This window comes from Triticum urartu, chromosome 2A (genome assembly GCF_056163025.1).
Source record: "Triticum urartu cultivar PI428250 chromosome 2A, HENAU_Tu73, whole genome shotgun sequence".
Lineage (NCBI taxonomy): Eukaryota > Viridiplantae > Streptophyta > Magnoliopsida > Poales > Poaceae > Triticum > Triticum urartu.
In genome coordinates, this window is record NC_141874.1 from 47,609,794 (window position 1) to 47,679,015 (window position 69,222).

At 47.0% G+C, this 69,222-nt stretch overlaps 7 protein-coding genes across 8 annotated transcripts; 4 read left to right on the forward strand and 3 right to left on the reverse strand.

The window, feature by feature from the left end:
• Positions 1–9,628: 9,628 nt before the first annotated feature.
• On the reverse strand, positions 9,629–11,310 carry LOC147983560 (uncharacterized). The gene is made up of 3 exons (XM_087539536.1): positions 10,858–11,310; positions 10,534–10,760; positions 9,629–10,446 (listed from the first exon to the last, which is right to left on the reverse strand). The coding sequence occupies exons 1-3, from the start codon at positions 11,192–11,194 to the stop codon at positions 9,730–9,732; spliced, it is 1,281 nt and encodes a 426-aa protein (XP_087395662.1). The 5' UTR covers positions 11,195–11,310; the 3' UTR covers positions 9,629–9,729.
• Positions 11,311–14,181: 2,871 nt separating this feature from the next.
• LOC125528709 (UDP-glycosyltransferase 92A1-like) lies at positions 14,182–15,846 on the forward strand. The gene has a single exon (XM_048693143.2). The coding sequence runs from the start codon at positions 14,260–14,262 to the stop codon at positions 15,844–15,846; it is 1,587 nt and encodes a 528-aa protein (XP_048549100.2). The 5' UTR covers positions 14,182–14,259.
• Positions 15,847–28,909: 13,063 nt separating this feature from the next.
• LOC147983561 (replication protein A 32 kDa subunit B-like) lies at positions 28,910–30,517 on the forward strand. Its single transcript, XM_087540772.1, has 8 exons — positions 28,910–29,053; positions 29,208–29,305; positions 29,396–29,437; positions 29,551–29,628; positions 29,749–29,824; positions 29,918–30,051; positions 30,155–30,223; positions 30,304–30,517. Exons 1-8 carry the CDS (start codon positions 28,910–28,912, stop codon positions 30,386–30,388), a joined length of 726 nt encoding a protein of 241 aa, XP_087396898.1. The 3' UTR covers positions 30,389–30,517.
• Positions 30,518–30,637: 120 nt separating this feature from the next.
• On the reverse strand, positions 30,638–35,704 carry LOC147983562 (uncharacterized). Of its 2 annotated transcripts, XM_087543011.1 has the most exons (12): positions 35,562–35,704; positions 34,356–35,214; positions 34,090–34,248; positions 33,853–33,981; positions 33,508–33,751; positions 32,681–33,394; positions 32,231–32,579; positions 31,940–32,135; positions 31,742–31,840; positions 31,367–31,632; positions 31,192–31,267; positions 30,638–31,088 (listed from the first exon to the last, which is right to left on the reverse strand). In XM_087543011.1, exons 4-12 carry the CDS (start codon positions 33,940–33,942, stop codon positions 31,062–31,064), a joined length of 2,061 nt encoding a protein of 686 aa, XP_087399137.1. In that variant the 5' UTR covers positions 33,943–33,981; positions 34,090–34,248; positions 34,356–35,214; positions 35,562–35,704; the 3' UTR covers positions 30,638–31,061. The 2 variants fall into 2 exon arrangements, with proteins under 2 accessions (XP_087399137.1, XP_087399136.1); XM_087543010.1 differs by having other exon boundaries at positions 33,853–34,248.
• Positions 35,705–42,009: 6,305 nt separating this feature from the next.
• On the forward strand, positions 42,010–43,194 carry LOC147983563 (uncharacterized). Its single transcript, XM_087540773.1, has 3 exons — positions 42,010–42,604; positions 42,932–43,025; positions 43,117–43,194. Exons 1-3 carry the CDS (start codon positions 42,438–42,440, stop codon positions 43,192–43,194), a joined length of 339 nt encoding a protein of 112 aa, XP_087396899.1. The 5' UTR covers positions 42,010–42,437.
• Positions 43,195–54,029: 10,835 nt separating this feature from the next.
• On the reverse strand, positions 54,030–56,766 carry LOC147983564 (protein FAR1-RELATED SEQUENCE 5-like). Its single transcript, XM_087540774.1, has 6 exons — positions 56,688–56,766; positions 56,287–56,537; positions 55,502–56,192; positions 54,965–55,422; positions 54,533–54,820; positions 54,030–54,410 (listed from the first exon to the last, which is right to left on the reverse strand). The coding sequence occupies exons 1-6, from the start codon at positions 56,764–56,766 to the stop codon at positions 54,030–54,032; spliced, it is 2,148 nt and encodes a 715-aa protein (XP_087396900.1).
• Positions 56,767–66,193: 9,427 nt separating this feature from the next.
• On the forward strand, positions 66,194–66,760 carry LOC147983565 (B3 domain-containing protein At1g16640-like). Its single transcript, XM_087540775.1, has 2 exons — positions 66,194–66,217; positions 66,314–66,760. The coding sequence occupies exons 1-2, from the start codon at positions 66,194–66,196 to the stop codon at positions 66,758–66,760; spliced, it is 471 nt and encodes a 156-aa protein (XP_087396901.1).
• Positions 66,761–69,222: the final 2,462 nt, after the last annotated feature.

Consider the following 69,222-nt stretch of genomic DNA (forward strand, 5'->3'; position numbering starts at 1 on the left):
TGGGCCCCGTATATCTACACAATATGTACCCCTTTGAGAGGTTCATGGGAGTCCTAAAGAAATATGTCCGTAACCACGCTAGGCCAGAAGGAAGCATCTCCATGGGCCATCAAACAGAGGATGTTATCGGGTTTTGTGTTGACTTCATTCCTGGCCTTAAGAAGATAGGTCTCCCTAAATCACGGTATGAGGGGAGACTGACGGGAAAAGGCACGCTTGGAGGGGACTCAATAATATGCAGGGACGGGCATTCTTGGTCTCAAACACACTACACAGTCCTACAGAACTCTACCTTGGTGACCCCGTATGTCGATGAACACAAGAACAGTATGCGCTCCAAACACCCGGAGCAGTGTGACGACTGGATTACATGTGAACACATCAGGACTTTCAGCAGTTGGTTGGAAACACGTCTCAGAGGTGACAACACTGTTTATGATGAGCTGTACTTGTTGTCCAGGGGACCATCTTAGACTGTATTGACTTACAAAGGATACGAGATAAATGGGAATACATTTTACACGATCTCCCAAGATCAAAAGTGCACCAACCAAAACAGCGGTGTCCGCTTTGATGCAGCAACCAAGAGGGGAAATGACACATATTATGGTTACATAGTGGACATATGGGAACTTGACTACGGACATGATTTTAAGGTCCCTTTGTTTAAGTGCAAATGGATCAATCTGTCAGGAGGCGGGGTACAGGTAGACCCACAGTACGGAATGACAACAGTGGATCTGAACAATCTTGGGTACACTGATGAACCGTTCGTCCTAGCCAATGATGTGGCATAGGTTATCTATGTGAAGGACATGTCTACCAAACCGAGAAAAAGAAAAGATAAGGAAGCGAATGCATCATACGATGAGCCAAAGCGCCACATAGTTCTTTCAGGAAAAAGAGACATCGTGGGAGTGGAGGGCAAGACAGACATGTCCGAAGATTATGAAAAGTTTCATGAAATTCCTCCCTTCAAAGTCAAGGCTGACCCAAGCATCCTGATAAACGATGAAGATTATCCATGGTTACGGCGCAATAAGCAAAGGGCACAAGCGAAGAAAAAGTGAAGACTTTATCTTCACAACTATTATGATGATACCATGCCAACTTTCAACCTTTTCGTAATTCATTTGAAATGCCTGTTTTAACAGACAAGTTTTCGTATGAAACCCTGATATCTCAAAAGAGATTGTCCGTTTTGTACAGGAAGTGCATCCAGTTTTTGACGTAACCCTCTCAGCTTTTCAGCACATACTATGTGGGTGAAATGATGATACCATGCGCAATAAGCAAAGGACACAAGCAAAGAAAAAGTGAAGTCCGGAGTTGTAATAAGTTATTAAAAATAAAAGAGAGGCGCAATGCTCACCTGCACGTTGCTTAGCTTTTATAAACCTCTAGTATTATTGAAACTAAAATTATATAGAATTTATGCAACTAAAATTATCAAAGTATTTTCTGGTCAAAACCTTAAAAGCAAAAAGAATTTTCATAAAGAACTTTTTTGTTAGAAACTTTAATAGCAAAAAGAATTGTCATAAAGATTTCTTTTGTTAGAAACTAAAATTAGAAAATTTATGGCACTAACAGAAAGTTTATAATTTTTATTACCTAAAACCAAAAAGAATAACTGAAAAACTAGTAAGTATTTTGCTGTAAGTAGAAACAAAATAAAATAAATAAAACAAAAAGAAAGCAAAATAACTGGAAAAAAATAAAAAATGCCACCTACTGGGCCACCACGGCCTGCATACGACTAGAAACCCACTACTAGGGCCAGGATGCAGGCCCACAGTAGGCCCAATAGGCCCACATGCACAAAGAGTGGATTTAGGCCCGTAAGCCTGCAGTAGAGAGGAGCTCGAAGTGGTTGGTTCGGCAGGGCTTATAAACCACACCAAGCCCCTCTCGGCTAGCGAGGTGGGACTAAACATAGCACCGCTCCGTGCCAGTTCGAGCACACGACCTTTGGTCCCGGTTGGTGCCACCAACCGGGACTAATGTACGGCATTGGTACCGGTTCTTAGCACCAACCGGGACCAATGCCCCTCTTTGGTCTCGGTTGGTGCCACCAACCGGGACCAAAGGTCTCTGTTTCCCGCCCTTTAGGCTGCTGAAAAGAGGCCTTTGGTTCCGGTTGGTGGCACCAACCGGGACCAAAGAGGGGCATTGGTCCCGGTCCGTGACAAGAACCGAGACTAAAGCTTCATGTATATAAGTCACACTTGTGAAAATTTTGGTTTGCATCTTGCAGTTCGCCCCCGACGACGCGCGCGGAGAGGACGCCGCCAGGCTGCCGGACGCCGTCGCCGTCGCCGTCGCCCCCGCCCCAGAGCACACGCTGACGCCGTCTGCCGCCCACGCCGTCGCCGTCGCCCCCGCCCCAGAGCCCACGCCGACGCCGTCCGCCGCCCACGTCGTCGCCGTCGCCCGTGCCCTGCTCCGCGTGCCCGCCCGGATCCTCTACATGCCGACGCCGTCCGCCGCCCACGTCGTCGCCGTCCGCCGCCAACGCCGTCGCCGTTGCCGTCGCCCGTGCCCTGCTCCGCGTGCCCGCCCGGATCCTCTGCACGCCGACGCCGTCCGCCGCCCCCACCATCGCCGCCCCCGCCGTCGCCCTCGCCGGCCGGCCCCGCTGTGAGCCGCCGCCGCCCCGGCTCTCTTTTTTCATTTTTTTCGTATATGTATTTTTTCCATGTATATATACTAGTAAGTGTTTAATAAAATTAGTTAGATTAGTTGAATTAGATGTTTTTTTGTCAATTTATGTATATATATGTTCATATATATATATATATATATGTGCATATTTAGAAAAAAATTGTCTTGCATTTTAGGATAGTACATTCTAAGTTAATGGATCGGAGAGGAAAAAGTAAAATAATGAAAAGGAAGAAAAGAGGAAGAAGGAAGAAGTAGAAAAAGAAGGAGAGGAAAAAGGAAAATAAGAAGAGGAAGAAGGAGAAGAAGAAGGAGAAGAAGAGGAGAGGAAGAAGTGGAGAAATAAATAAGAAGAGGAAAAAAGAAGAAAAAAAAGAGGAGAAGAAGAAAGGAACAGAGGAGAGCCCCTCCCCGATAACTTCAACATGAGGGGGGGGGGGGTCGATAAATAATAGAACTAATTAAACAAGTTTATTTTTATTAAGTGCTTAGTAGTTGAACTAGTTGATTTAATAAGACTAATTTATTTTACTATAGAAGTAGTTTATTTTTAGTAAGTACTACTTTATTTTATTTATAGTAAGTGCTTAGTAGTTGAACTAGTTGATTTAATAAAACTACTTTATTTTACTATAGAATTAGTTTATTTTTAGTAAGTACTACTTTATTTTATTTATAGTAAATGCTTAGTAGTTGAACTAGTTGATTTAATAAGACTAATTTATTTTACTATAGAAGTAGTTTATTTTTAGTAAGTACTACTTTATTTTATTTATAGTAAGTGCTTAGTAGTTGAACTAGTTGATTTAATAGAACTACTTTATTTTACTATATATAGAAGTAGTTTATTTTTAGTAAGTACTACTTTATTTTATTTATAGTAATTGCTTAGTAGTTGAACTAGTTGGTTTAATAAAACTACTTTATTTTACTATAGAAGTAATTTATTTTTAGCAAGAAAATTAATAGAACTAGTTTATTTTTTTAGTTCAAGCAATTATTCCCGCATCGACGTCGACGATGCCTATCCCGCATCCTCGTCGTCGACTCGGCGGAGGAGGCCGACTTGATCAGAGGGGCCATGTCCGGGACTGGGCTCCGCCGGGCTGGTATTGGGAGGTGCTACCTTCCGGGGGGCGTAGGTTGGTGAGGAGCCAGCCCGTCGTTGACCCGATCCTTGTTTGGTGGCGGTCGCGTGGGCCGTACGTCACCGTGTCAGCGAGGAGGACGAGCACGTCCGTCGCTACATGGTTGCGTTGGAGGGCAGGTTCGACAATACCTGGCAGGTTCTTCAGGGATCTCACTGGAGCTATGATCCTGTGATGGTTCCTTCTCTCTGGGTGTCCACCGCCAGCGCCGATACCCGTCGGGCGCTACGGTTCTAGCTGTATTAGCGATGCTATATGTATGATAGTATTCGAGGTGTATTAGTGATAATATTCGACGATGTACGGACGCAAGAGATGATGTAGTTTTGCTTATAATTGAATGCGTGCTAATTTGAATACTACTTTATTTTACGATTTGGTTTTGCTTATTAAATGCTCAAATTGGAAAACTACTCCTACTTTGAATGCTAAAATTGGAGAGCACTATGCAAGGCGTATGCATTTGATTAGTTGATAGCTTATAGGGTTTTTGTTTTTGCAGAAATTTAGGAGCCCCCTCCATCATCCCCGCCGTCGTCCCCGTCACCGACCCCGGCCCCTCCGACCTCGAGGTGAGACCATCCAAATGTCCATGCATGTCAATATGAGTCCTATAAGATATTTTGAAATGTTTTTGCTCATATTTTGAACCATTGAAATGTAATGGGCATCAAGTTTGAATGCTCATATGATTTAGATAGAAACATGTATATTTTCGTTCCGGTAAATTTCAGGCGCTCGATATGTCCTTTTTTAGAAAGATAATTAAACTATATTTCGGGTTGACTTTAAGTCTGTCGAGTCTCCACCATATATGAGAGGGCGAAGAATCCCGACTGTTGTCGTGGGGGTAGCTTCTCCTTCGTTCCCGCGTGCTAGACAATTTGGTGTAATGCACTCGGGAACGAAAGGAGGAGCTACCATCACCGACAGTCGCAAATGTCAGAGAGGAATCAGTGAGTGAGAGTCTCCACCATATATATATATGAGAGGATGAAGAATCCCGACTGTTGTTGTGGGGGTAGCTTCTCCTTCATTCCCGTGTGCTAGACAACTTGGTGTAATGCACTCGGGAATGAAAGGAGGAGCTACCATCACCGACGGTCGAATATGTACACCACGTGAGCTGAGAGTTTTCAAGAAAAGACTCGACAGACCGATAGTCAGCCCGTGATGAATAATAATGATCTAATTTAGGTTTTTTGGTACATATATTTAATTGTACAAGTTTAATATTTGAATTATGAACATAGGAAATATCGTACTCGGACGACGAAAGTCTCCCGGGGGAGTGCGACTGGTGCCACGACGACCGAGGTCTCTGCGACAGGCCTCACCTGGACGAAGATCGACGCTTCAGCATTAAGCTGGAGGGGACCTTCGATGTTGAAATGGTACACAATGACGACAAGTGTTTTTTTCGTAATTAAGCACGACTTCAACTATTTAAACGTGTAATTTTCATCTTTTACAATTCGACTAGCTTATCCCATGCCATGCAAGACGCTATGTCTTGGAGAGGATGGGTTTGAAGACCATGAAAGTTTCAAAACAACGAAAATTCACCTAAGGACCCATCATGGTGTGGATTTTGAAGTAAAGCTGTACAATTTTGAGAGCGTAACCCATTTTGGTTGCAAAAAATGTGAAGCACTTTGCAAGATGTATGGTTTTCATAAGGATATGTGCTACCTCTTGAGCATTGCGTTGGATTTCCCCGAAGAGGAAAGAATGATGCAGCAAAGTAGCGTAAGTATTTCCCTCAGTTTTTGAGAACCAAGGTATCAATCCAGTAGGAGGCTACGCGTGAGTCCCTCGTACCTACACAAAACAAATAACTCATCGCAACCAACGCGAATAGGGGTTGTCAATCCCTTCACGGTCACTTACGAGAGTGAGATCTGATAGAGATGATAGATAATATTTTTGGTATTTTTGGTATAAAGATGCAAGGTAAAATAAAAGGCAAAGTAAAAAAGCAAAGCAATATTAAAGTGATGGAAGATTAATATGATGAAGATAGACCCGGGGGCCATAGATTTCACTAGTGGCTTCTCTCAAGAGCATAAGTATTCTACGGTGGGTGAACAAATTACTGTTAAGCAATTGACAGAATTGAGCATAGTTATGAGAATATCTAGGTATGATCATGTATATAAGCATCACGTCCGAGACAAGTAGACCGACTCCTGCCTGCATCTACTACTATTATTCCACTCATCGACCGCTATCCAGCATGCATCTAGAGTATTAACTTCAAGAAAGCAGAGTAACTCCTTAAGCAAGATGACATGATGTAGAGGGATAAATTCATGCAATATGATAAAAACCCCATCTTGTTATCCTCGATGGCAACAATACAATACGTGCCTTGCTGCCCCTACTGTCACTAGGAAAGGACACCGCAAGATTGAACCCAAAGCTAAGCACTTCTCCCATTGCAAGAAAAACCAATCTAGTAGGCCAAACCAAACTGATAATTCGAAGAGACTTGAAAAGATAAGCAATCATACATAAAAGAATTCAGAGAAGATTCAAATATTGTTCATAGATAATCTTGATCATAAACCCACAATTCATCAGTCTCAATAAACACACCGCGAAAACAAGATTACATCGAATAGATCTCCACGAGAGAGGGGGAGAACATTGTATTGAGATCCAAAAAGAGAGAAGAAGCCATCTAGCTACTAACTATGGACCCGAAGGTCTGAGGTAAACTACTCACACTTCATCGGAGGGGCTATGGTGATGATGTAAAAGCCCTCCATGGTGGATTCCCCTTCCGGCGGAGCTCCGGAACAGGTCCCAAGATGGGATCTCGTGGGTATAGAAGGTTGCGGCGGTGGAATTAGGTTTTTGGCTGTGTATCTGATCGTTTGGGGGTACGTAGGTATATATAGGAGGAAGAAGTACGTCAGTGGAGCAAGGTGGGGCCCTCGAGGGTTGGGGCGCGCCCTAGGGGGTGGGCGCGCCCCCTACCTCGTGCCCACCTCCTGGCTTTCTTGACATAGGGTCCAAGTCTCCTGGATCATATTCGGTGAGAAAATCACATTCCCGAAGGTTTCATTCCGTTTGGACTCCGTTTGATATTCCATTTTTTCGAAACTCTGAAATAGGCAAAAAACGACAATTCTAGGCTGGGCCTCCGGTTAATAGGTTAGTCCCAAAAATAATATAAAAGTGGAAAATAAAGCCCAATAATGTCCAAAACAGTAGATAATATAGCATGGAGCAATAAAAAATTATAGATACGTTGGAGACGTATCAATATGCTTGTCACCATGGATCTTGGTGATCCTAAAATCGAGCAAGACAATATGGACATTTGGGTCCTTGTTGGTACGCCTCCAATTCTACCGCTATGTGAATTTCTCAAACATAGTTATTAGCTAATTTATATTGTTCATTTCAAAATAGTTGACAACTTATTTCCATTGACAACTTATTTTCATTCTTCAAAGAACGTGCGGAAGATGGTAGGCTGAACCTACTACACCGAAGGCTCCGAATTAACTTATCAGAAGAAAAATCATCTGATCGCATTTTGTACTGATCTTGAGAAAACAATACCTACAATCAAACTCCTCAACATTATGGTCAATACGTGCCACTAGTGCACATGTTGAACTACGGTAATTACTATGGAGATTCCCTTGTAAGATTTTTTACTATTACGACATCCGTGCATCTTTTGCATACTTCTAAAACTAGTACATCATTGCTAACTATGAAGTTATTGCTATGTTTTTCAACAGATAACCCCAGAGGATTGTGTGCCTCATTTGATGTATCAGAATGGTAGCCTTGATGTTTTGAATATACAGCCAGGCCATCCTACGAATCTCAACTATCCATACCGGATTTCTAAAAGAAGTGAAGACATGAAAATCAAAGAATGGAAAAAATGTATGGACAGTCGCAAGGAGGTTCTTGGAAGCAAAAGGAAGCGAAGCGCAAGAATTGGAGACAGGATGATCTCCATTCTCCATAATGGAGAGTCAGGGTATATATTGTTTTATGCTATTTTACTTTAAAGAGGGTATTTAGGTCCTACCTAATACTGATGATCATGTGCTAAGAACAATTAAGTAGGGTTGGTTCGATGACTATGAGGATGATGATCGTATGACTTGTTATTAATAACGAGTAGAAGTTGTATGATGATGATTAGTAGGACTTATTATTATGATGATGTATGATGCGAGCATGAAAATTATTATATATCAGTGGGTGAAATGAACATGGATTGGATTGAAGTGAAGGCAACATGCATGTGGTGCATGTCGAAAATAGTACTAATCCAAACTTGATCAAGTTAGGATTAGTATTACTTTCGACATGCACCACATGTTGCCTTCACTTTAATCTAAGCCATGTTTAGGCATAGCAGTAGCATTGGTAAACCAAGCACGGAGATAAGAGAGGACACTTCTCTCTATTAACTAGCTAACACACCCTAAATTACCCCCTAAACCACCCCTTTCAGAAAAAAAACAAAAACCTCAGCTCCCACCAGCTGCTGACGCGTGGATGCCTATTGGTCCGGTTGGTGCCACCAACCGGGACAAAAGGCCCTCCTGTCTGGGCTCGCCGCACCAGCCACGTGGAGGCCCGTCTTTCCCGGTTCGTGTAAGAACCGGGACTAAAGGCCTAGGGCTTTAGTAACGACCCTTTAGTCCCAGTTCAGAAACCGGGACAAAAGGGCCTTACAAACCGGGACAAATGACCGTTTTTCTACTAGTGGGATTAACCAAACAGGGCCTTAGGAAGATTAATATTATTAGTTCTTACAATAGCTAAACATCAAGTGCTAAATAGCTTATTCCAGTGATCTGCTTGTATCATACCTCACTTCTCACTTCATACTTCAGTTATATCCATGCTTCCCATTACAAGCGACAATATATCCTTCCAAATACTAGTTCAACCTGGGTATATATCATTCACCGGTCAAACCAGCGAAGAATGAGGGCATACCATAATATTTCTTGTTTTAATTTATCATGGTTTCTCACTGGCTATGCCCTTTCAGGGAATGCAAAATACCCAATTAAAAATGCACCCGCACATATATGTTAGACTAATCTCTTCTGAACTCTGATGTTAATTGGTATGTACAAAGGAATCCAGGAGTAAAAAGGGCAAAAGAGAAGGACATGATGCACAATGTTTACTCATTATGAACACAAATAGTAATGGTCCACATAACAAAGAGATTACTCCACATAATAGTGTTCCCTTCATCCCAAAATAAGTATCTCAACTTTGTACTAAGTTCAGTATAAAATCAGGGGCCTGCTACGCTTCGGCCGGCGGCGCCTCACGGGCCATCAGATCTGATCAATCGAGCGGCTGGACATCTTCTTCTGCTTTGCAACAAAGATCTTGTTGCAGAAACATTTGCAACATAGGTTGCGTTGTGGATTTTTTATAACATAAGTTGTGTCGCGGGATATTTTTTTTTGCAACATAGATTGTGTTGTGAGATTTTTTTTGCAACATAGGTTCTGTTGCGGGATTTTTTTTCCTGTCTTCACTTTTTTCTGCAACAAAGGTAATGTTGTGGAAGAACTTTTGCAACATAGGTAATGTTGCAGAAAACATATAGACGAGAGACGGAGAGAGGGACATGATGTTTTCTAGATGAAGAGGTACGTCTCGTGTTTCCTTTAGTAGGCGTTGAGAGCACGTGGCGCTTAAAGGAGGTGCCGGACACGTCAATTGTTTTTAGCCAGTTGAGTTGCACATATCTCACAAAATTACACTAAAATTGAGACACTTATTTTGAGACGGAGTGAGTAATATTATAGCGGTTCACACAACAAAGAAACAATAGTTAACTTAAGTTTGCACAACAGTCTGCCAACACAAACTGGAGCATCAAAAAAGATAGCCCAAGCACTATACCACGATATCATGCATCGGCATAGCCAAGCAGGAGACGATCGTCAAAAGGTATTTGGCTCATATCATTTATGCTTCTAACCAAGCGAGACCAAGCAACAGTAATCTTCACCTTAGAGTCTTTACCTTTAGGAGAGGTCTTCTTCCCTCTAGATGGCTTGCAGCTGTGGAGGACACATGTAGCCTGGCTTGTTTGGCAATCCTTGGCTTTGAACAAGACACGGCCACTAGCAGCGATAGCACCAGAGCGGGAGTAGGTGTAGATGAAAATTTTGAGCCTTCCTCGTACAGACACAACGCGCCTCAACAGAGCAAGGTAGCCATCTGAATCCATAGACACTGTTTCATCGGATTCCATATTCATTGTTCCATACTTTGAATCAAACAGCACGATTTCCTTATTAGGATCGTCCTCGCAAGGTGAGGCGCGACAAACAATTTGCCCGCCGTGTTTAAAAGGCAACCCTTGGGTAACACGGGCAGACAAGATGGTGGCCTGGCGTGACCAGTCGAGTTGTTCAAAGCAAAACTCTATTTTGCAGAGGTAGTTGGAGAAGCACCTATAACACCAATCATGCCAGGAAGGATTGTACATCTGCACGGGTAGAGTGAAGAGCGTCCTATCCTCGGACCGAGACTGTCCCTTCACCATGAGTTGGAATTCTATGTGAACGGGATCGCGGCACATGAGCGCACGAGATGGCCCAGTCAAGTGCAGATAAGGATCCTGAAAGCATCAGCCAGTCATGTACTAATCAGAAAGCAAGCGGCAACAAGAACAAACAAGGATACATAATGAGCAGAAGGCCCGTACTTTCTTGGTGAGAGTTTGGCTCCGCCCCCTTCGACGAAAGAAGATGATATTGCGTTTGTGATCCACATAGTCTCGAGCGGCGACGACGCCATACACTTGAAGCGGCCACTTGAGGTGCTTTGTCTTGGCGATTTTGATGGAGTATACCTGAAGGGTCTTGGAAAGGATGGCCTCTCCCGGGATGCGGCTCGGCGAGCAGTGTGTGAAGAGCATTGGGCTCAGCATCGCTGCAATGTAAATCATGGGTATGCACGGGGCGAAACAGTTTGAGTCGACCGGCCGGACTGAAGAAGAAAGGCAAGCAGGAATTAATCGGTTACTCACTCAGATCTTCGAAGTCGAACCGGCCTTTGCCGAATGAGATCTCCCAGTTTTCGCGGTGCTGGTCGAAGTCCTCCTTCTGCTCCTTCATGGAGGATTCAGGAGCCAACTCCTCCTCGTCGTCTTCTTCCTCTTCTTCTTCCTCCTCCACTTCCTCCTCCTCCTCCTCTTCTTCCTCCTCCTCCTCCTCTTCCTCATCCTCTTCCTCTTCCTCTTCCTCTTCTGTGGTTGGTTCGCAGTAAATTGATTTCAACTCGATGTCGTGATCTAATCCGGCATTCGCCGGTTGCGAGGGACGTCTCCTCCGCCTACACAAGCGCGCCCTTGATACCTGCGGCATGTCGGAGCACGGGTCGTCGATCCCCTCCGCAATTTTGCTCGCACCTTCTCGACCCTCGTTTTTTCTTCACCGCCGGCGCCGCCTCCTCGCTAGGGTTCTTTGACGGCGAAAGAAGGCTGTTTTTTTTTAGGGTTAGAAGAAGGCTGGGTGGGTTGCGTTATATTCCTTCACTGTCCGACGCGTGTTCTGCGTCTCTGCTGGTCACGGGCCCAGCTAGCATCGCGACCAAACACAACTTCCTCGTCTGGGACGGCCCATTAGACGCTGGATCCTACCAAACAGATTTTCTTCCCTCAAGTCTTTCAGCCAGTTTTCCTTTCAAAAAATCATATTTTTTTTACTTCTTTTAAAATTTTCTTGGATTTACAAATATATTCATTAAGTTGAAATTTTTTAAAAAATTATAAAATGTTTACAAATTCTCCATAACCTTCAGGAATTTTATAAAATGTTCTTAAATATTAAAAAATGTTCTTTTTTCAGAAAAGTAATAGAATTTAAAATTATTCTCAGATGTTCCAAAATATTGGAGTATATAAAAAATGTTCTCAAGTTTAAACATATTCATGTTTTAGAAAATGTTCTCAAATTTATGAATAATCTCGCTTTTTTTAATTTGTAAGCATGTGATGATGTGGTAGATCAGATGTGTTCATGCTAGGTTTTGCTTGTCAGCATTGGTGTGTTCATGCATTGATCAGACCATGTATAGATAATAGTGTGTTGAATGCTAGTGTCAAAAAACGTCTTACATTATGAGATGGAGGGAGTAGTTTCCTAGATGCGCTAGTGTGGTAAAATGCTAGTTTGCTACATCTGCTGTGGTTGAAGATCAGTCCCTGTGTAGTATGCATTGTGTTTGTTCAGTGGTCCTGATGCAAGCCATTATTGGACAGGGACACCGGTCTTAGTCAGGGCATTGTTTTATCCGATAACTAGTTATGTCCCTCTTATGTTTAGGACTTCCAGCCGCTATGTGAGCAGATGCCTATTCATTCAATTGTGTTCGAGAGGCGGGTTGTGTAACCATCTTTTGTCATGGCAGTGCATGTTCCTCCTCCTCCTGCTGATGTTGTTGCTACTAGGGCAGCCATCAAGGCTAGAAAGGCAACAATAAGGGCGTCCGGGAAGAGGAATGCAATGAAATGACAGTCATTCTTGTTCACATTCGTGCTTAAAAATATGTGGGACATCTTATCCAGCAAGGTGAGGACTAACAAAGGTTTCAAGGAGATGCACTTCAACATTGTTGCCAAGTAGGTCTTTGAGTTTTGTGGCATGTAGGTGACCTTAACCCATTTCTACAATCTCCTCACGGATATGGAGACACTCATGGATCCAATTGTTCAAGCCCAGAGACCTTAGTGACGCACAATGGGATGAGGACACCTTCATGGTCCTGTTGAAGGTAGAGCACTGATACGTCCTAAACATATCTATTTTTTTATCGTTTCATGTTGTTGTTATTATTATTATTATTATTAATTTTGTATAATTTTCCACTAAGTTTTATTATTTTTCTGGACTGACCTAATAATCAAGTGGTCATTGATAGTTATTGTTTATGCGTGTTTTCAGACTTTGAGGAAAATCAAATTTTATGAAGCCAAAAAACTCAAGAAAATTTTAAGATCTTTTTTTCACCAAGAAGCTTCTAGGGCGATCGGAGCCAGTCAGGTGGGTCCCACGTGGTCAAGTGGCCTGGCTAGAGGGTGGTCGTATGGGCCCACACACTAGTTGAAAAACCCTTATTACTCTTATAAAGGATGTTGGAGTACTCACCTCCTGGGGGCCTTCGCGAGCGAGAGTGCCCTCCGTGTCGTCCGTGTTTTGCGTTGGCGTTCCATGAGGGGGGCCTCTTAGGGGCTCTTCTCGCCGTCCGATTTGTATGGACGGGGCACACCAGAGCAGCCTGCCACGAGGGTCTATGATGGGTGGACCGCGGGGGTTCATCACGCGTGGTCCAGGGGCATGCTCGAGCCATCTGGCTTACGGGTATTTTGTCCCGCTCGCATGCACCATCTTGCCCGCTGGCTCGCGCGCGTCGGCGCGAGCCCGATCTGTATGCCAGCCTTGTATGCTCCTTGTCGGTTTGCGTTGTTGTCGAGGCTGGTTGGCTGCGCATGCTTCACACCCTACTACCCTTGTTAGCGTGTGGTTGCATGCCGCGGGGGCTGGCTGCCTCGTTCTTCCGAGCCGGTCCGGGGCCTGGCCGCTTCCTTTGAGGTGCTCGGGCTGTTCGAGTCGGGGTGAGCAATGTCGGGGCATTTAGGTCTTTTTAATAAGTCGGTTGAATATTTTGATAAATCATTGTATTATGTCGTTCGTCAGACGTGGTGCACACCCGCCTTCGTTGCTTCGTTTTCTAGGGGCTTCTTTGAGCTTACTCAGTGCGGTGGCTTCAAGCCTGCTCGGCGTCGCCGGCATCCGGCGTTTCGTTGGCTTTTCGTAGTTTGTGTTCATGCTTTGTTTTTCTTCGTTGGTGGCATCGCCCTTCTGTGGCACGTTTTTTTTCTATATGCAGCCGTATTGCAGAGTTGGATGATGTGTTTAGGTCAGGCTTTGCATGCGTTTCTTGGACCTGCGTGAAATTCGCCGGGCACGTGATGGGGGGAGGGAAATGCGAGCGGGCAGCTCCCGTGGAGAAATTGTGTACTGAAAACATGAATTCTGTGACAATGCATGCCGTTTGATGCTGTCAATGGTCTTGGGATGGTGTTCGATGCCGTCGCTTTAGAAATATTTTGTTGGGCGTTGCCTTTTTTATGTTCTCAATCGTTCGCATTTATTCAAGCTAATTGCATAAAATTGTCGCTTTATTGAACGAGATGTAAAGTTGTCGTTGGATTTCGTACTTGGAGCGGACCGACTTTTGGTTCATGCATCTAGTTTCGAGAGCTTTATTGTTTTGTACGGCGAGCTCTCTCTAAGTCAAGTGTATTTTTGGTTTACACTCTTATTTTCAAGTAAGCCGAGTGTTTCTGTTTGCCTATTTTTCTTCTATCTGTACTCTGCTTAATCGACTATAAGCCGAGTACGTTTTCCTGTAGTGTATTCTCCGAATCATGAACAGCTTCGGACTCGGCGCACCCGAGTTGCATGTTAACCCTCTTCTGATCCTCTCATCCAAACCGAACCAACCCACGAGGCGTTGCACTCGCGAACTACCCTTGACCAGATCAATTCGATCGCCGGCACCTCACGTCGCCACCACCGGTTCGATCGCCATGGCAGCTGAAACCGATCGCCACCGACGCGCCGATCATGTCGTGCTGTTCCCCTTCATGGCGCAGGGCCACCTCTCGCCGTTCCGCTGCCTCGCCGCCCTTGTGCGCCGCTGCCGCCCCGACGCCCGGGTCACCGTCGTCGCCACCTCCGGCACGGCCGACTCCGTCCGCGCCAACCTCGACGACGAAGGCATCTCCGTCCACGCCCTCCCCTTCCACCCCGCCGACGCTTCTCAGCAGCTCATCGACCACTTCCTCGCCTCCGAGTCGCTCCGCCCGGCGTTCCACCAGTTCATCGTCGACCTCAGATGCTCCGACCCCCTCGCTGACGTGCACGTCGTGGCGGACATGTTCCTGGCCTGGACGGCGGACGTAGCCCGTGGCGACCACGGCGTCACGCACTCCGTCCTGCTCACCACCGGTGGCTACGGCTCGGCGCTCTACTTCTCGCTCTGGAACAGCGTCCCGCTTGTCCCCGACGTCGATGAGTGCTTCCGGCTGCCGAGCTTCCCGGACATCCGCGTCCACCGTTCGCAGCTCACGGATCACCTCGCGGCGGCCGACGGCGGCGACGCGTGGTCCACCTTCATCCGCAGGCAGATCGCCGCCTTCTCCTGCGCCGACGCGCTGCTCGTCAACACCGCTGAGAAGCTGGAGCCCAAGGGATTAAGCATGCTGCGGCAATGGCTCAACAATGTCCCGATATTCCCGGTCGGGCCGCTGCTTCGGGCGGCAAGTTCGTCGTCCCCGGAGACGATGACGAGTAGCCCCATCTTGGCGTGGCTCGACAAGCAACCGCCAGGCTCGGTGCTGCACGTGTCGTTCGGGTCGCTGTACACGATCTCCGCGTCGCAGGCGACGGAGCTGGCAATGGGGCTCGAGAAGTGCGGGCACAAGTTCGTGTGGGTGGTCCAGCCCGCCGCCGACGTGAACGGCAGCGAGTCACCGCCATTGGGCCTTCCGGACGGGTTCGCGGAGAGGATGGAGGCGGCAGGGCGCGGGCTGGTGGTTCAGTGCTGGGCACCGCAGGTGGAGATTCTGGCGCACTCAGCCACGGGCGGCTTCCTGACACACTGCGGGTGGAACTCGGCGCAGGAGAGCCTCGCCTGCGGCGTGCCGATGGTCGGTTGGCCGCTCTCGGCGGAGCAGTTCTACAACGCCAAGTTGCTAGCGGAGGAGATGGGGGTGTGCGTCGAGCTGGCGCGCGGCGCCGCGGCGGCCGTGACGAGGGACGAGGTGGCGGAGGCGGTGGAGAGGGTGCTCAGCGAGACGTCTGGAGTGCGCGCCGCGATGAGCCGGAAGGCCGCAGAGATGGAGGAGGTGATCGACGCTGCTAGGCACGGCGACGGCGAGGAGTCGTCGCTGGGAGTGACGCGGAGGTTCTTGGACGCGATGGCGTGTATGTCTTCGTGCTCTAGAAGCTAAATGGGATCGTAGTAGACGCCACGGCCGGTCCGATCGGCTGCATTCGATCATGAGTTTTTTCGTGTGAGCTTAGATTCGTAATTCGGGACATGGCAACTGAGTATAAAATGGCTGCACCAGTGAGTTGAGTTAAATCCGTAAAATCACCACAACTATGTTGTGATTAGTAAAATATATATCATCATTTTGTGTGCTCATCGTAAAATGCATTGAACGCAACGTTAATCAGCAACAAAAAACACTGAACTCATGTGACGTGGCGAAGGGCTGACACGGCAAAACCGTGACGGCAGGGGGCTGACGGCCGTTAACTGGCTCGTTCAGATGCACCCGTTAGGGTCGGCCGACTGTGAATTGAGGCGCAGCAAACGCCATTCTCCCCTCTCGCTCTCTTCCCTTCGTGGTGAAGGTGCGACTGTGCTGTAGGGTGGTGGCTCCGGGGCCTCACGCTCGGATCCAATGGGCTAAGGCCGTCGACGTGTGGTGCGGCGATCTAGCGGCGACATTGACCGCTCTAGGCCGTGTGGACGGTGGGGTGGTGGCCAGGGCAGCGACCATGCTACGTGGCATTCTTCTCCAGGCGGATTTGCAGTGGCTGTGCTTGATTTGTCTGGCAACAGCTTGGCGCAGCGGTGGTGCTGGCGTGGTGTGCGGCGTTATGGCTTCCGAAGCCCTTGCTGCAATAGTGAAGGTGGTGTTGGTGTCAATGCAAGCAGTCCACCATGGTGATGTGGGCGCCATTCCTTTCCTTTTCTTCTGGCTCCCCTCCATGGAAGTCGAGCCGCGGCTCAATCTCGTAAGGTTCGCTGTGTCCTGGCTCCTCCCCAGGGTCAGAGATAGTGACACGTAAGGTTCGACGGGGGCCGTTGTCGGTGATGTTGGCACTCATGGGCGTCCTCCTTGAGACATTGTCAAAGAGTACTTCTTTCCATTGGAGATGACCGCATGGAGGGGATGTGGCATTGGAGGTTGTAGGATTGGCTGAACCTATTCCGGGTTTCGGCGGGGTGATCATGCGCTAGCCTGGGCGAAAGCTTTTTGATCGATTGGATATACCTGTGATGGTGGCGTTCACAAGCACCGTTACCTTCTTGAAGGCATCTCAAAAGATCTCGTTTAGGATCATTCTAGGAGGAGATCACCACAGGTGGTGGCGGTTTATTTGGGTTGGCTTCATCAGTTTTTCTTTTCTCTTTCTTTTTTTTTTGCATTTTGTTAGATGGTTTTTGGTCAGTTTCCCCTCTGTATTTTTTCTATCTTGATGAAATCGGTGGAGTTCCTGCCTTGCATATAAAAAATAAATATAAAATGATAGATATTTTGGCCTTAAATTTGGAGACTCAAACTCGACCCAATAACATCTGTCCCAAAATGGATGTTGGAATTCTTTTTTCCAAAGCCAGCACATCTGTTGTGTGCTCTTGCAGCAACCGAGCACAAAGTCTACTCCCCAAAATTTCTTGACATGCGATCAGTGTGTTCTTTGTGTCCAAGGGTACGCACTGCCAGATAAAACCATCAACGCCGGGCATGAGGCCGATGTTCTTGGATGACGTCCGTGTGCTCAAGGAATCGGTGTTTGGTGAGGTACTTTAGCCAGCGCAGGTTCACAACTGAGGACTGTTAAACATATGTGTTGGCTGGTGCGGCTCCACGCCCTAGAGTAGTTAGGAGATATATTTTCTGGTTGTTAGCATGGTTATCATTTTATCTTTATCCTCCTCTATCTCTCCATGTATCTCTCCGGTTGTTGAACAACCTAATCTTGTATGCCTCTACGAGAGCCGGCCTCGCCTCAATCAATATATATCATGCGGGCTCCCATGTTACGGGAGTTGAGACGCTTCTACAATTTCCACATGGTATACAGAGCAGGCCTCTTCCATAGCATCTAGCTCATCTTTCTCCATCCTCTCCAACTTCAATCCACCACGCCGCAGCCATGTCTTCCTCCACCGCAATCACCTCCTCCGGCCTCAACTACAACACATCAGAACCCCTCAGCCGGACGAATTACGTTCTCTGGCGAGCCCAAGCGCGATCCCAGATACTGGGCGCTGGCTTGTTTGGCTACATAGATCAAACCATAGAGGAGCCTCCCAAAACAATCACTAGCAAAGACAAAGATGGTAAGGAGCAGGTAGTTCCCAATCCTGCCCATAATACCTGATTAGTCCAAGATCAACAAATCGTGGCATATCTACTTCGTAATCTGTCCAAGGAGGTGCTTGTTCAAGTGGCCTCGCTTGAATCATCTCATGCGATCTGGACGGCATTAGCAAATATGTTCTCTGCAGTTTCCTTGTCTCGCGTGAACAACATCAGATCCGCCCTCACCAATGCCCAGAAAGGATCTCAATCCGCCTCCACCTACTTCGGGCAGATGCGCGCCCTCTCTGACGAGCTTGCGGCGGCGGGCAAACCGCTTGGGGAGGGAGAGCTCATCTCCTTCATCGTCGCCGGGCTTGACATGGAGTATCAACCGATCATCTCTGCACTCGACGTCCGCACCGAGCCCATCACCGTCGACGCGCTCTTCTCGATGGTAGCCAACTTCGATCAGCGCGTTGAGATGTTCAACGGCACCGGTGGCTTCAAGTCATCGGCAAACACGGTCTCCAGAGGTCGCTCAGGTGGTGGCAAAGGCGGCTACCGAAACCAGAAGAACGGCGGCCGCGGCGGGGGCTATCCTGGCGGTGGCGGCCAAAACCCTAGCGGCGGCTATCCTGGCGCGGGTGGCGGCGCCTACAACCATGGCGGTGGCGGCAGCTACAACAACTACGGCAACAGCGGTGGTCAAGGCGGTGGCCATCGTGGCGGCGGTGGCGGGGGCTACTACAACAACAACGGCCCCCCTCGCCACTACTACAACAACAATCAAGGCGGTCGCTTCGCGGGGTATGAGGAGTATGAAAACAAATGCCAAATCTGTAAGAAAACTAACCATATTGCGAAAGAGTGCAAGTGGCTCTATGCAGAGGACAATTCTCGAAGGAGGCGTGTTGCAGCCACGGTAGATGCCTCATACGGAGTTGACTCCAACTGGTATCTTGACTCTGGCTCGAATGAGAACATCACCTCTGAGCTTGAGAAGATGACCATGCACGAGAAGTACCAAGGTCAAGATCAAGTCCATACCGCTGAAAACGGTCCAGGTATGATGATAAGTCATGTTGGCAAGTCTATTATTCAAACCCCACATCGTGATATTTGTGTAGATGACGTTCTGCACATTCCTAATGCATCAAAAAATCTTCTGTCAGTTCATCGTATTACTCTTGACAATGGTGTTTTCATAGAGTTTCATCCCTTCTTCTTTTTGATCAAGGATCAGGTCACGAGGAGGGTGCTTTATCGCGGTAGATGTGTGCAAGGCCTCTACCCGTTGATCCCCACAATTTCCAAGTTCAATAAGCAGGCATACGGAGCCTTCAAGGTGTCTTCAGAATGATGGCATAATCGTTTAGGCCACCCCTCTTTTTCCGTTGTTTATCAAATTCTTAGCAAAAATAAGCTCGCATTTGTTGACGAGCATGATCATGAAACTATTTGTGACTCTTGCCAAAGAGCAAAAAGCCACCAGTTGCCATATCCTATTTCCAATAGTGTTTCAACAAAACCCTTGCAGCTTGTCTTTTCAGATGTATGGGGACCAGCCCCTTCCTCTGTTGGTCGACACACCTATTACGTGAGTTTCATTGATGATTTTAGTAAGTATACCTGGATATACCTCCTCAAGAAACGCTCCGACGTCTTCCAAGTCTTTCTTAACTTTCAAGCTCTTGTCGAACGACAATTTGGTTGCAAAATACTTGCCATGCAGTCGGATTGGGGAGGGGAATATGAGAAACTTAACTCCTTTTTCCAACGGATAGGGATTTCTCATCATGTTTCTTGCCCTCACGCTCACCAGCAAAATGGTTCAGCGGAGCGCAAGCATAGACACATTGTTGACGTTGGCCTTTCCCTCCTTGCCGGAGCATCCATGCCACTAAAATTCTGGGATGAGGCATTCCTCACCGCGGTGCACCTCATAAATATCTTGCCTAGTCGTGTCATTAATCATGAAACACCCACTGAACGTCTACTTCATATCAAACCCGAATACTCCCATCTTCGTGTGTTTGGTTGCGCATGTTGGCCCAACCTTCGTCCCTATAATAATAGAAAACTTATGTTTCGATCAACACAATGTGTCTTTATAGGCTACAGTGCACAGCACAAAGGGGTTAAGTGTCTTGATGTAGCCACGGGACGTGTGTATATCTCCCGCGACGTTGTCTTTGATGAAACGGTGTTTCCCTTTGCTAAACTCCACCCCAATGCCGGCGCATTACTTCGCAAAGAAATTCTTCTTTTGCCCTCTACCTTAACCGGCGTTGATCATGGGGGAGAGAATAATAGTACTGACCAACTTGCCTCTAATCATCATATTATGCCTGAGATTACTGCTGTAGATTTAAATTCAGATGGAGAAGAAAATTGCAGTCCAAACAGACGTGATTTCATGTGCCCCCCAACCGGCGACACGGATGCAAATCGAGGAGGATCTGCCTCGGGATCCCTACAGCCGGACCCAATATCCTCTCTGGGATCCGGGCGCACAGCACCTGGTCGCACCTCGGGGCCCGAGCGCCTCGAGCGGGCGCGTGATCAGGGCAGCGGCGTCGTCGTTCCGCGCCAACCGGCTGACGACGCGTGGCGGACAGATATCCGCGCGCCTGAGCCCGCCTCGCCTGGTTGGCCCGCTTCGGCTTCGCTAGGGCCCGCCACTCCGGCTGGGCTGCATGCACCGGATTCGACCGGGCCCGCCACCTCGCCTCGAAGGTTGTCGCCCACAGGCGTGACACAATCCTCCTCGGGATCTGAGTCGCCAGCACCTGAGGCTGATGCGGCTGGCGGATCTTCTGCAGCTCCGTCTACTGTGGCTTCTCCTGTGGAGCCGCGCACAAGGCTACAGAAGGGAATTACTGTTCGTTTAAATTACAAAAATTTCTCTAAAATCGGTATGTCCTGCACAACTAGTGAACCTAACAGTTTAATGACAGCACTTGGTGATCCTAGGTGGAAGGCGGCCATGGAAGATGAAATCATGGCGTTGCGTAAAAATAAAACATGGCACTTAGTGCCCCCTTGACCAGGCAGAAATCTAATTGACTGTAAGTGGGTCTATCGAATCAACAAGAAGTCTGACGGTACCATAGACAGATACAAGGCAAGACTTGTAGCCAAGGGCTTCAAGCAAAGGTATGGAATAGATTATGAGGACACGTTTAGTCCTGTTGTTAAAGCTGCAACAATTCGTCTTGTGTTGTCAATAGCTGTGTCCAGGGGATGGAGTCTGAGGCAGCTAGATGTCCAGAACGCGTTCCTTCATGGTGTTCTGGAAGAGGAAGTGTACATGAAACAGCCTCCTGGGTTTGAAGATAAAGATGCACCATCTTATGTCTGCAAGCTTGATAAGGCCCTGTATGGGTTGAAGCAAGCACCCAGGGCATGGTATTCACGGTTAAGTATGAAACTTCAGTCACTTGGCTTTGTTCCATCAAAGTCTGACACCTCCTTGTTCATCTACCACAAGAACAAAACATCCATATTTGTTTTAATATATGTTGATGACATAATTGTCACTAGCTCTTCTAATGGAGCCGTGACAGCATTACTTAAGGATTTAGGCTCTGAGTTTGCACTCAAGGACTTGGGAGATCTGCATTTCTTCTTGGGTATTGAGGTCAAGAAACATAGTAATGGTATTCATCTATCTCAGGCAAAGTATGACACTGAACTGCTAAGTAGAATTGGTATGCAGAATTGTAAATCTTCACCAACACCCTTGTCCAGTTCAGAACCTTTATCCTTGACAGAAGGAGAGTCTCTGCACCAAGAGGATATTACTGGTTACAGGAGTCTAGTTGGTGGACTTCAGTACTTGACTCTTACTCGACCTGACATTTCTTTTGCAGTCAATAAGGTGTGTCAGTATCTTCATGCACCTACCACAGCTCACTGGACAGCTGCAAAACGAATTCTCAGGTACATAAGAAGCACTATACACTTGGGTCTTACATTCAGCAAGTCATCTTCCACACTCGTCAGTGCCTTCTCAGATGCAGACTGGGCTGGCTGTTTAGATGACAGAAGGTCAACAGGTGGTTTTGCTATCTTTTATGGATCCAATTTGATATCATGGTGTGCAAGAAAACAAGCCACTGTTTCCAGGTCAAGTACAGAAGCAGAGTATAAAGCATTAGCAAATGCAACGGCAGAAATCATTTGGGTTCAGTCTATGCTTAGAGAACTTGGGGTGACTCAGACTCAGCCTCCTTGTTTGTGGTGTGACAATCTTGGTGCTACATATTTATCTGCTAATCCAGTCTTTCATGCCAGGACAAAGCACATTGAAATAGACTTCCACTTTGTAAGAGAACGTGTTGCCAATAAACAGCTTGAGATCAGATTTATTCGTTCCAAAAATCAGCTTGCAGATGGGTTCACAAAGGCATTGCCATCTAAAAGTTTTGAAGAGTTTAAACATAATCTCAACTTGTCATAGTTGTGATTATGGGGGAGTGTTGAACATATGTGTTGGCTGGTGCGGCTCCACGCCCTAGAGTAGTTAGGAGATATATTTTCTGGTTGTTAGCATGGTTATCATTTTATCTTTATCCTCCTCTATCTCTCCATGTATCTCTCCGGTTGTTGAACAACCTAATCTTGTATGCCTCTGCGAGAGCCGGCCTCGCCTCAATCAATATATATCATGCGGGCTCCCATGTTACGGGAGTTGAGACGCTTCTACAATTTCCACAAGGACGCTTCTCTGTACCCACAACATACTGGTTTAGAAGGTAGTAGGAATCTAGAAACAACTCAGGTGCCATGACATGTTGAAACCTATAGGAGATAGAATCACGACGAATCGCAAAAAGAAAAAAAGAACCACAAGAAAATCCTCCTAAAACTAGAGAGGATGCAGCAGTGACTATATTCAATGGTCAACGATCAAGAGCTGTAAACTCACTGTGGCTGTTTTCATGTGTATTCACTTGGTCTGTTCTCCAAATTATGTTTTCACGGTACCATTAACCTGAGCTCCAGTTCTCAATTGGATAATATGATATCAACATTTCATGAGTTTCTGAACTTCAGGAGCTACTCTTACAAAAACGAGAAAAAAAACCCGGATCTGGTGCTTCAACCAGCAGTTTCCCTTCGAGATGGTCGCTTCGCTATGCACCAAAATTTGTTCTATATTTTCTTCATCCATCTAATTCTCTTCACCTTACTATATCAGATAACAACTCCCTAGAAACGAAAAGATCAGAGAACTTGACGCGGACAGTTCTAGCACCTTAATTGGCACATTTGGCAACTACTTTCCAAAATGGCAAATTCTGAAGAGCTATATCTTTTTTTGTCAAGGATAATCACAATGTCTTGGCAACCTTGTCATATATTTGATTCTATCCAGATATCTTGGCAACCTACACGTTTTCATGAACAGCATTGAACCCATCATCTGCATTTTCCAGACGTGTATGATTGCGTGAAGTATGACCCCCCCCCCCACACACACACACACACCAAAGCCATCTAACATAATTCTTGGCAATAAAGGTTTCAATTGCCTGGTGCCCGCTAGCTCGTCAACATAAAAAACACCACCAAAAGGTCATAATAAGTAGTAGATCCTATAGGAAGCATTCTGCTTTCTCAATCTTTTGATGACGTCTTCTTCGATCTCGGTTTTCTAGAACACCAGAAAAGCCTCTCATACTTGTTTCGGTTTGAGGCCCGGGCCAGGGGTTGCAGATAAGTTGTTCATTTCCATCCCTATGGGCGGATGATTGGTGAGAGTCCTCGACCAACCATGGACCTAATTAATTGGTTGTTGCAGGAGTACCAACGATGTCAAATTTCTTCCTCTTCCTGTGGAGCGGCGAAAATTCAGCCATGATGAAGGATGGAAGACTTCTTGTGATGCGTGTCGAGATTGTCATTAGGTTGTAAATTGATCTATTGCAATACTTGTTTGAATCCATAATATAAAAGGAGATTGATTGTTCAGAGAATAATAAATCGACTGATTTATATGACTCATGCGCATATGAGTTCCATCTGAAGTTACGCATCGACACAACCCTTCACAAAATGATCCTCATGACCAGTATACTCCATCGATCACAAGGAACAATGCCTATTAGATTTTTAACTCAAACTTTATAAGCTTTGACCAAATTTATGTAAAAATTAAAAACATATATAATACTAAGTCAATACCATTAGGTACATCATGAAATATATTTTCATATGATATATATTTGGTATTGTCTATATTAATACATTTTTGTATAAATTTGTGTAGATAGACTTTCATGCAAATCAATGTGCACTATATTATGAGATGGAGGAAGTCACTCTCCAAGTTTACGCGGGGTTGAAGTACCCGCACATCCAGGGCTTCTAGTCAAAGCTTTTTTATGGCCATCTGATCTTCATAGGAAGAGACCAGGGTAGTCGTTTTCAGGTCGATGTGTAACGACTACGAGGTAACAATAGTTCTCTCTATCAGGTTTGGATACAAGTTTCCTCAGCGTCTCACCGAGATGGAAGAGCTAGCCAGATCTGATGGCCTCGGGTGTTTGAGGAGGAAGAAGAAGATAGGAGAGAATACAACAGGTAGCTGATTATACAATGTGATTTCCTACTACACTTCTTTGCCTCCACATAGACACACACATGCCGGCAGTTATACAATGTGATTTCCTACTACACTTCTTTGTCTCCACACACACACATGCTAGCCAGGCAGTCAGTTATACTTCTTTGTCTATATTTTTTTAGGACGGGGCGTCGACCCGTTGGCTGGGCAGCTGGAGTTGCTGCCATCCCAGTCGAGTTCGAGTCTCGGCTCGGATACGTGGTGCTCACGGAGTTTTTCCTACAAAAAATTGCGAACCAGGGTTAACCTTGGGTTGGTCTCATTTTGAAAATGACGCCTTGAAATGCATACACGTTGTTTTTATGTTTGTAAGCCCACATGTCAAGGAGTTAATACTTTTCCATTGCGGGCTGTATTTGGGCCTCTTCGCAAGGCAATCGGGAGTGTGGATCGATGTATTATGTGTCCGGCAATAATTGTTTTTTCTGTGGGCTTTCAAACGGGCGGTCTCATATAATGAAACAAGATCCGCTAAAAATATATAATATAATGAAATGAGAACGTACAATTTGGTTATCCCAGTTTTGGTAACATTCTAGGAATTTCCTTTGGCCAGTTTTTTTATTTTTCATCTACTGGTTTTTCATGTTTTCTTTTCTTTTTTTGCTTTTCTTTCTTATTTATATCTAGTTTTTTATTTTCATTTTTATTCTCTATTTTTCGTTCCATTTGAAATTTATGAACATTTTTAGATAAATTCATGACCTTTTAAATTCGCAAAAACAAATTCACGAAAAATTCTCAAATTCGCTGATATTTTTAAGTTGTGAATATTTTTAAAATTTAAAAACATTTATTTAAATTCATGAATATTTTTGACATTCAAGAACATTGTTTTGAAAGTATGAATATCTCTAAAATTATTAAAAATAATAATTTGGGATACTTTTTCAATCCATGAGTTTTTTTAAATCATGAGATTTTTGAAAAAAATTTGTTAAAATCTACAAAAATCTTTCTTAAACCCATGCTTTGTTTTTAATTTCACCAACTATTTCAACGCTAACAAGAAAAGATAGCTGTTTTTTTTCATGAGCCTGCATGTAGCAAAGGAACGAGCAAAAACAAATCCAGCGTGCCCAGCAAGCGAATAATCAAGTGAACTTTAGTGGATCACGACTTAGTGTGTGCTATAGGGTCACTTTGATGCCTTAAGTACTGGATATGAGCACCCAAAATATCGGCGTGTGGGGTTATTTCGCTCTGGGGAAGGGGGCAAACTAGTTCGCTACTGGGAGGGTCAGCTCGTGTGGGTTATTCTTCATGTGTTTTGTGAGGGGTTGCGTGGCTTGTTGATTCTGCGCTGACTAATTGAGTTAGGCTCCTTTTTTTTTGCGATGGAAGCTTGTATTACTCAATCAAAGTATCAGTACAATCAGCTTGCACGAAATCTAGGGTCTCAGGTGGACCAGAAGCAAGCCATGTCATAGTTCTTCTCTCTAGTGGTGGATTCATGGTACTCCCTCCGGTTCTTTTTACTCTACATATTAGGTTTGTCCAAAGTCAATCTCATCCAACTTTGACCAAATTTATAAAAAAAAATTATAGACATTCACATAACAACACCAATATCATTAGATTCATCTTGGAATATATTTTCATATTATATTTATTAGATATTATAGATGCTAATAATTTCTAATATAAATTTGGTCAAACTTAGCAAAGTTTGACTTTCGGCAAATCCAATGTGCAGAGTAAAAAGGACCGGAGGGAATAGAATACCAATGTCAGCTGGCGCTGGGGGGAGCCTAGGCAGAGAAGGGAAAAATTGGGTGCTAGAGATCCAAGACAACATGGGCACCTCTCAAACAGCTGACATAGTTAGGTCTTGTGCCATTAGTACTAACATCATTGTTGGGAGGGGACTAGGTTGAGATATTGTAGTCCTTTTGGGGACGAAAACCAATGCAGAGAGTGATTTTGAAAGGCAGAGGCATGACTGAATTGAGTTTTATGCGGGAATGCGTCGTACATGGGCCCATGCCTACACGCACCAACAAAGTAGGAAAGTTAGAGAAAATCATTTCAGTTTATAAAGTCAGTTCAGTTTATGTAGGGTGAAAACCAAAGATACACCTGAACACAAAACAACTACTACAATTTAAAGTTACACAAAGAATATCCATATGTGCTTGTCAAAGATTTTTTTTAAGCTTGAAACCTCATTCTGTATATATATATTTTTTTAAAAAATCTAGGCTCCATGGAGCCGTGAGCCAAAAAAAAATGCGTACCCATGTGTGTTTCCCATTTGAATATATGTTAAGGTAAGAGCATCTCTAGCAAATGCGCTATCTCAGTGCCGGCCCATATATTTGCGGGCAGTTTAGTGTTTTCGGGTTATTTTAGGCCAGAATAGGAAAATTTGCACCGGCTCATAAAAGATATACGGGAGGCCCGCAAACGCCCCCTCAAGCCACTATAAGTACGGGGAGGGGGGCATTTTAGGGTTCCTGCCTGGGATAGATTTGTCTCCCACCGCCGCAATCTTTTCTTAGCTCCGGCGAGTGCATCCGGCCATTTACCCCCTGTCAAGCTTAGATCATGTCGGGGGAAGGTCACGGACGTGGCGGGCCGCCGCGGGCCGTCGCCACGCAACTGCGGCAAGAACAACGCGGAGGCCGGCAGCTCCAACCGGCCTCCTGCCGAGCCGTGGCACTCGGGGGCAGGCTCGCAACCGCAGTGCCCTCTCCCGCACTGGCGGCAACCACACATGGCAGTGCTACAATGAGCTCCATGATGCACTCTGGCCGGCGATGAAGAACCTCCATGAGGTGTAGATCGCACGCTTCGCCGCAAAGGAGGCGCTGGAGGCCGGCGAAGAGGGCACTGCCAACGCTTCGAGGCGGCGAAGGCGGACTACGACCTCGCCTACACCCTCTACCACTCGGCATGCGAGTTCTTCCTCGACATGAGGCTGTGAGCCTCGAGCGGCCTTCTGTCGAGTTTAGTTCCGGCGTGGTCTAGACTATATATGTAATGGGAACTTTTTTTAGTTAAGTTTTTAAATTTGCAGTACCATTTATGGCATATATTCTATGACGGGGATAAACTGCCTGCCGGTGGCGGACCTAGAATCGCAAGTTTGGGGTGCCACAGTTCAAATTTTACAGTAAACATCATCATAGTCTCAATAAATAGTCTGAAAATAGCAACAACTTGATGGATATTTAGTGTTAATGTATATACTCCCCAGGTCATTTTTAGTCTGCATATAAGTTTTGTCCAAAGTTAAAGTATCTCTACTTTGACAAAACACATAGAAAAAGTTATCAGCATTCACAATGCCAAATAAATATTGTTAGATTTGTTATGAAATGTAGTTTCATAGTGTATATATCATGTTATGAAATGTAGATTTGTTATGAAACATATAGAAAAAGTTATCAGCATTCACAATGTAGTTTCATAATGTAGTTTCATAGGGAAAATCCATCCTACCACCCGGTGGTAGTTACCCCACATATCTCATATACTATCATGTGGTACTATATATACAATTTTATTATTTTAAATATGTTCATATAATATATCTAAGATATTTCAAAGCAAGTTACATGAAAAAATTGCATATGAACCCATAGTTTTTGTTATATTTGTGAAATACGTACATATTTATACGTAAAAAGAGCATACAACATTTGTCATATATATATATATATATATATATATATATATATCATGGATTTGCTATCAACAGCAACTAGAGTGTGTGCTATCGGAACCCTTGATGCTCTTTGAGATCCGCACTGTTTGTGGATAAGGTTTCATATTTCTGATTTGTTAATATTTGCCATGACCAAAGAGGAAAGGTCTGAGCGGCACTTTATGCTAGCGTGCACCCTGTATGGAAGCCTAGCGGCTGACATCTCAGTGCATTTTAGGGCGATGGCAGCGGCTCCTTTCTTGTACGGCAGAGGGCGACAGGGTCTACTTGCAGCCATTTACAACAAAAAGGTTCCATGCTGCGCTGCCCTCGTGATGGTGTTGAAACCTGCCATTCTTGGTATTGGTTAGCGCAGCATGCAAGGTTCCGCACCGTCTGGCGCGATGCTGGATGCGTTTGGATGGATCTTTTATGTTGCAGCAGGGCAAGTCACGTTGAATGCAGCCCCCCCAAAAAAGTACGTGATTAATCCCCTATGATGCACGGCGCCGTCCAACTGCGCCTCCCTCTGAACCCCACCGTCCATCCGGACGCAATCAATTGAGCCACCTTTTAAGCTTCCTTCTTTTTGCTACTATGGATTTTCAGTCACAACATTTCTGCCCTTAGCCGTGGGCTCCCCTTCCTCTGCAAGCAGCAACGCAGTTTGGTGTTCATCGTAAACAAGGGAGATGGATCCGTCTGGAGATCGTAGTGCAAGCAGGCCAAGCCACCGTGTCAGTGTTGTCCCGACTGAAAGCGTGTTTGCAGGAGCCATCGTCCCTGCCTCCGTCGACGTCGCTAGTGTTCCAGCCATTCAGAGTAGTGGGCAGCAGGTAAGTACTCCTGGCATCTGTAGGTCTTTTTTAGTTTTCGTAGGTGAAGACTGTTTTGCTACGTACTAAATCTTTGTTTTGCAGTACATCGATCATCCAAAGACGTTGGTCCCTTTGTTTTTCATCGGAATTCCTTCACACGTTTTGCTTCTAGGCCCGTCTTCTTGGGAGGATGTTGAACCGTAGGGATACGTATGAGGAGACAGACTTCACCCTCGCGGACGGCACTGGAGCCATTCAGGCCAGGATATGGTACTTATTCAGGCCCCTAAAAATCAGTGAAAAGAAGTTTAGGAGCTACTATCGAAAAACGACTGAGCGTTTGGCCTGACCATTTTTCAGGACGATCCAGTCGGAGTACATGCCGGACTTGCGTTGTGTTAGGTACTCTCCGTTTACGTTTTTCGTGTATATGAACTGTTTCAATTTTTTTTGAACACCAAATCTGCCTCGCGCTTACCCAGTTTGCAATGATAAAAATCATATAACAAAAACAGCGATGGCGACTACGTGATAGTGAATGGATCTGTAAAGGCTGAAGGTTGCATGAAACACATTCGGGTGTACGCGCTGAGGTTTGCGTCGGACATTCTAGCTAAACAGTTTTGGGATCGGAGTTGCAGTAGTTTTCCTCGAAAACGTGTTCTGTTACTGATTTTAACATAAATGTATCTTTCTACATTTTTTCATTATAGCATGGTGACAAACTACAATGCAATCACTCATCACTTCCTCCAGTGCATATATGTTCACTTGGATCTTCAGAAAAAGGCATGGTCCACTTTTCTTTGGTTGTTTATTTCAGGTTTTAGCATACTCAAAAACTCTTTCTGTTTGGCTCATTTATTCATGTGTTGTGTGCAGTACAAAGACAAGAAAGATGATGTTAGACGGATAGACTTGGCTGTAGCTGCGCACGAGCAATCATCTTTGAGTTCGGACACCACCAACAGGCTCTTCGACGACGTGCTGCGAGTGTTCTACCATCCAGGGATTCTGTAAGTGTATTGGTTAGTAGTTTGTAATGTAAAACATTTGATTGTTTTAGTACTTATTTCCTGCACCTGCATCGGTCCCTCTGTCCCAACGAAAAATGTTCAGTGAGCTAGAGAATGGCGCTTCATTCACTCTGATCCAATCTCAAACCGGCGCCGATGCGGAGCAACTTAGGTGAGGAAGAACAACACCGTTCTTTCATATCCACCCCAGAACCCTCTGGTAGTGTGCTTGACATGTTGTTCTGTTTGTAGGTCTGTTATTGGAGCTCATGTTGCTATGAGCAACCTTTTCACCACCGTCGATGATGATCACTACAAGTGCTCGTTCAATGGGTAGGGAAATGCTCGGTCTTGATGATCTTCACCCTCTGTTTGCGCCCAAAGAGCAGACTGACGGCTCAAATGCGTGCAAAGGCAGCCACCTTTGTTTTCAATGCCCCATTTAGTTTTCAATTCTGAACTTCAAAAAAATCATCGCACATTTGCCACAAAAACAGTCTGTATTGTAACAACGGCCTGACGGCAGTTCGGAACTTCCTGCGTTTGCCGATCTCTGCTTTTTTCCATGACCAATGATGCGATTTAAAGATTCTTTAAATTTCAAACGATACTAGTCCATTTGAAAAAATATTACAACACGCAGATAATTTTGTCGAGATGGAAACATTTCCAACTAAACTACATCGTTAGAGCGCTAGATAGAATCTCTGTTTAGAGCAGAGTCGAATGGAAAAAAAAGAGCTTCCGAATGCGTAAGAAACACTGTCTCTTTGGCAAAAAGCAGGTTTGTCGGGAACTAAATTCGGTCATGGTGATTGCCGCACTTTGCTCTCTGCTGGGTTTTTGCTGAACACCACATTTCCAGTAGGACACACCAGTGTCTCATGAGAGTAGCTTTGCAGCGAACATGCCACTTTGCTCGCTTCCTCAGCAATCTGTCTGGCAGATTTTGAATTTCGCTGGTAGTTGCCCAATGTTGCCAGCTAGGCCCAAGACTTCATAAAGCAGGATCATCCTAGATTGGTCGAACTCATCCCCTATTTGTATAGTAAAACATAACGTATATTCAATAAAAATCATTCTTGTCAGATATATCAAATTAGTTTTTACAAAAAAGGGGAAAACTTTAGGTATGCTTACTGGCGATAGTGTCCTCTGTAACTTTGTCCCCATCCACTGCCTTGCGTAATGTAGCGCAACGACCCCGCTGGATGCACTGAAAAACAAGTTGGCACACATATACGTAGTTCGCAAAAATGCTCACTAAAATGGGGGTATATGAGGAAGGTGTTTCTATGTGGCATGAAGCTCGTACCGGGTGCAGAGCCAAGGGCCTGTGGTCAGCTTCGGGAACCAATTCTGCCACCCTTTGGTCTTGGGCGTCCAGCCATCAAAGTATTCGGCTATGCAAACCATTAGCGCAGCGCGTAGCTCGTCAGCTATCTTTATGTGCTCATTTCGGAGTTCGTCTGCCGGCCTGTCTCCGTTGTTTATCATAGGGTCGAGAATTGTTGTTCTCCTCCTCGGGAAATCAAAGATGTATGTAGACCAGGCGTGTGTGTGGTGCACTGGCAAAACCATCTACACCAGAAAAGGAAAGACGTGAAAAATTATGAAGATGGCATTCGGCATTTGATCGTTTAGTGCCAATCACAGTTAAATGAAAAATGCAAAAAGGTGGGCGCGTTACCATAGGGCATCTGTTGACATCGTGGGAGATATGGTGGCCAACAAAAATGTTCCTTACGTAGTCGTGACGAATGAAATCACCGCCGCACAACACGTGGCTCTGCAGGGTTGGCCAGTGGCGCATACGAAAAAAATATTAGACATGGTTCACCAATGGGGATCCCGTAACATTGCTGATCAAAGAAGTTTTTGTTGTTACCACGAATTCCGGCTCCAGATAATGCCTCCAGGATGAATCACCGTATTTTCTTGTCCAAACATTCTCTAGCTGCTGGAACCTTCGCATGAATACATTCATTAGATCTATCTCTATGAACCTGCCAACGCTAAGCTGCTTCTTCAGTATGGCGCCCATCAGTTCTATGTAACTAGGGTATGGGCTAACAACCCAGTTGCTGCGGAGACATTGGTAAGCAGTTCAGTTTTTTTGTTCATCTTGATCTTCATGCGATAATCTCCGAATAAAAATAATGTATCAGAGGAAACTTACTTGTTTAACACCGCGCCACTCATCTGCGAGAATACTAGATATAAGTGGGTGGCGTTTCCCGACGCCCTCTCGGACAGACGGTACTGCATCACAAAAGGCGATCGTCCGGCAGGTCCGGGCACCACTCTCCTTTTCGGTGGCGGTGTAGACAGTGAATTTTCCTCTACTGGCTTGTTGAGGTTGACACAATCTGCCCCCACTTCTTCTCTGAAGTCCAAGAGTCCAGTGGCTACAGACCTTGTGCAACTAACTGGTGAAACGTCACACACGAGCTGCCATTGCTGAGTTGGGTCTACACTTGCACTGGCTATGTGGAAAGGCGTTGGTGGTGTCCCGAGGTTAGCAGACCCTGTTTCATAACACATGACGTTTCCTTGGTTATACCGTTCGAAAACAAAAGCAAGAAAAATCGAACGCATAACATGGGCTGTATCGAATAGTAAGAATTACCTGGAGTACTCATTCCAAAGTCGCCCGCGCCAAAAAGGTCTCTCCGGGTGATGTCCCTCATGGTAGCAATACTAACCAGACTGGGACTTTTTGACTTGTTGCAAGGGGGCGTGATGACGCCCAAGTCAAACGATGGCGTCTCTTCAAGAAGTGGGTGTCCATCAGGGTAGTTCCACTGGCGGTTGTTGTGGTAATTAGGGTCTTGAGTGCAACAAACGGGGTGTGTTGATGCAACATCCGCGCCCCCGACGCGGTCGGAGGACGACGTCCCTGGTACAATGTCCATAATTGACTTGTTGGTTGCGGCGGAACTCTCATCAAACTGCTTGCCTGCCCTGTTGTATCTCTCTGCTTCTCTTATGAGGCTGTCTAGAACGATGTTACAGTTGGGCGAGTTGCCTTCAACGTGACAATCTCCCATTGTGTTGGCAGGATTAAATGGTGGAACTAGTGAATTGACCACGTTTGTATTGTCTTCTGAATCTGTGATATCCATGATATCTGACGCCTCGCACTCGAATCTTACTTTCTTTGGTTTCTTGGATGTCCTCTTAAATCGTCGAGGAGAAACCTCAACGACCTCCGGTGATATGTTAGAGTTGCCTCGATGTCTGACGCTGACTGGAGGTGTCTCGGCCGCTTCGCGAGCTTTCGGCGCAGCAGTGTCTGTCATTGGGGGTGTCGCACGGCATCCCGTTGAGTTGGCATTGTTACCTGCATATTTTGTTGCAAATAATGAAGTCCTTCGCAAACAGGCAACAACAACAACACATGGTCTGCAGACATGTCGTATGCGAGAGAAATTAAGCATTTTTTTCATTACTTACTTGTATCACTCCTCCTTGTCCTCGTCTCGGCATCTTGCCTCTCGATAATTGAGAAGAAGGAAAAGAACTCGTCTCTCACTCTTTTTGCCTCCCTCTTGATTGTGTGTTGAGCTGAATTTTCCAGGCTATTTAGTCCATTGAAATGGCGGTGATTTTCCTCTTCCTTCTTCCTTGCAGTCGAAAGAAGGACCTCTTCGCACCTGGATGTGAACTTTGATATTTTGTCTAAGACAATATATGATGCCTGTAGGGTATGCACATTTTTACACAGAAAAAACGGTCAGTTTTCTGATTCATTTTGGCGTTTTGTCACCCTCAACTATTGTTATTAGTGTCGTGCTATACCTCCTTTATGTCTATCGAACTGCAGCTCGATGCCGCTATGCGCCCAGGGACCGGTCCTGTTGATGTGCCCGCCGCACGCATCCTGTTCATATGGTTTCTATGGTAACAGACCTCTGTTTCTGCCCTCGGCTTTTGGTTAACATTGTTTAGGCAAAACAAAAAGAAAACGATATTGTGAGAACGCTGCATTAGGACTGGGCGTGGGTGTGAAAAACATGCATAGTTTCGAACCCTCGCCAGCAGTCTGCCATACACAACAGGGTAATCTCCTTTGCGCGACTTGACATCCTTCTAGATGATTGTTTTCATAAGAGCGTAGCTGTATGCTTTCACCCTAGGTCGTACCGTGTGGTCGATGTTGCTCTCTGCAGCGTCTAGGTTATCAAGATAGAATACCTGTGAAAAAACACTTTTAGTTCAGAAAAGCACATGTGGACTTCGCCTGAGAACCAAAAACATTGTTTAGCTACACATTTTTGTTATGATTCATGTTGAAGCGTCACCTGAATAAATGGCAAACAACCGGATAGGTTTGACTTCTGACGGCCTCCTAAGAGATCTGCCTTCACCCTTTTTGCCGCAACTAGCAACTGTTCTCTTGTGTATCTGCACCAGTTGTGCATGTGTATGAGATCAGGCGCGGCCAAAGCGCCCCAGTAATCGGTGCAGAAGTAGTCGTTCTTCAGTGTTGGGGCGAGGAGGTATGTGCATGCACATATAACTAGCCCCACTTTGAACTTGTTCTTCTCCTGAACAGTCATACGGCGGCCGTATGTCTTCTTCACAGCCTCAACAATTGGCAAGATACTGTGCTCTCCTGATCCCATACCAAACGTGGCTCTGATCTACGTGAGCACCTCCTCTGAAACATGACGCCCTGGATCCCGAACAGGCGCAACTCCACAAGGTATGCCAAGGACAGTATGAACATCTTCTTCATAGAACTGCACGTCGCGCTTGTGGTCGATTGTGATAGAACTTGCTTCCTTGTCTATATGACCTAGAATAGACATTAAGAAATGCCTATCCATCCTGGTTATCTTTGGGAGCTGCAACAGCCCCCCGAAATCCATCGCGACGACATATTGTTTTTTTCCTCGTCAAAAGATGCTAGCAAATCGTGAAGCTTCTTAACACTGCACCTCGAGTTGATTGCAGGTGCTTTCCCATTGCGCTGGTTCTGGTCTTCTTCGTCTGATTCTGACTCCGCAATGCCACCTCCAGCAGGGAAACCGATCCCCTCCTCTTCTTCTGATTCAGAGGATGCATCGTCGAAGCGTCAATTCATCCTGTAGCGGGAAGCGGGGATCTTGGGCCGGAAGCGGGGATCCCGTAGCCAGACATCCTGCTGCCCCAAAATTCCTGCGTAAAAAAAAGATTCATGTATTCAGAATTGAAAACACTCGTCAGCAGGGATCCTCGGTTGCCTTATTTTGGACAGATTGTTGCGCGCTGGAAAGGCCAAAAGGATAATCTATGAATTCAAGTTCTTTCTCTACGCCGCATGAGCTAGTGTGCATGCTTGGACATTATCAATTGATCCACAAACGAAAAATGCTAACTCATTTCTCGGATTAAGAATATCGAACGGGAGCAAGCCCCCGTGGGGCGAGCAAACGGCGATGGCAGTCACTGCATGACAACTACTGCGGCTCGGACTGGATTCCTCAACTAGTTCGATGTAAAACACTTCAGGGAGAAATCCATACCTTTAGATCTGCTGTGTGCCGGCGCACTAGGAGGGGCCGGACTTCGTCGTTCTCCAGCTGCTATCTGGGCTTCTAGCACCAGAGCAAATTCCCAACCTGGTGTACAAGGGAGCGGCTGGGCATATGTTTTCTAGCCTCCTCGTGAATCCAAGCACGGGCCGGCCTCCCCGGTCAGCCTGACTACCTACAAGTGGATCCCGACAAGAAAGCCCGGGAAACCTCTGAAACCCGGGATTCGAGGGCTCACGAGATGCGTTAGTTGGGCGGTGCAGGTATTTTTTTGTTTGACTTTGGTCGGTATAATTTTGTTTTTATGCCGCCCCTACTTCCTACTCCTGTTTTCCTTTTGAGGTGGCCCTCACCGGGATGTACTGCTCGTACAAGCCTCACTGTACCAGCGAAGGCACCACGCCTCGTTAATTTGGCCTGATGCACTCGACGTTTTGCTTCCGCCGCAGCCCCGAGATGCAGTAGGTCCTGGCCGCCTAAGTTACCGGCAAGCATAGTTGAATACTAATGCGTCACAGCGGGAGGCCGCGTTTTTATGGTATAAATTGTGTTTGTTTAGGTTTGGGTTGTTTCTTCATCTTGTTACCCTTCTCAAGAATATGCATCACCTCCTGTGACATGTAATTTTATTTTGGGTATCTCGAAAAATGCTTGAGAAGTAGTGGCCGGCACAATTTTATCATTTGTCCCCCATATGGAGCATTTTTTTGTTGAGAGCCGTTCGGTTCGTCCCTTTTAATTACAAGTAATTTGCATTTAATTCACATCTCGGTTTTTAATTACAAGAAAAAAATGGCGGTTTGGGGTTGTGGCTTTTTTAAATTCCATAAACCGAGTATAATATTTTTAAATCACCGTAAACACGTGCACAAATTGTGCTTTGCGCCTTACTGTTTTGGTTCCACTAGTTTGTTCGTTTTATACGTTACAAAACATGTTGTGGGGGTAGCCTCACATAACTAGATTCAAACGAGCTGGGGGTAATAAGTTAACAAAATGGATGATTGTTATTTTCAAGTAGGTTCGAACTACGTGTATGAGTTAGGAGCGTACAAAAATTATGAAAGATTTTCCTTGACGGAGCTGGGAAATTGAGAAGAAAATTATGGCTATTGTATGGAAGCCCAAGCTCGGGGCGGAAGGAATGAAAACGTTCTTGAAGAAGGTTGCCAAGGAAATTGGAAATCATTTTTGCATAAAAAAGTGTCCAAATATTCTCGGAGATTATGTCAGAAGATTCTTTTTGGATGCAAAAAGATGAATGTCCTTATGTTTCCGCAAATCAGTGTGCATGAGGCACAGACTATATAGAGGAGGGTTATCAATTATCAAGATGGCCGGGTCCCTGCCCCCAGGGGGGACGATTCAGTGCTAAGGCATCAAATGTCTATGAAACATTTCTTGACGGAGTTGAGAAAGTGAGAAGAAAATTATGGGTATTGTATCGAAGCTCAAGCTCGGGCGGAAACAATGAAAACGTTCTTGAAGAAGGTTGACAGGGAATTTGGAAAGCATTTTGCAAAAAGAAAAAGAAGTGTCCAAAGATTCTCGGAGATTTTAGTCAGAAGATTCTTTTTTGATGCAAAAAGATGAATGACGTGTGAAAGCTATGCAAGATTTTTATGGCCTTACTTTTTTCGTGAATCGGTGTGCATGAGGTACAGACTATATAGAAGGAGGGTTATCAATTATCAAGATGTCCTGGGCCCTACCCCCCGGGTGTTCGTACTGCAAGGTTCCTTACGCGTAACAGAGGATTCCATCATCTTAGTGTGCGGGGGTTAGGACAATAAAAGAAAGGCCGACCCTGCCCCCGGGTGTTCCTACTGGAAGGTTCCTTACACGCAAAATAGAGGGTTCCCTCATCTTAATGGCGGGGGTTAGGACAATAGAAGAAGGGAGGTGCTTGCTCTTTTGCAAGGTTCCTTACGCGCAAACGGAGGGTTCCCCCATCACAGGGCGTGCGGGGGCCGACAAATGAAACAAAGACGGTTCTTGCTCTTGAGATGGGGGGATGTTGAGTGGGCCTGGGGTTCATGTATGCGCATGGGCTACTGTGCAAGTTCCTTGTGCGCGAAAAGAGCGTTCCCCACTTCGACGTGGGTGAGGTTCCGACAATAGGAAGGAGGGTCTCTCTCTGCAGAGATGCCGCATGCTGCGTGGTGGTGGGGGCGGGGTTATGGGAATGTTGGCGTCTCAAGCTCGGGGCGGAAAAAAACATGTTTTCGAAGAAGGGTGACAAGGAACTTGGAAAACAGTCGCATAAAGAAAAGAATACTCAAATCGATTTTCAGTTTTCGGCAAAAAAGTTACATCCTGATGCGGAAAAAAGATTCCTTATGGCTTTGTTTTCCGCAAACGGTGTGCATGAGGTACAGACTATATAGAAGGAGGGTTATCAATCATCAAAATGGGCGGGCCCCTGCACACAGGGTGTTCCTAAATTGAAGGTTCCTTACGCGCAAACAGAGGGTTCGCTCATCTTAGCGGGCGGGGGTTGGGCAAATAAAGAAGGACGGTGCTCACTCTTCTGCAGGGTTCCTTCCGCGCAACAGAGGGTCCCCCCCATCGAAGTGGGTGTGCTTCCGACAAATGAATTAAGGAGATTCTTTCTCTCGAGATGGCGGGGACTGTTGAGGGAGCTCTGGGGGTGCATGTGTGCGCATGGGGGTGCTGCACGAGTTCCCTGTGCGTGAAAAGAGGGTTCCCCCCTTCGCCCCATGTGGGGTTCCGACAAATAAAAAGGAGGGTTCTCTTTGCAGAGATGGCGCGTACTGCGTGGTGGCGCGCGAGGGGGGGGGGGTATGGGAATGCATATAGGATGTCTGGCGTCACATGCATATGGATTATAACCATGCGAATCTGAAGACTCGCCTATCCATACACATACGGGATTGACACGTCTCATTCATTACAAGCATAAATGACATGACATGGGGACGATTCGGTGCTAAGGCATCAATTTTCTATGAAACATTTCTTGACGGAGCTGAGAAATTGAGAAGAAAATTATGGGTATTGTATCAAAGCTCAAGCTCGGGGCGGAAACACTGAGAACGTTCTTGAAGAAGGTTGACAAGGAATTTGGAAAGATAAATGACGTGTGAAAGCTATTCGACATTTTTATGGCCTTTACTATTTCACGAAAATCGGTGTGCATGAGGTACAGAGTATATAGAAGGAGGGCTATCAATTATCAAGATCGTCTGGGCCCTGCCCCCCGGGGTTTCGTAGTGCAAGGATCCTTACGCGTAACAGAGGACTCCCTCGTCTTAGTGTGCGAGGGGGGGGGGGGGTAGGACAATAAAAGAAAAGGCCGGCCCTGCCCCCCGGGGTGTTCCTACTGCAAGGTTCCTCACGCGCAACAGAGGGTTTCCCTCATCTTAGCGGGCGGGGGTTGGGACAAAAAGAAGAAGGACGATGCTTGCTCTTTTGCAAGGTTCCTTATGTGCAAATAGAGGGTCCCCCCCATCACAGTGCGTGCGAAAAGAGGGTTCCCCACTTCGACGTGGGTGAGGTTCCGACAATAGGAAGGAGGGTCTCTCTCTGCAGAGATGCCGCGTGCTGCGTGGTGGTGGGGGCGGGGTTATGGGAATGTGGGCGTCTCAAGCTCGGGGCGGAAAAAAACACATTTTCGAAGAAGGGTGACAAGGAACTTGGAAAACATTCGCATAAAGAAAAGAATACTCAAATCGATTTTCATAGTTTTTGGCAAAAAAGTTTCATCCCGATGCGGAACATATATTCCTTATGGCTTTGTTTTCCGCAAACGGTGTGCATGAGGTACAGACTATATAGAAGGAGGGTTATCAATCATCAAGATGGTCGGGCCCCTGCACACAGGGTGTCCCTAAAATTTAAGCTTCCTTACGCGCGAACAGAGGGTTCGCTCATCTTCGCGGGCGGGGGTCGGGCAAATAAAGAAGGACGGTGCTCGCTCTTCTGCAGGGTTCCTTCCGCGCAACAGAGGGTCCCCCCCATCGAAGTGGGTGTGGTTTCGACAAAATGAAGTAAGACGGTTCTTTCTCTCGAGATGGCGGGCACTGTTGAGGGAGATCTGGGGGCGCATGTGTGCGCATGGGGGGTGCTGCACGAGTTCCCTGTGTGCGAAAAGAGGGTTCCCCCTTCTCCCCGTGTGGTGTTCCGACAAATAAAAAGGAGGGCTCTCTTTGCAGTGATGGTGCGTACTGCGTCGTGGCGCGCGCGGGGGGGGGGGGGGGTAGGGTTCTTGAAGAAGGTTGACACTGAGAATGTTCTTGAAGAAGGTTGACAAGGAATTTGGAAAGATGAATGATGTGTGAAAGCTATTCAACATTTCTGTGGCCTTACTATTTCGCGAAAATCGGTGTGCATGAGGTACAGACTATATAGAAGGAGGGCTATCAATTATCAAGATGGTCTGGGCCCTGCCCCCAGGGTTTCGTACCGCAAGGATCCTTACACGTAATAGAGGATTCCCTCATCTTAGTGTGAGGGGGGGGGGGGGTAGGACAATAAAAGAAAAGGCCGGCCCTGCCCCCCGGGGTGTTCCTACTGCAAGGTTCCTCACGCGCAACAGAGGGTTTCCCTCATCTTAGCGGGCGGGGGTTAGGACAAAAAGAAGAAAGACGGTGCTTGGTTTTTTGCAAGGTTCCTTACGTGCAACAGAGGGTCCCTCCATCGCAGTGCGTGCGGTTCTGACAAAATGAACAAAGACGTGTCTTGCTCCTGAGATGGAGTGGGCCTGGGGTGCATGTATGCACATGGGGTGCGCTAAGTGGGCCTCGTGGGCGAAAAGAGGGTTCCCCACTTAGACATGGGTGAGGTTCCGACAATAGAAAGCAGGGTTCCCTCTCGCAGAGATGCCGCGTGCTGCGTGGTGGTGGGTGCGGGGTTATGGGAATGTTGGCATCTCAAGCTCGTGGCGGAAAGAAGAACACGTTTCCGAAGACGGCTGACAAGGATCTTGGAAAACATTCGCATAAATAAAAGAAAAACTCAAAACGATTTTTCAGAGTTTTCGGCAAAAAAGATTCACCCCGATGCGGAAAAAAGATTCTTTATGGCCTTGTTTTCCGCAAATCAGTGTGCATGAGGTACAGACTATATAGAAGGAGGGTTATCAAGTATCAAGATGGCCGGGTATCCTGCCCGCCGGGGTGTTCCTAGTGGAAGGTTCCTTACACGCAACAGAGGGTTCACTCATCTCAGTGGGCGGGGGGCGGGCAATAAAGAAGGACGGGCATGCTTTTCTGCAGGGTTCCTTCCGCGCAATAGAGGCCCCCCCCATCGAAGTGGGTTTGGTTCCGACAAATGAAGTAAGACGGTTCTTGCGGGAGATCTGGGGGTGCATGTGTGCGCATTGGGGTGCTGCACGAGTTCCCTGTGCGCGAAAAGAGTGTTCCCCCCTTCGACCCGTGTGAGGTTCCGACAATAAAAAGGAGGGGTTCTCTCTGTGTGATTAGCGTTGCGCCACTGCCTTTCCTAACCCTACGCCCCTACTGCCGCCTCCACTCCTCCCCTCGCCCTTGCTACCGCCGCCCCTCACTGCCTCTGTGATTAGATTGAAAACACATGTGTGCCGCGATGGGATGAAGAGCTCTGCCTCATGCTGCCCTCCGTAATTCTTCAGTCCAGAAGGAATTACCCAAGGTTTGCAGTAGCATTAGTGATTACCGTATTGATCTCTCTCAATTATTCTGTTGTGATGCTAATGGTTTTTAGTTCTTGTACGTGTCAAAATAATAAATCAGATTTTAGTCCTTGTACATGTTGAAATTATACATCAAATTTTAGTTCTTGGTGTGCCAAAATTATATATCAGATTCAGTTCTTTTGTATGTGTTGTGAAGCTATTTCTGAAACTTGCGCTTGGGTATTGTATGAACCGCCAAACACGCTAAAGCTTAGTTATTTTTTAAGAACCGCCAAATAGGAGATGTTTTCTTCGGTATTGTATGAAAAATCTATGTTGGAAAAAATTAGTAGTTAACTTCGTTTCGCATGAAAATGTTAATTTTTTTTCTCCTTATTGATAAATGTAGTGCCAAAATTAAACTAATAAAAATGTATACAATGTTTTTATGGCCTCAAAGTGACATATTATTATGGTATTATAGTAGCTATTTTTCCGCTCTAGACAATTCTTTTATCAACTCAACTTGGCCCCCCTTATACCCAAATCCTGGCTCCGCCCCTGCTGAAGTGTGAGGACAGCCAGCCAGAAAAAATGACTAATATTAATGGGTAATGCATCTCTAAAAATGGACCGGCACCGCTGTGCTAACTGACAAGGATGAGCAATTCCTTTGTACCTCGATGACAGACAAAATTTGAGAACGCTAATGCACCTACTTTGACTGATGTGCGAACTGACAGTGTTCTGCATGCTCAACAGCAAAAATGGCTTGTTGCCATGCCAGCCGCCACTACTTTTAGCCAGGGGGGGGGGGGGGGGGGGTATGTTGGTTATATGCCTTCCCGGCGTATGAACTAGCTGCTTATGATTATCTTTGAGCATAAAACGGGTCGCATGCTACGCTCTAGCAACGGGGATATTAATAACGTTGGCTTCTGGTTCCTGACAGTAGGCGTGTACACGGGCCGAGAATCGCTCACGCAAGCGAGCGAATCCCTCCACTTGAATACAAGGAGTAGGTAGTCAGAGTAGGGGCATGGGCATTCTGACTATCCATCCACACGCAACCACCATTATCTCGTGTTGCACATCAGTTATAACAGAGCTTCCCCGCATCCACTATCTATCCGTTCGCCCCAAAAACCAAGACCCTGAAGCAAACGCTCCCCCCAACACACACATATCCCCATCCGCCACGTTCACCCCCTCTCCTTCCTCCCGGGTCGTCCTTCGCTACATCCGCAAAGGAGATGGGCCGACGCACCTCCGTGCACCCCGCGTTGGGCAGCGTAGACGTGTTCCACGAGATCTTCATCCGGCTGGACAGCTGCGGCGACCTGGTGAGGGTGTTGGCAGTGTCGCCGGCGTGGTGCGCCGCTGCCAACATGCCTGACTTCCTCAAATCCTTCAGAAAAAGGTTGGCCCCTCCTCTTTTAGGCTATGTGGTGGAGTTAGAATAGCTCTGTTCGAACTACTCTATATACTTATCGGAGCCTAGCATCGGCCACGCCCTTGAGGAAGCTTCCATGCGCGTAGGAGCAGCTTTTGTTGACCCGGAAAGTACTCTTCTTGTTTTGGATACTTGTGATTCCCGCATTTTCGGTAGAGAGCAGTCACCGGCTCCTGGCTATCTAGAGCTCAAGCCCGCCGCGGACGGGGTTGAGTTGGGAGCAATTGTTCCTTTTGAGCATCCGTTTGAGCCTGCCAATAAGAACACGTGGGGCCACTTCTCTATCGTGAACAGGGAGTTCTCCTTCTTCCTGGTCTGCCCGGCACCCAGGGTGAAGTTGGACTGCGGCGCGATCTGCACGGAGATGGACGAACCCGTGCATTACCACGTAAGTCTTTGATTGAGTTTGCGTCTGTCAACATATAAGTATCCATCGCATTCATTTAATAAAAAATCGTACCATACCTTTTTTCAAGCAGGTCAACGAATTCGTCGATGGGGCATGGGAGCTTGCAGTTTCTGAAGCCATGGAGGGGGGGGGGGGGGGGGGGGGGTGAGACAACGTTCTTCCTCCGACACCCATACTCTATTATACATCAGGACATGTTGTATATGATGTATGAGATGGGGAAGGTTGTTTCCTACGACCTGAACACGAGAACATTCACAGCCGTTGCTCTGCCTCCGGACTTCACCTCCAACCGATCCATGGGAGGGACGGACTACCAAGTCACCACCTCCACCACTGGCATCATATGCATGGCGCAGGTGCAGGGCACCTGTCTCTATGTCTGGGACATGGAAGCATCAGGAAGATGGATTCGCAAGGCAACACTTTCTGTTCCAGATTTTTTTGGCCACAATGAGGATTCGCCGCCATGGGCGCGTGTTGCCTCTGGATCATTTCCATTGTGGAGTGCTTTGTTTTATTCAGTCAGGATACTTGCAGCCACCGGCGACGCGCAACACATTGTCTGAGGATTGGGTTCACCGGGCACGTCTTCTGAATCAACACCAGAACCATGCATGCAGAGCGGTTGTTGCAAGACACCAGGAGCACCTATGTATGCAAGGTGGCGTCTGTAACCGTGACATGGCCGCCAAAGATACCTGTCAACTTTGTTCCTGCCTATATCAATTAGATTGTGTTGTGCTATTCAGGCATTGCTAGTGGCGAACTGTAATTTCACTTCGACTTGAGTTTTTTATTACCCGCATTACTGTGTGAACAAGAACGGTGACTAAGTTGTAATTGCTTAACGTCGTTTCCACTGCCAAGACAACACTCATTTTTTAGCATTCTTTATATTGCGTTTGCGAACGGATAAATGCGAACGAGGATTCGTCTAATCGAACATGCAAGTGTCACGTCAAAAATGTTTTTTTTCTCATAACGACACATGACATTGAAGTGACACCTCATTTTTCATTGCATAATTTTTCACCCTTGTGTAAAACGGGCCTTTATTGAAGTGGACTATCCACCTTTCCCTACCCCCTAAACGCTATACCCACCGTGATAGTGCAAAGCCCCTTATAGTGTCGCCGATCGCTGCATCGCTCACCTTCTTTGACTACTGGGCGCCCAACACTTGACGTGCAAGTCACCCCCTCGTCACCCCCCTCAACCGGGCAAGAGCGTCATGGAGGGATTTAGTTCGCATGCGAGGTCCTTCAGAAATAAAACCAGGGTGGTCCCTCGTCGGTACTGACTGGGGTGTGTGGAAACGTTTATCGCTCACTGTTACCCCGTGCAAAAATGTACCTTGAGATTACGAAAGTATTCGTCCATCAGTGCGCCCCTTTGCCTATTGTTTCCTCGAAAAGGACTGCAAGGGCACCACGACATCCTTGGATTAACTCCACCATGGACAGAATTCGAGGATCGGTTTCGTCGAAAATACCGCCGGGTCGTGGTGTGACATGTAAAAAATGGATTTCAAAAACTACATGTCGTTAGCACAAAAAAATCGGTTTTTGCCGCCGTTTTCGTAGGTTCATGCAAAAAGAACATCTTTTTAAAGTCCTTCCTTGTAAAAAGTGTTCAATATTTTCTTTCCGGTCTCACGCAGTAGCTGGGCGAATTCTTAGGTTAAAAAAAGGATGGGCGAATCCTGTCAGAGTGAAGGACGCACGTACGCCAGGGGGCAAAAAGCATTGAACGCCTTAAGCAAGCGCAGCGCACGCGGGGTCCCCTTCACTGTTGCTGGCTCGCTGGCGAACGTAAGCAATGTAACCTCTCAGAATAATATAAGAAGCGGGACGCGCGGGCGAAACAACGCTCTCTCCACTACCTCTTTGCCTGCCGTTCGCGCACAGTCCCCTTTCCTCGCTTCTGAGCCAGTGTTAAAGGCCGTAATGGCTGGCTGCTCTTCGATGGAAGCTGTCCTTGGAGACCTGGAGCTGCTGCGGGAGATATTCATGCGAGTTGACGGTGCGGCGGACTTGGTTCGAGCGGCCGCTGTATCCCCGACGTGGTGTGCCACGGCGAAGCTGCCAGGCTTCCTCCTGGCCTTCCGGGAAAGGTTCGCCCCTCCCCTCATAGGGTATGCGGTGGAGTTCGATCATATCCTGTGGAATTTTTCGTGCTACTTTGCTTTCCCTGGTATCGGGCATGGCCTCGCGCAAGCTTCGCAGACTGTGGCAGCACTTCATGGACCCCGAGCGGAGCATCATTGCTCTGGTCTCCGGCGACTCCGGGCTAATGGCGAAGGAGCAACTGCCAAACCCTAGCTACATGGTGATACACCCAGTGGGGGCGTCGGGCCGATGGGCGCGGCCCTGCCTCTGTCCCCTACGGTGGCCGCGGCGACGCCCAACACCTGGGGGCACTTCGCGAAGGCGGGGGGCGAGCACGGTTTCTTCATGCGGGATCCGGCAGCCGACTTCGAGTTGACGCCGCAAGGCGTTTCAATGCATGACCACTTGGACGTTCATTACCACGTAAGCACGCACATCCTTAGTCGTATTGCATGCTAAGCGCTAAACATCACTAGCTGCAACGTCTGCTGTATCCGTTTGTAATTCATGGCACACTTTTTGGGCTTGAGCAGGTGAACGTGTTCACTGAAGGCGGGTGGCACCACGCCATATCGGGAGCCATGCACGGTGGCAACGACGTGCGTTTCCTCCAGCGACCGTATGCCGTGGTGGTGAATGCCGTCATGTACATGGTGTACGTGGTCGGCAGGGTTGTGGCGTACAACGCCAACGAGCACACGTTCGGCCACGTCCGGCGAGCTGTGCATCTCTCAGATCCAAGGCATTCGCGTGCGTGTATGGGACCGTGAACCAGCGGGTGGGTGGGTGGAGAGGTACTCCGTGTCGATTCCTGATATGTTTGGTGTCCCAAGCACGAATGTTATGTGGATCAGAGTGGCGCCGGAAGGGGGGATCGACTTCCCAATATGGGACACCCAGTTCTTCTGTATCAACCTGGTGGCTGTTGACGAGGGTGCTCGTCGTCTCTTCATGAGTTTCGGCTTCGACACCCAGGTGTACTGCATCGACATGGAGGCGGGTCGGGTGCTCGACCTCTTCGACTCAACCCAGCACGCTTTCATGAGCAACATAGTCCCCGTGACAGTCGCATGGCTGCCCCGTTTCCCCGCTCATGTTTGAAGAATGGTCATCCTAGTAGTGGTTGGATGCATGGCTTCTATCCCGCGCTGTGATTGCGCCATTTATTTCCTATGTAATGTTGTACCAGTAGGTTAGTTGCAGTACCAGGACGACTCCGTCCGGATCAGATTCGGATCAAAGTCTGATCCATGTATCTTTTTATGATGTTTTACATAACTAGTAATTGATGTTATCCGAATTTAACGGCAGACTTAACGGATCAGTTTTATCTCACATGGAAGTTTTTTTTCTCATCCCCTCCCATGGTTTTTCAATCTGAGTCTACATATCTTTATTCCGTACCATCAAAGAACAACAAGCTCACAGCCTTCTGATAAATAAACGACAAAACGATCTTTATCAAAAAACGGTGCACACTGGTTCAAGAGCTTAAAAAAATGAGGGAACGGCATCATGCCTACCACACAAGCCGGTTTGATTATATGAGCGAAAACAATCCCTAAACACGACCTTCTGAATGCAGTATATACCTATGTCCACACGATTTCTTTTCCGGAATAGTGATGCCGCTTCATCCTGCCATCTTGTATGCCCAGAAACAACAAGTAATTAATTGAAGTGAAACCGCCCCGGTTCAACACAATTGAAACGTAGATTGTTGGCGATTGCATAGCCATCAATTGAAACAGACAAAGGTTTGTAAAACCAAATGATAGTTTCGTAGGGGGGCTAGATCATCAGACAAACACAAAAACCTCCCTAATTTCCATTCTTAATGTGGGTCGTTTCTAAGAAAAAAAACACCGGAAAACGGAAATGGAAGAAGGTCTTTTACCAGTTCATTCGGTTCGATATGTGGGTCTTGAGCAGTAAAAAAATACGGAGAGTAATACAAGCGCTAATGTGGTTTTGGAAAACAGTGTTCACCTATATGAGAAAAACTCTATAGTCACCGGTTTAGGGTTTACCGATTCGTCCGCGGGTACGTTTCAGTTTTTTCAATCTATAAATACATTGGGTAGAGGGTATCCGGGTTCATTGTCACTGATCCACCTCGACCATGGGCCCAGTGAAGGTGGTGACTTTGATACTTATTTTGATAAAGACCATTTTCACATACAAATTGTAACGAAACCACAGTCGTTATTTTTTGTGAGATACACAAAAAGATGAACACGGCCGAAATTGCCAGCCCTGCCATTTTGTATGCCAAGAAACAACAATTAATTAATTGAAGTGAAACCGCCCCGTTTCAACACAAATGAAACGTAGATTGTTGGCGATTGCCTAGCCATCAATTGAAACAGACAAAGGTTTGTAAAACCAAATGATAGTTTCGTAGGGGGGCTAGATCATCGGACAAACACAAAAACCTCCCTGATTTCCATTCTTAATGTGGGTCGTTTCTAAGAAAAAAAACACCGGAAAACGAAAATGGAAGAAGGTTTTTTACCGGTTCATTCGGTTCATTCGGTTCATTATGTGGGTCTTGAGCACTAAAAAAATACGGAGAGTAATACAAGCGCTAATGTGGTTTTGAAAAACAGTGTTCACCTATATGAGAAAAACTCTATAGTCGCCGGTTTAGGGTTTACCAATTCGTCCGCCGGTACGTTTCGGTTTTTTTGATCTATAAATACATTGGGTAGAGGGTGTTGGGGTTCATTGTCACCGATCCACCTCGACCGCGGGCCCGGTGAAGGCGGTGTCTTTGATACTTATTTTGATAAAGACCATTTTCACATACAAAATGTAACGAAACCACAGTCGTTATTTTTTATGAGGTACACAAAAAGATGAACACGGCCGAAATTGCCAACCGGAGACAAAAAATCTGACCGATAACTAGATGACCGACATCAGCGAAGTTCAGCACAAGGGTGATGCGCGTGTGGCAGCACTCCCGAGAAGGGAAAGAGGCCCCCAAGTGTTCTCCTGTGCCATCATAGAAATACGGCGGTTTCTCTCCCTGGCCAAAGAAGAGGAAGTCGAGTATAGGCTGAAATTGCGACTAGAGGGAAGGGAAGCCATGCCCGACGCCGATGGAGGCACCGGCCGTCACCGGACTTGCGAGCTCCGTTACATGGCGGGGGATGCATGGCTAAGAGCATCTCCAGCCATTGAGCCCCCGAGGAGGCATTTTTTCGCCTCCCGGGGGGCTGCCGACGGAAATTTAGGCCTGGGGGTGATAAACTTTTCAGCCGTGTCCACCCCCAAGCCGTGCTCATGCCGCGCCCGGGCGGACCGACCTCGCCGCCGAGCTCGAGCAGAGCAGCATGAGTCCTGAGCTCCACCGGCGCCGTCCTCGACCGGTGCTTCTGCCGCCTGCTGGTGCAGCGCGCCGCTGCCACCTCCGGCTCCACCGCCACCGCCTCGCCACCAAGCTTGTCCTGCAGTTCTTGGTGCAGCTCCACTGCTTTGGCCCCATCCCCGGCTTCCACAAACCCGGCCATGAGGAGGTTGTAGACATGGGGATCCGGCCCGACGAACCCGGAGGCGGGCATCACATCCTTGAGCGCGACGGCGTCGGCGAGGCGGCCGTGATCCGCGACGAGGCACCTGACGACGACCCGGTAGGCGGTCGGGGAGGGGGGCACGGGCGATGAGGCGGAGGGGGAGGAGCGCGGCATCAGGGAGGCGGTAGGTGGCGAGGGCAGAGAGGTAGAGCGCGTGGGTGGCGGCGGTGGGCGGGACGACGACCTGGAGGGCGAAGCGGTGGAGCGCGAAGAAGTCGTTGAGGCGGCGCGCGTGGAGGAGCGCGGCGAGGACGGTGACGCAGGTGAAGGAGGAGGGGCGGCAGTTGGAGTGGAGCGCGTGGTGGGTGAGCACCGCGGCTTCGTCGAGGTCGGGGCCTGGGCGGTAGGGGAGAGGAGGGCGAGCGAGGGGAGTGGGAAGAGAGGAGAGAGGTTGTGTGAGGCCGACGGTGGGCCAAGCGCAAGAAAAAGGCATCGCCGGCATGCCCAGCTGCTCCCCTTGGGGATGGGTTTGGGGTGAGACTGCCGGCATCAATTTTCTCTAAATCCGGCGAAAATTGAAGCTTCGGAGCGCGAGTGAGAGCATATTTTACTGCCGGCGCTGAAAAAATGACCGTGGGGGCGTCTTGGGGTGCCCTGGCTGTGGTTATCTTCCGTCTGACGGTTGGTTGATTTGTCTCACCAATCTTTGTTTGGTTTCTTTGTTTCGAACTAGTTTGACTGTGCTTCAAGTTGACGTCCAGATCCTCGTGTTGTTGTTGATCCAGTTCTATCCGCTGTTTAGTAAAAAAATGTGGGTGAAAATGGATGGCAGAATGGTCACCACTGCCTGCACGTGCTGCGTGTTTTTGTTGATTTTCTTTGATCTCCTCTCTGCCGTGTATGCGTCGTCAGAGAACAGATATGTTTCATGCAAAGATAGTGCAGCCAAAACGCCATAGCGCGCAGAACCAAGATCTTCCTCTCCTCGATGAACGATCCGTCCGCAGATCAATGGTCCAAACGGGTCATGAATTTCCAATGGTAAGCGTCAGAAACACATCCGTGTGTGATTGATAGGCAGACAGTATCCCATTCGAGCATTCCTATCAGTACTGACCTCTGTATGTGCTGTTCAGCCACCGATGCGTGAGTCCGCGTGCCCCGTTTTCATGGGGCGTAATTAATGCTATCGTGTGTCCTGGGTGCACGCCATCGGACTGTGGCCGCCCAGCCTTAAAATCAAAGACGTTATACGTGCATGTTTCTACCACAGCAGTGTCGGTTTGTGGAGCGTTTAAAAACAAAGACGTGCATGTTCATATAAGGGGGTCCGCTGGTCCTGCCAAAAGCACAGAAAAACACCATTCGGCGTTGCTGTAGTGTGCGAGACAACAACCAAAAACACCCACACCATGGACACCGTGCCCTCCCCGATGTTGTTTTCGTCCGACCCAAACAGCCGTCCGTTGATGTCTCACCGCGTGATTGAGCGCACCCCCGCCATGGTGGAAGAAGAGAGACGTCTCCGAGCGACGGCGCTGGTGATCACCGGCCCATGCGTCGAACCGGCAGAGGTGAAGGAAGCCATCCTCGCCGAGTTCGACGACATCCCGAGAGCGGCAGTTGACGTCTCCATCATCTCGTGTAGCTCCCACCTCGTCCGTTTCACGGATGAGAGGTGGCGCGATCGAGTTGCGTCTGTGAGTGTGTTCCACGACGACCGGGCCACACCATTCCGCGTCCAGGAATGGACACCTGACTTCGACGCCGAGTGCGTGTCCTCCTGGAGCGAGTCCCTAAGCAGGCGTGGTCGCTTGAGACGGTGAAGAAGCTCCTACCCATGTGCAGGATCGTCTCCATCGAGCTTGATACGTACATGGAAAGGGAAGTAGCCTTCTACGTACTGCACGCAGAGGTTGATCACCCGGACATCATTCCTCGCGTTTCGCGCCTCGACCTCGCGGATGGTTGTGCCCTGGATGAAGAGCTTGCTGTCATCAATCTGCCGCCAGGCTTTGTGGAGGTGGAGCAGCTCCACAGCCTGGTTTACAGGTGTGGTCTTCTTCGAAGGCGGCACGTGCTCATCCATGTGGACGGGGTGCAGGAGATACCCCCGGCTCCCGAAGCACTGTCTGCTCGGCGCCGTTTGGGGAGACGTGGGCATCGCCCCCTGGTCAGTGAAGCAGTGCCGTCTACATCTCCATGGGTCCCTGGGTATGTTGACGGGACGGGCATCCACTCGTCAATGCTCGGGCTGCAACAACTTTACACCCTGTATTATGTTTCCGGGGAGGGGGCGCAATGGTGCCTTGCATGGCCCCCCTAATGGACGGCAGTCCGGCGGCTTACTCGCTGTCGCCCCGTCATCTCTAGACGTGCCCCACGTTTGTTCTGACCGTCTTGCTGTGTTGATGCTTTCCCTCACCGAGCCGCGATGCATCATTGTATCTTTAGTGTTAGCATTTATTAATGTTTCTTTCCTTTTTTTTTGAAAAACCCCACCCATATATTAATTAATTGACACAAATGTTCGTACAATCATTCGTTACAGCTCTTGCCACGCAGGGCAGAACATTATTAATAAGAATACCATCAGACCTATTTATAAAACTAAATTTTGCAATCTCATGCGCCACCATATTCGCCTTCCTGTTAATCTTGGTGATTTTTAAAGTACTCATCATCTTGGAGACACTCAACGCTTCCTTCTTCAAATCAACAAGGTTTGACCTGTCCAGGTTTCTTTCCTATTTTAGTGCATCGGCCCAGAGACGGCTTGTATTCTTTTAAGTACTGTAGTTCCTTGTTCAATTTGTTAAACTTGTAATTATCCGCGGGGGTACCTATCGGACCATTACAGTTTAATATAGACGTGATGTTTGCTTTTGTTGACCTAGGACATCTTGTACGTCCTTTTTTTATCATTTTGGAGCAAGATATGGATCACGGCTGCGAGGTTCTGAGCATATCATGTATCCACAATTTGTTGCTCATTTCAACAGGCCCATTCGACATAGGGGCGGCAGTGCAACCTTCCCCCACATTGGCCGTCGGCACGAGTACGCCTTTGCTTGCCATGCGCACGGGGGATGAAAAACCTTTTTTTGCCGCGGGCGAAAAACTATAAGAAAGATGAACATGCGGAAGGTCTTCAAATGGAAAATTTGTAAACTTAGTGAGGAAGGTACGAGTCCGCTAATGGTGGGCGTTTCCTCATCATCTTTTTTTGCTTCTGTTTTTGCAAGAGTTGTGTTGTGGTCACTAGAAAAAAGCAGTGTCCCTAGGGGGGGCCTAGGTTTCTTTTTGTTGGTTTCAACGTCCCCTTCCACACGGGTGAAAGCCACCGTACAAAGAATACCACCTACGTTGGCCACGGGCGGAAAATTATAAGAAAGTTGAATCTCCAGAAGCTCTTACAATGGAAATCTGTAAACTCGCTAAGAAGGATTGAAGTGCGCTCGTGGTGGGCGTTTTTCCGTCATCTTTTACATCGTTTTGTTTGCACAGGCTTCCAAAAACCGAGTAGTCGCAAGGCGGTGCCCTTACGGCTACTAGGTTTCTTTCTGTTGGTTCCAACGAGCCCTTGAGCACGGGGCATCACTGCAAACTTGCACAGGGGGTGAAAACCCCCCTAATTGTAACCACACACGTTGGCTGCAAGCGAAAAAAAATGAAAGATGACTCTGCAGAAGCCCTTCAAATGGAAAATCGTAAACTTGGTGAGAAATATACAAGACTGCTCATGGGCCCTTGCACGCGGGCGAACCCACCCCCACCCCCCTAATAGAAAACCACCTACGTTGGGCGCGGGCGGGAAAAATCTAAGAAATACGAAACTCTGGAAGCTCCTCAAATGGAAAATTGTAAAACTCTGTAAGAACGATAAAAAGAGCGCTCATGGCGGGCGTTTTTTCATCGTCTTTTTTCCTTGATTGGTTTGCGCACGAGCTGGCTTGCAAAGACCCAGCGGGACAAACGTGGTGTCCTAATGGCTAGTATGTTTTTGTGTTGGTTCCAAATGGCCCTTACACACGGGGTGGCGGGTGCAACCTAGCACCGGGGGTGGGGGGGGGGGGGGGGGCTAACTGTAACCGCCTACGTTAGCTGCGGGCAAACATTTCTAAGAAAGAGAATCTGCAGAAGCTCTTCAAATTGAAATTTCTTAACTCAGTAAAAGGGATAGAAGTCCGCTCGTGTTGGGCGGTTGTTCATCATCTGTGGCCCTTTATTTATTATTAATTATATTGCAAAAACCATATAAAAACGGTGGCCTGTTATAATTTAAATTCAGAGTTGTAGACAAAAAAAGTACCATGTCGGGCAAAAACGATTTTCGAAAAGAACCAATGTGACAGGACCAAAAAAGTCATCACACCAACGCTTCCCTAGCATGCTTCATATCACATGGCAGATGGTTGTTCGGTGAAAAAAGGTGCAGATCATATAGCAAGCAATTAAAAGAATTAAAAATGTATAGTAAGCAGAATAAGCATAAAAGCACATTACGATTTAAAAAAAAACTTAATACGGCAGAGAAGACAATAAACTAAGATAGTCGTTTGCACCATACTGAATAAAACACACATGTGCTAATAAATAGTTAGCTTACAACAAATAGGTAAAAAAAATCTCCAAATACACAGTTTTCAACTAGGAAAACATAAATATTAGTCCGAAAGATATAACTCCGCTCATGGTGGATGGGGGATATGCATGTTGATAAGTGCAAGATGTGGCCGTTTTTTCATGATCGGGAGGGGTTCCGCGAAACTTTCAGCTGCTATGTTGATCTAAGGATCATGCTTGTGCTTGTAGGTTGTATCACCGCCGCAAGTGGTGTGGTAGTGACCCCCCAGCTTGCATTTTGTGCATTTGACTTCTTTGGGTGGCTTCCTGGGGCCATTGTATATCGGACAAGTGCTCACATAGTGCCCAGTCAGGTTGCAGTTCTTGCATTTCCTGGGAGCGGAGGGTGGTTTGTTGTTGATGTTTCTCTGATTTGAACGGCTTATTGTGTTCTGCTCTGCCTCCTCGTCTCGCCCAAATGCATTGCTCCCCACTGGTGCGAGGATGTTGCGTTCAGCTGCCCCCGCCACCCCTGCTACATCATCGTCCAGAGCATATGGGCCCTGGGGGTCGGCTGCAGGAACCTCAATGCACAGGCATGAGTTTGTGCTGTGCTCTTCGGACGCACATATGGAGCAGCTTCTCTTATTGTTTCTTGTACCAATATCTGATGATGATTTCATGCGCTTGGTTTTCGGCCTCCCCTTTGATCTTTTCTTTTCAGGAGCTAGCACGTCTTCATAAATGTCTTGGTCCATGTCTTCGACAGGCTCGTCGTCATGCAGTCCCTAGTTACATGTAGCATCAGGTGTACTATTGGCGTCAATCTTGTCCGAGCTCCCCCCGTCTCCCATTGTACCAGATGAACTCCTGATCTTTGTTGTAGGGTTTTCATACCCCCCAATGGCAATTATTTTGAGCAGCTCTCCCTGCATTTCATGAAACTTATTGATTGCATGCTGAAATGTCGGGACAGCCGTGTTTGCCAACTTCGCTAGCTCAAGTGCTTTCACGTATATGAGATTGTGTCTGAATGTCTGGGATACTTGCACACTTGCATCCTCCTGGTAGCACTTCAGATGCTTCGGTAGATTGTCGCGTGCATTTCTTGTCCACCTCTTTAGTATGTACTGGTTTGGAATTGTGTGCAGCTTCACATGAAGCATGACCTGACAAATTAGGAAAAATGAAAATTGTTTATGATTTTGCGGGAGGACACGCTTAAGGGTTTCTGGACAAAAACATGGCCTGGCATGCATTTATGTTGTGAAAAAAGCAAAAAAATGCTCACCTTCAGAATGTGCCTGCACAAAATGCCAGAATGCTCAAACATGCCACACTCGCATATGTATGTGTCGCTTTCTCTGTCCACATCTACTTCGTGATTGACCTTGCACCAGCGTTTCCTGGTCTCAGCATTTACATGCTCTACTATCATCTTCCCATCAAGCTGGTTGCCCTTCACTTCATATGGTCCAGAATGGAATAGCTCCTTAGAAAAAATCCTAAACATTGCTCTTGTGCAAACACGGGAGGCGTGGTGTTCTATTGGTAGATTGAATTTCAGGACTATCTCGTCCTGCAGAAGTGTAAAGAAAAAAGGTTCGCTTGTTGGCATTAGTTGGCACATCGCCAGATACAGCATACGGGGAAAGCGAAAAAAATACAATGATATGCATATGTGCCCGAGCAAAAATGCAATTTGTTTCTCTTTGAAACATACCTTGCTTATATGGGCATGCTCATAGTCCTCTTCGGAACATCTGTCGGCGTACAGTTTGTTGAATTGGACAACAAAGCTGTTCAGGGGTGCTGATCTTGCTACATAACTTTTCAAAACATTGTTCATGCACTCACTTCTTTGAGTGCTGCACATTTTCGCGCAGAAGCTATCCTTCAAATATGGTTTTGCCCACTTATATCTAACATCATAGACTTGCTTCATGAATGAGTTCTTATCCAGACCGTAAGTATACATTAATGTATCCCACTCTTTCTCGAACTCATCCACAGTCATCATCTCATTGATCAGCATGTCGATTTCGATGCGGAATTCGGAACCCTTCCTATATAAATTACCTACCTTTTCCTTCATCTTCTTGAACACGTGCCACTTGCACCATCGGTGCGTCGTGGTTGGCATGACAGCAGCTATTGCAAGCTCCATCTGCCTGCTTTGGTCTGCAATAGGGAAAACAGACTGCTAGATGCCTAATAAGAAACATTTTTTGCATTGCGCTTGTTGGGAAAAGAAGATAACCTATTAGAAACGTCTGTGGTACTTTGTTCTCCACCGACGACAGAAAAGTTGTGTAAGCCCACTCGAAAGATTCGACAGTTTCTTCACGGAGAACGACGCAGCCAAAAACACAGCATTGATGGTGATTGTTTACCCCCACGAACATACCCACTGGCATCTCGTACAGGTTGCTCTTGTATGTTGTGTCGAAGGTCACGACGTCGCCAAAGCACGTATAATCAGCTCTGCTCTTCTGGTGGCACCAATACAGACCGGATACTCTTCTTTCCTCATCGGTTTTCACCGCAAAGTAGAAGCCTTTGTTCTCACCTTGCATGCTTGAAAACAAAGCAAGAGTTTTGTTGATGTCGTCCTGGCTAGACTCGTGTGCTATTGCTGCACACATGCTTTGCAGAGACCTCTTCCGAAAAGGGACATCTTGGTACCGGCCATGCATATCTGACATCACGCCGTAAACCTTAGTGAGTGAAACATTGTTTAGATGAAGGTGACTCACTAGCTCTTTAACCGATGAGTCAATGTGGTTGTGGCACTTCCATATTTTTCTTTCTCCTATTGATTCAGCCATCATGTGGTTGTGCTGCAACACAACTGTGGCATAGTACCAACCGTCGTCTTCGGTCCGTAGAATCCTGACCATCGCCCGGCATTGCGTCCTGGATGATCTTGAGCTTTGTTTACTGTCTTTGCCCTTTATCCCAGTTAAAAAAGGAGATGGGACTGTTAGCAGCATGCGTCATATCAAATTACATGAAGAATCTGAAAACTGACCGATTTTAGCTAACCTCGGATGAGCACAATATATCTTGTTTGGATTTGTAATTGTTGCCGTTGACGTACTTGTTGCCACACTTGATACCAAACCCGACTTCCCATGAATATGCATTGTAAAACTCGTATGCCTCCTGCTCAGAGTTGAAAGCCATGCCCACAGCTGGTTCGAAGACAATTTTTTTTCCGAGCTTCATCCATCGCCCTCTCGATTGCCCCAAGGCTTCCGTCCGCTGCTGCTCTGAATGGCTTCCCATTTTTGTTCCTGTATGATTAATACGACGCAGTAAGGGGTTTGGATCCATGTTGGACCTATAGCGTGCGCATAGTTCCAACCATAATGTGTATGATTCTGAAATGATCTAGTCCTTTCTATATGAAGAAACTACGATGGTTTGCCTAATGCGAGGATTACCTTTGACATCTTGTCCATCCCTCTTCATCTGATTTGCAACGGTTGTCTTCTTCGGCAACTTGCGCTGGTTTGGTACCATTCCCCTCGTCTGTATGTTCCAAATCAATTGTCTCGGCGGCAGGCGTGTTCTTGGTTGCTGGTTTTGGTTCGTTCTGGTCCGTGCTAGGGCCTGAGGTTCACGCATGCAGTGCCACGAAAAACGATTGACCATCATAGCAGAGAGCATTGTAAAATACAGTTTTTTGCATATGCTGATCTTAAAAAGATGAGAAAATGGTGAATTTTTTCATACAGGGGGAGTGTCAAAAAGGTGGGAAAAAGTTTTCAGATCCATACCTTTTAGATCGTCTACCTCCATAGTCTGCGCAGCACCGCCGTTCTCCCCCCAAAGAAGGATGTCGCTCACTGTCCGGGGCCGTGTCTCTACCTCTCCCAGGATCCACCATTTTCTCTGGTCGCTCTTCTCTCAACCCCAATCGGGGCGACCTAAACGGACGTGCGTTTTGTCCGTTGGGTCGGCCAAGCAGACATGTGCGTCCGCATTTTTTTTAAAAATGAGTCGTCTCACCTCCCAACAGGGAGGACGACCCCAATGTGCCGGCATGAAAAAAAATTGCACGAAATAAACATAATATACATAATTAAACCTGAGTGGCCGGTCGAAACATTGGACAAAGGTCCACTTAGATATAATTAAACATTAAATAAAACAGTAAAAAGGTCTGCACCCGTTTGCTGCCGCCCCCCACCTGCCCTAGACGTCGTCGGCCTTGCCCTTGCCCTTGCCTAGGGGGGAGGGGGAGGAGGGGAGGGGAGGAGGAAGTGGCCACGTTGCATCAACCGTGACCGAACCTCACGCACGACGGGTGAGGCGCCACAGGAGACGCGTGAAAAGAAGCCTGCAACTGTTCCTCCCATCCTATTAAATGGTTAATTACTATATGTTAATAAGAGAGTGAACTATGAGCAACTCCAATCAGGGCGACCCAAACGGACGTGCGTTTTGTCTCATTTGGGTCGGCCAGGCGGATATGCACGTCCGCATTTTTTAAAAAAAATGGGTCGTCTTGACCGCCCAACGGGAAGGGCGACCCAAATATGCCGGCATGAAATAAAAATTGCACGAAATAAAAAATTATACATAATTAAACCTAAGTGGCCGGTCGAAACATCGGACAAAGGTCCACTTAGATGTAATTAAACATTAAAAAGGTCTGCACCCATTTGCTGTCGCCCCGCACGCTGCCCTAGACATCGTCGGCCTTGTCCTTGCCCTTGCCCGGGGGGTGGGGGGAGGAGGAAGTGGCCACGTTGCATCAACCATGACCGAACCTCACGCACGACGGTTGAGGCACCCCTGGAGACTCGTGAAAAGAAGCCTGCAACTGTTCCTCCCATCCTGTTAAACCCAAAAATGTTGTTTGGTGGAAGGTATACACCAGTTTAGACGTTTAGCGGGTGACTTGAAAGGAGGACAACTTCACTCCACAGTTTAAGTTCCTCTAATGTGCTCGTGTCTGTGACACCCGTGATGGTACCGCGGGACTACCGACAGAGAAAGAAGAAAAAAAGAATAAACTTATTAGGAAACACATGCTATCTTGTTTGCGAGTTAGTGCAAAGATTCTCGAGAAACATCAACGAATGGAGCTCTAATGTGTGAAGAAGGGGGGCAAGAGAAGATAAACATGCATTTGCTCTTCATCTTAAAAATGAAGTTAAACTTCGTATCGGGGAATAGCCCCCATTTTACTAGTCCGCCCCTTTGGGCCCTCCACGACACACTGTACATGTCCTCCTCCGCACTCGAAAGGCCGTGGGGGGAGGGGGGCATTTCCTTTGGAGCGGAGGTTTGAAATGCACTTCATGATCGCGGGCTGGCAGGCTGCCTTTCAAACACCCCCCAAATGCTGCTCTCTGGCCCTTTCGTGCCTCATTTACACAAGAATTTTGACCGCAGCGTCCCGTCAGGTTGAAAACGATGTGGATGAGGGAGACATCATCACGGCGGCTGTCGGCCCGTCCAGACACCATGCAGGCTCCCACGCGAGGCACCGTCGGGCCTCCATCCGGTTAAAATGGAATGTTGAATTGCAGAAGATCGACAACAAATTAGTCGTTCGGCGATGGCTTGAAGGCGGGCAGCGTCAATCCCCATGGCTCCCGCCTTCTCAGCAATAGACTGCCCAGGGCGGACTGTGCAAAAATCTTAGCGAATAGGGCGGAGTTTCGTTTTCTCCGTCCTTTTGGGTGGTAAATGGGAAGATGGTGGATGGAATTCGTCCATTTAACAAGTCGAATGTTCGGGGATAATGACTTGCATGATGTCTACATAAAGATGACCTCCGTGTGATGGATGATAATCCGTTTTCTATCCCTACCATTCGCGGGATGTGTTTGGAACAGGGTGCGGGTAAGCGTTACGGATGACATTGGCAACTTCATACCCATGTCGGGTCCCCCGAAAAAGTTTTCAAGACTAAAAAATTGAGCGGGCAAGGATTTTAACCATTTTGAATGCACGGCCATATGCAGGATTTTTAACAATGTCAAGTGGACACACTTCATCTCCCTCCCCCCCCCCTATTCGGCGGACACTGCGGGGGATGGCCCGGCTTTCAATGCCCTCGCCGGACTGCAACCGAAGTAGTGCAGCTCCAGTTACGAGCAGATCCGTGCATCCCGTTACATGTACTTATCCATGCGCCTCCCGTTGTCCCCCCGGGCGGGCTCATTTGTGGGCATCAAGACATGGGAGCCCCCAGTCCCGCAAGTCTCACTTGGACAAGTAAGTCCCGCCTCCGGAGAGGGTCCAATGCATTCGGCCGCCTCCGGCGGGTTCGTTTGTGTGCATCGAGGCGTGGGAACACGCCTGCAAGCCTTACTTTGCCAATAAGCCAACCTTTGCAGTCAACATGATGTCATATGGTGCAAAAAATGGGAAGCCCCAGACACCAAAAACGAATAAACAACGGTGATTGTGCAAAAAAAGATATCGGGGCGCAGGTGGTCACATTCTACGGTGTCCCGTATGGTGCAAACAATCTCGGTGTTGCAAAAAAACGTGCCATTGTTGTTGGGGATATTACTACTGGGCGTAAACCGGCCTACCTGGGCCGGGTTAACTTCGTCAGTAGTTAAGTATGTTAAAGCCCAAGAAGGCGGATGAGGGCTCAAAGCCCATGGTCGGTTCAAGGCCTGTAGCCGTAAACCGGCGTTAGTAGTTAAACTCGTATTGTAAGTTAGGAATAAGTAGAGACCAAACCGGACACATCTATGAGCCGGTATTGGGACTTTGTGAACCGACGGGCGTCACCCGTGTATATAAGGGGACGACTCGGCGGCGGTTCAAGGACAACAGACAACAACTCGAGACATATGCGAAGCTTGTTTGCTCCCTAGTCATTGAAACCCCATCAATTTCATCACAACTAGACGTAGGCTTTTACCTTCATCGAAGGGGCCGAACTAGTATAAACTCTCTTGCGTCCCTGTGTCCGCTTTAACCCCTTCAAGCTAACCCGTCGCGATGACTCCACGACTAAGTCCTTTTTCTAGGACATCTGCCGTGACAAAACCACGACAATTGTGGAGACCATCGACTCGTCGCATAACAGATCCATCATAGATTTGAAGTCGACCGTCATCGTTGGGGGGCGTGGGAGACGACGGCGCCTTTGAGCCTAACGAGAACACAGTTGGCTGTGCACAGACGTGCCCTCCGGGCGTCCGAGGGGTCAGATTTTGCCCATCATGGCTATATACGCTCCTATTGTGATTAAGAAAAACTCGAACAAATAGTACCTGGGTCGGGCGGTCTGGTTGGTCCGATCCTCAGTGCGTTTCACTCACTCACCCGGCCAACCAAAAATGCTTGTCCCAAACTCGCCTGGTCTGAAAAACGTTGGCACGCGGCGCCGGGCATGGCAGCAGCCCCCATGCACTCACGCGGTGCATGTGTGTGCGCGGCTCACGGGGGTGTCCGTCGGGGGCGGGCGGATCTCGTGTGGTCATTCGTTAGTTTCCGCTGGTTATAACCAAGCACCTCCGTGCGTGCACCCCTATTCGACAATAGAACTTTCAATGCCATTGGTCAACTTTCCAAAAAAAATTGCGACCTGCTAGCTGAAGGAAAAATGGCGGAGCTGGCCTCCAGTTGGTTCGTCGCATGCTGCAGCCCTATTCATTGCATCGTAGGCATGTCGGTGTGCCGCACGGCCTATCGCGCGATTTAATCAAACTCGGCTTACTTTCTTGCACCGGCCAGACCCGCAGTACAAAGACACCGTGGGTGCAGAGGCATTTCCTCTAGGCGTAGGTTGCTTCTTCTTCCTTGAGCATACACTTCTAGGACAAAAAAGCAGCCCGGCAACATCCGTCGTCCCCATGTCCCAAGTTCATGGCTGCGGCCGAGCAACTCGCCGGCTCCTACCTTCCATCCCTGGCGCCCGCTTTGAGGACTCCATGTCCCAAGTTATAGGCCTAGACTATTTGCTGGAAGATGTCCTTGTTAGGGTAGACAGTGTGAAAAGCATCCTTCGTTGTGGTGTCGTCTCAAAGGCAAGCGCCGCTCTAAGGGAGGAGATACTTGTCAAGTTCACGGCGGAGCGCTCGCCTCCTCTTCTCGGCATCGTTGTCGAGTACGGCGTGTGGGGGCACGACATGAGGTATGTCGAGTTTACCCCCATGCCGGTCATGGACTCGGGAGTCCGTGCGCATGCCTGGGAGGTGGAGGCTGCATTCGTCGGCAACTTCAGCCTCGACATTGTGCTCTTCTCCGGCTACAGCGAGGTTGTCCTGAGGGAGAAGATGGCGCCGAGAGGGTACGCCAAGCGCTCAATCCTTGAACCTATTACCACAACTCGCCACCTTCTGCCTTCCGACGACTTCTTCCAAGAAGCTCCCGCATCTATTTGTGCGTGCTTCGTTGTCATCGACGGCGTGAAGGCATTCTTCGACGGCTGCCCACAGGTACATGATGGTCTGTACATCCACCCCGGTGCTTATTGTCTTCGCGTCTGCACACTCCTGGACGACAGATGGTGGGTCAATGTGTCTTTCCCTATCATACATGACCCCCCTGCATTCCTCATGAAACCCCCCGGGGGCTGGTGATAGACGGAGTACTGTATATGATGTATGTCGTGGGTGTGCTTTTTTCATGTGAGCTGACATCGGGGGCGTTCGGCATAGTAGATCTGCCTGAATCATTTAGCACGGCCATGGACATGGATTACATGACTGCAAGGTCTGGGAAGTCATAGCTTTGCATTGTTCGTCTTCTTGGCGCAAGCATGCAGCAGTGGTCCTGTGACATGGCTAGCCAAGACAAGAACTGGATCTTGCGCAGAACATACAACCTACGGCGGTTGTTCGATTGCCATATTCCGGCATCATTTTGGGAAACAAAGGGCTGTGGGGGTGAATCTTCTGCTGGCGAGGCTGTTTCTTACAACAAGAAGATTAGAGCTGTTGGAGAGAACTTTGCGTACGCAATAATCACGTTCGACTTTTGCCCATGGATAAACCTGCTTGATACAGAAAAAAGGCAGGTTGTTAACTCATCAACACATTCAACCCGGAGTCGGTGGTGTCGGTGACCACGGTCTACATGCCATGGCCCAAAACATTCCCCCGTGTGTAGAACTACCAATCAGTTCGTATCTACTTGCCGAACTATGTATCCAGTAATATCATTATTTTCTAGCTGGTAAAGTTTATTTTTCCATATCTAATTTAGCTCTTGACGAGCATGTAAACCGAAAAGATCCGTTGACGTCCTTATTATGAAGCATCTTTTAACAAGATGTTCATGTGCGTGCTACTTTTGCAAAATATTTGCAATGCTTGCGGAATTCTATTGTGTAATTAATGCTTTTATATACAAACTTCTTTATGTTCTTTAAAAAACAATGAAAAAAACGCTCTGATTAAAACGCTACAAGCTTATTGGGTTTAACCAACGAACAAGCCATGTTATTGCGAGATTTGGAAGACTCAGAAAATTTCAATGTGCAGTACATCATAGGATTGCCGATAGCAGATATGAAAAAAAAGGTGTACACGGCCCGTTCATAAATCCGTTTATTTGCCATGTGTATATACCAGGCCACAGCAAAAGCACGCTAAAAAAACATCCTACCTCTCCAAATCCCAATGAACCTGGCATAATTCTCTTCATGAATGGTTTCAGGTGCATATTTCATGTCTATCATTTAACCTCCATCCGTCCGTTTCCACAGGTTTGGTATGCATGTTTCCCTGTATGTGGCCTTTAGAAAGAACTGCATTGCATGGTGTATAAAAAAGTTAAGATCATTAAACCAGGCGTTTTATTTCCAGGGGAGATATGATCCCTACATTCTCTAGCTTTGTAGCAAGATAATCGAGATGACTACTCGCTACATCAGGATGTTCTGGACTGCCACTACTGGTCAATAACACGATTACAACGATGATAAGTTAAAACTTCTTCAGCGTTCCTAAAAAGTACAGCGCTAAAAACAGTTCAAAATGACAACACATTTCTGATCTTAGGGACACATCAACTAGCAACCATGCTCCCGAAAATGCCAGGCAACAAAAGCAAATACCAACTCAATGGCTGAGCGGGCGTCTAATCTCTCCATTCGGCGCTTTGATGCGGAGAACCCATGCAGACGGGGTGACCATTTGGAAGTGGACGACCTCCCCTACCTTCACGCCATGCTCCTCTGCAAACCCGCGCCATCCTTTCTTCAGATACAGAATGTCCCCATCTTTCACCAGCTCCACGCCCCAGGCACATCTTTCGGTCCATAGCTGTATCTGTCTAGGGAAGTCGCCATTCATATCCACCCATGCTTCGCAGACCCTCATGTGAACCAGACGTGGCTTCGTTATGTTGACAGCAAAGTTGTGGTACATCAACTCAGGATAGAGAAATCCGATACGGCGAGGTATAGCTCTGGTAACTTCGTCATCATTCTCCTCCTTGATGCGCACAGGGATGTCCTGCTTGTATCATCGTGCAAAAATGAAAGAGAAAGCAGTAAGATGGGTGGATAAAAACACATCCGCTCTAAGGATGACTTTTTCTTCAAAACATATACCAAGGGCGAAGATTGATCGGTTATTTGAACAAACTACAAAATAAAATTTGGGTGCGGTGGAAAACTGTAGGGGCTGCCTCTCACCGTTGAAGGCTGGTATCGTGCCATCAGTTAAATGTCGGCTCCCCTCCGTTCTTCTTTTGGGTCCAACTTTGTCCCTGTTATATCTGTCTGAAACCATTCATGAAGAGAATTATGCCAGGTTTACATGTACTCCCTTCGTTTCAAAAAAGATGACCCAACTTTGTACTAAAGTTAGTACAAAAGTTGAGTCATCTATTTTGGAACGGAGGGTGTAAAAACTTAGGTTCTGTCATATGATGAGATCTACAAAAACAAATGTAGGATGGAGTCCTTTTTTCCATACAAAAAATTACCAAGCTGCTAGTTGGGTATCTTGGCGGTTATGCCCTTTCTCAAAACAAACTAGAGGTTTTACGCGAGTAAGCAAAAGTTAGATGAACAGAGTTTATATCTGGGTTAAAAGTTGAGGTTGAAGCGATGTGTAGGATGCAAACTTATTTTCCAAGAAACCGACTGGATGAGAAAAATAATTGTTTATGTCAACGCCTTTGTAGTTTGATATTTCAAAGCCACCTGGAAGATTAGGCAAAACGACAATGTCTAAAAGATCAATAGTTATTCTGGATGCAACCCACCCCACCGCACTGAAGAGAAAGACTAATTGTGTGTGTCAAGGATAGTTCCATTGCGCCTAGATCTGGATTTTGATATTCTAAAAAAGAGAAGTTTTCGGAATTACCTCTTGATCTGCTGCTGGTGCAGCCAGGTCGTTCCGTCGGCCGGGTGAAGAAGGGCGGACGCAGACCTCTTTGTGGGGATCTACAGCAGCAGCGGTGGTAGGGGGGACGCTGCCTTGGGAGATGATGGGTATGTGTTGGTGTGGATGGGCTTGCTCTGGTTGGTCGGGCGGACCGGAAAGATTAGAAGTTTGTGGAACTTTTGGATGGACGAGGTCGGCGGTTGGCCGGCCTTAAAGGTGAATCACGTCGACGGGCGGGAGCGTGCAGCGCCGGCGGCGGTTCGGGTGTGTGCGGCAGCATGACCTACCTATGGTTTCCCTTTCTTCCAGCGATCTGAGGCCCAATCCCACTGCGCGATAGGCCTGGCCCATATGCGGGCTGCTAGCACAGACACGAGAAATCGCGAGTGGAAAAAGGGTAACCCCTAAAAAACAAGGGGAGAAAAGGTAAAATCAGAAAATGCTTCGTTTTTTGGACAAGTGCAAGGCGCCACCGCATGCACGCGAACGTTGTGTTAGTTTTTTTATCACTTAATTTAACCAGAAGTGAACACTCCTTTTGCGATGGTCCGCCCGTCCGTGTGACCAACCGTCACGTGAATTTCATTAAAAAAACGGGGGACCGAATATGTTCTAAAATTAAAATAAAAATAAGTCGTTCCAAAAAACAAAATAACATCATAGGGCAAATGTTTTAAAAAACTGATATTTTAAACAATACTTGCACATTAAAAACCTTGCGTTTATTGAGCGGTAGCCATGATCGGTAGCGGCCGTTCTCATCCTATCGTACATGCCGATCCCGCTATGCGGATATGCAATCGCACTTACTGAAAAAAAGTGAGGCTTGCGGGCGGGGGTTTCCATGACTCAATGCCCACAAAAATGAGCCAGTCGGGGGATGCATTGAACCGTCCATGCAACCCAGAGGACAACACATTGATCCGCTCTCATGTGCCAAGAAAAAAATTGCGGTGGCTAGTAGAGCCTTAGGGTAACACCAAAAAATCCACACTTCGTGTCCTCCCTATTCGGCGGACACTACGAGGGGTGGCGCCACTTTGATGTCCCCGGCGGGCTCGTTTGTGAGCATCGATACATGGGACCCCCGCCCGCATGCCTCACTTCAACAGTAATCCCACCTTGGGAGACAAATATGGTGTCCTCACGTGCAAACGGATGTTCCATCCTCCTTCGGCCGACCTGCACGAGACGCCGTTTCCCGGGAGCCCAAATGTTTGAGAGTATGCAGGGCGCCGGTTAGCATGGGCATTTGATCCCCATTGCTGCGTGTGTTTGGGTAGAAAAAACTGTGATTTGTCAATGACTGTATACAACGACTATTCTGTCCCCGCGAGAGAAATGTCAGACTTCGAAGATTGTTGGCATGAAGAAATGAATTCAAACAAAAACTGCTGCCGGGAAGGGTGATGGCTGACGACTCGTTTTTGGGTCAATGAATGATTGAATGCCCGTTTCACCTTCGGGGTTTGCTGTACTATCCTGGACCCCTGTGTTCTCCTCCTGTATCTACATAATTAAGGCTCTCCGTTCGTTCCCAGCGCCTCCCCCGCCCGCTCCTCACACCACAAAGAACACCGGAGGCTGTGCAAAAATTCTTCCGGCGGAGCAGACTCTTGGTGGGCGAGAGGATGGCAACCAGTGCAGCTGGTCATGTAAGTGCTCTGTTCCGGTCCAGTTCTTGCGAAAACACCGAAAAGACGGTGAAGGCCTTTCTAACGCTTCATCTTCTGCAAAAACGAAAAAAGCAGGGCGCCGGGGCCGTGGTGAAGGTTGAGAATAGCATCGCTGGCCGGGTGAGGAGGGGCCACGCTGCACGGGCTGCCGGATCCGTCGGAGCAGCTGCAGAAGTTGGACGTCTCCACGGTGAATCCTCCTACAGCACGTTCCGCTTCAAGGTGAAGAACAAGCAGATGCCGTGGATGAGGATACCGGGCGGATGGGAGGAACAAATGGAGGGGCCGTGCCCAAGGTACATCAAGCTCTGGACTGGCAATGGTGTGTGGTCTGCTTGGATGAATCGGGTGACGAATGGGGGCGACTCCATGTACCTGACAGACGGATGGGTGCAGTTCGTCAAGCAGCATGGCGTGCAGAACGGAGACATGCTGACCTTCCAGATCATCGGGCCTGATGCGTGGTACGTTCGCATCTACGCAGACGGTGGGGAAGAGAGGCCGATTCGCCACGAATATTGATTTAGAGAGGGCTTGTCATCTTGTTGAGTCGTATGATTTACTATTCCCTTGAAACATCCCTATCTCTGAACTCTTCTGAATAAGCGCCTTGTAGTTTACATTTTGGTTCTGCCATGGCTTGTGACTTTGTTGGTGCCTATCTATCAAGCTTGTGTCTGTTAGTTCAGTACTGAATCGTCAAAATGCATGTAGGACAGATCCTAATCTGAATGAATTATTGCTACCGCTTTAATTACCACTAAAATACCTTAACATCACAACTTTGCTCGTAGGCGAAAAAACATCAACTGCATTCTGCTTTATTGCGTATTACACTGAAAAAACGATATGCTGGGCAAAAGTTAAAGCAAGGGAGATGGTATGCATTTTATTTTGGGGGGGGGGGGGGGGGGGGGGGTGGGTTCACAGGAGATGGAACGCATAAAACGGGCCCTGCATGGTGGCCCGATCACGGCCCATAGGGGGCTGTGTGGCGTGAGCTATGGGCCTCCAAAGTCTGGACAGAACACTAAAACACAAAGGCGTACTGAAAAAAAACAACAGGGGAACGGTTCGAACCTTCAAAGAAGAGTTCTTCTGGAACCGCATGGGCCGAAGGCCAGTGGGCCAAGCCCTGCTGCACTGCGCTTATCGCAGCCTAATTTCTGCCATGTTGCAGCCCGCCTGGTCCACTGTCTCTATAAGAGGAAAAACGCATCAAATGAAAAAAGCAATGGAAATGCAAATGAGGTAAGAGGATGGTCCAGATCCCCACGCGAATGAGCGCTTGTGATTGCAGCCGCGCCAGCGAAAGTTTTTATCTTTGCTTTCCTCTCTCTCTATATATAGGGATTGACTATTCGTCACCCTGGGTGAGGAATAGTTATTCTTCAGCCCCCCCCCCCTCCATTTCAATAGCAATGCACCGTAATTTTAAGTTCCATAAATTTTGTCTTATTTTATACGTAAAAATAGATTGTAAGAAACAACATATAGTCGCCGTAAAAAATATTATATATTACGTAAAATTACAAACATAAAAACATAGTGCAAAATATACATAAAATGCATTTTTTCTGATCATATGACCTATATTTTTGTTTTCTTATGCCAAATTTTATGTAGTGAATCAAGATGAATGTAACTATTTTTATTTCATAAATAAATTACATTTGTAATACAAATAGTACATTCATATTGATTTACTGCATAAAATTTGGCATAATAAAAAAATATAGGTCAAAAATTGTATTTTATATACATTTTACACTATGTTTTTACATTTGTAATTTTACGTAACATAATTTTTTTACGATGATTATAGGTTTTCTTACGTTCTCTTTTTATATCTAAAATAAGACAAAATTTACGAAACGCAAAATTACGGTGCATAGATGTTAAAATTAAGGTGGGTGAAGAATAATTATTTCTCACCTAGGATGAAGAATAGTCGGTATTGTAAATATTAATATTTTTTAATATAATTTTGGTCAAACTTTGCAATGTTTGACTTTATAAAAATCTAATATGCGGAGTAAAAAGGACCGGAGAGAGTAGTAAAATTTATTTTTATAATTTGGGGGGGGGGGGGGGGGGGGTTGCCAGACACCCATGTTACCCACTAGATCATGCCCTGCTACCTGCAGAATCATTTAGGGTGAATCATAAATCGATTTACGGGTTGAGAATTTAGCACATATGCTAGAGATGCTCAAAGCTAATCCTAGCTTTGCCAATATATAATCCACTCACGTGAAAAGCAAGATGCTTAGTTTTTTTAGAGGTTAAACCAAGCTTTATTGATCGAATTCCACATGATGTGCGATACCAATAGGGTCATGGGGGTTCGACCAACCATGTTTGTCGCCCCGGATCAAGATAAGGAAAAAACTTGGCCAACCTATCTACATCATCATTAGATACTCCACCTTCAAACATGAAATTACAATTCAAAAAAGAAGCTCTATGTCTAATTACACTAATGATAGCTCCATAAACACCATTACTGTTCCTCAAATGTGTTGATAACTTGTTTGGAGTCCAAAGCAATAATCACATTTTGGATCATCATATCCTCAGCCAAACAAAGTAGATGCTTAGTTGCCTGACAATTGGTAACGTAGTGAGTTTGCAAATGCATGTGCATGGGAAGACATGACAGACACGGGGCAGTGAGTAGGCAGTGGAGCACATACAGCTCTTTTTACCGGTGCTGGGAGCTATCGGCGAACCATCCACCGTTCACATGCTTTGCGATCTGTGTTTAAGTGGGACCCATTCATATGTATAACCATGTATTGTGGCAGTTAATTTTTTTATATAGTCAAATCAATGTCAGATTAATAGGGCCATGTTAGGAGAAGCAGTACTTTTTGCAGTGGGATGTACGCATACATGCATCATCTCTCCTCTCTCTCTCTCTCAGACCAATCCCTGCATTTTATTTTTGTTTACATTTTTAGATGGCCAATATTTTTTACAGC

Excerpts from the sequence above, each read along its gene's own strand:
- LOC147983560 (XM_087539536.1), bottom strand. The coding sequence starts at position 11,194 with ATGCCGCAGGTATCAAGGGCGCGCTTGTGTAGGCGGAGGAGACGTCCC. Across the intron at positions 10,761-10,857 it reads GTTCGACTTCGAAGATCTGA|CGATGCTGAGCCCAATGCTC; the intron begins GTGAGTAACCGA and ends TTTACATTGCAG. Across the intron at positions 10,447-10,533 it reads GCCAAACTCTCACCAAGAAA|GATCCTTATCTGCACTTGAC; the intron begins GTACGGGCCTTC and ends TGATGCTTTCAG.
- LOC125528709 (XM_048693143.2), top strand. The coding sequence starts at position 14,260 with ATGAACAGCTTCGGACTCGGCGCACCCGAGTTGCATGTTAACCCTCTT.
- LOC147983561 (XM_087540772.1), top strand. The coding sequence starts at position 28,910 with ATGGATCCGTCTGGAGATCGTAGTGCAAGCAGGCCAAGCCACCGTGTC. Across the intron at positions 29,054-29,207 it reads TTCAGAGTAGTGGGCAGCAG|GCCCGTCTTCTTGGGAGGAT; the intron begins GTAAGTACTCCT and ends TTTTGCTTCTAG. Across the intron at positions 29,306-29,395 it reads GCCATTCAGGCCAGGATATG|GACGATCCAGTCGGAGTACA; the intron begins GTACTTATTCAG and ends ACCATTTTTCAG.
- LOC147983562 (XM_087543010.1), bottom strand. The coding sequence starts at position 34,041 with ATGCAGCGTTCTCACAATATCGTTTTCTTTTTGTTTTGCCTAAACAAT. Across the intron at positions 32,580-32,680 it reads CTTTGGAATGAGTACTCCAG|GGTCTGCTAACCTCGGGACA; the intron begins GTAATTCTTACT and ends GTTATGAAACAG. Across the intron at positions 31,268-31,366 it reads GGCCCTTGGCTCTGCACCCG|TGCATCCAGCGGGGTCGTTG; the intron begins GTACGAGCTTCA and ends CTTGTTTTTCAG.
- LOC147983563 (XM_087540773.1), top strand. The coding sequence starts at position 42,438 with ATGGGCCGACGCACCTCCGTGCACCCCGCGTTGGGCAGCGTAGACGTG. Across the intron at positions 42,605-42,931 it reads CTCAAATCCTTCAGAAAAAG|GGAGTTCTCCTTCTTCCTGG; the intron begins GTTGGCCCCTCC and ends TATCGTGAACAG. Across the intron at positions 43,026-43,116 it reads ACGAACCCGTGCATTACCAC|GTCAACGAATTCGTCGATGG; the intron begins GTAAGTCTTTGA and ends TTTTTCAAGCAG.
- LOC147983564 (XM_087540774.1), bottom strand. The coding sequence starts at position 56,766 with ATGGTACCAAACCAGCGCAAGTTGCCGAAGAAGACAACCGTTGCAAAT. Across the intron at positions 56,538-56,687 it reads GGATGGACAAGATGTCAAAG|GAACAAAAATGGGAAGCCAT; the intron begins GTAATCCTCGCA and ends TTAATCATACAG. Across the intron at positions 54,821-54,964 it reads AGCATGCCCATATAAGCAAG|GACGAGATAGTCCTGAAATT; the intron begins GTATGTTTCAAA and ends ACACTTCTGCAG.
- LOC147983565 (XM_087540775.1), top strand. The coding sequence starts at position 66,194 with ATGGCAACCAGTGCAGCTGGTCAT. Across the intron at positions 66,218-66,313 it reads CAACCAGTGCAGCTGGTCAT|GGCGCCGGGGCCGTGGTGAA; the intron begins GTAAGTGCTCTG and ends CGAAAAAAGCAG.